At 52.0% G+C, this 69,193-nt stretch overlaps 1 protein-coding gene across 1 annotated transcript; it reads left to right on the top strand.

The window, feature by feature from the left end:
- Positions 1-11,562: 11,562 nt before the first annotated feature.
- On the top strand, positions 11,563-62,831 carry EIF4G3 (eukaryotic translation initiation factor 4 gamma 3). Its single transcript, XM_056865160.1, has 35 exons — positions 11,563-11,665; positions 14,827-14,955; positions 17,359-17,463; positions 22,112-22,207; positions 25,623-25,655; positions 31,734-31,913; positions 33,674-33,788; positions 34,678-34,793; positions 35,083-35,205; positions 35,860-35,968; positions 38,081-38,953; positions 41,684-41,769; positions 42,179-42,428; positions 43,545-43,678; positions 44,154-44,279; positions 44,782-44,892; positions 46,841-47,011; positions 47,505-47,702; positions 48,912-49,058; positions 49,266-49,502; positions 50,071-50,175; positions 50,747-50,879; positions 51,176-51,270; positions 51,537-51,630; positions 52,873-52,990; positions 53,373-53,596; positions 54,937-55,059; positions 55,229-55,397; positions 57,194-57,319; positions 57,607-57,688; positions 58,216-58,314; positions 59,034-59,180; positions 59,625-59,706; positions 60,641-60,787; positions 62,040-62,831. Exons 3-35 carry the CDS (start codon positions 17,461-17,463, stop codon positions 62,219-62,221), a joined length of 5,034 nt encoding a protein of 1,677 aa, XP_056721138.1. The 5' UTR covers positions 11,563-11,665; positions 14,827-14,955; positions 17,359-17,460; the 3' UTR covers positions 62,222-62,831.
- The last annotated feature ends 6,362 nt before the right edge of the window (positions 62,832-69,193 follow it).

Below are 69,193 nucleotides of genomic sequence, written 5' to 3'. Positions count from 1 at the left end.
TGAGTATTAAGTACCTGCTCCTGAGATAAGAGTTCAGACTCCCGCTGTGGCTGTGGAGGGGGATTGTAAGGTCTTACATGCCAAATGGGGGCACTAGAATGTGTCTCTAAGTCTCTCTGAGGGCCACGGCTGGGCAGCTTTGGCTCTGGGCTCTTTGCCCTGCGTGCTCGGCTGCTGCCTTCTTCCTGTCCAGTTTGACAGGTGAGGGGCTGGTTAAAAGTGTTGTATGCAGCCTGGCTGAGCGTTGGCTCACTCACAGGAAGCAGGTTCACTCCTTGTGTTGCCTGGCAGCCTGCATTTGTGGGCTGACATGGCGGCTTGCAGTTTTGGGAGCCTCCTTGGCTGTTGACCAACGCAACTGGAACAGGAAGCTGCGTCCTGTCTCAGGACTTTATATCAGTGCACCGTGTGCTAGAAAGAGCAAAGGATTTTGATTGTGGTGAGCCTTATGGGGCACGTCTGCTTATAATGCCTTCTAGGATGGACTGCTGTGGGCTGGCCGCCTTCTTGTGATATTTTGGACCCGGTTGAAAGCTTTGTGTAAGTCAGCTCATTGTCTGCCATGTGTCATAGCTGGTGGTCTCCAAGGGGCCACTTGGCTGATACAGAGACTTGGTTCAGCCATCTCCAAGAATGCATTGCACTGACTCACGTTTGAGCTTCGCAATGGGCATTGGGCAAGCCCTAACTTCAAAGGGATGTGTCTGCTTTTGTGTCCTGTCCTTTCAAGTTCCTTCCTGGCCCCTTCCAAGAGTGATTTTCCAAAAGTGGAAAGAGTAGCGTAAGAGCATAAAAAGGAAGCAACCAAAATATTTCTTGTAGTACCTGCACAGCAAATCCACAGAGCACGGCGGAACCGTATCGATTGCCAGTCATCAGTTGTTAACAAGATTGCAGGTTATGAAATGACTCTGAAACTTTCTTCACACAATTATTGGGGCTCTTATCACATATCAGTCTGAAAAAATTCCAGCATATATGTAATCCTTGGAGGCAGTTTTTTCATCTAAATTTAGATGTAGAACTGCTGGCTAAGGGTTATGTCCCAACTGTAAGATCACTGGGGCAAAATTTCAGAGGTGGAAACCTCATCATCTGAGTTTTCAGAGGTGGAAACCTCATCATCTGAGTTGGGCTGTGAAATGACTGTAAGTTGGATCAACACTAATTCTGATCTGTATCCTTGAGGTCCTCGCACGTGCAAAGCGCAAGCTCTGAGCCATGACGCCTCCTCTGTATTGCTTGGGGGCTGGGTGGGACTGTCCCCACCACACGTGGGGGTTGGGATTGACCCTTGGCAGGCTTGCCTTGCTGGTGGGTGTTGCTTGTGGCTTGTATTCTCAGTTTGGCAAAGCATTCACATCTTCTGCTCACCAAAGGCACGGTGAGTGGCCACTGTTGAGCCCTGCAGAGGACTAGGCCGGGCATCTGAGAGTGCCTGTTGTCTTGTGCTTGGTGTTGTGTGGCCACATCTTGTGAAACCTTTCCATGGCAGGGGGAGGCCTCATGGAAACAATTTGTTTCTGCCCTGCCAAGCGGGTGAAGCGAAACTTCCGTTTTTGTTTCCTTGTGTTTTTCCACCTCCATCTCTCTTGGCTCTTGGGCTCCCTTGGAGCCTGTCAGCCTCATGAGGGATCTTAGTTGTGCAGAACTGGAGCGACGAAGCTGTGGAGAGTCTAGCAGCTAAAGCTGATTTTCATGGTTGTTTTTTGATGGGCCCCTGTTTTTTTGTTTTGGCCAGGAATATTTGATGTGGCTCGGAGCAGTCTGTCGTCCTTCCCTGGCCATCCAGTGTTGGGCACAGACATGGGCATGTTGGGTGCCAAGCTTCTTGCCTGGTCTCTTGATCTGGACTTTGAGGATTTTGTTCTTTTGTGGTTGACTATGGCAGTACTTCTGTTGACCCATTTTCATGATGTGGACCCTTGTGAAAAATGCACGTCCGCCTCCTTTTCAGGTGACATAGTGAGTGGAAGGAAGGACCCTATTGAGTGCCGGCAGCTTTCCACATTTGCCTTGGCTCCCTTCTCAAGTGGAGCTAGTTTGTTTTGTGGTGGTGTTTGTGCCATTTTGGAAGAGTGCAGGTTTTGTATTGCAGCAGCGGAAACTGATAACCTGAAGTTAAGTGTCAAACTGCAGCTTGAATAGCCCGATCCTGTTCAGGTGGGACCAGGACATCAGTTGCTGCATTGTTCAGTCATTTTCTTACTGTCTTGCCAAGGTGTGTTTGAGTGATATTCAGAAGGGAAAGCAGAACAGTGACAAGGTGGTGTAGGAGGCCCTTTGTTGCCAAGTTTTGAGAGAGTTTATTGGTTAACGTATTTATTTCCCACCCTCTCTGGCATACTCTTGGAGTGTGCACAGGTTCTCCATAATCAGTTGCATTCCAGGTGAGCATAGTGTTCACAGAAGGGACAGTGGATGGCTGCACCTGTGCTTGAGGCTGTTCCAAAGAGCCGTTTTCTAGGTCTCTGCATAAGTTTTATAAGACATCTGTACAGAGTTAACATTTGCATACCAACAGTTCAAGATTTTCCCTAATGAGTAGTGGCAGAGGCAGATTCCTCATGAGAAACTTGGGACTGGGTCCTGTGCTGCCTTCACTCATTTCTTGCCCTGCTTCTTCAACTCTGAGCTTTCTCTGATTTGACTTGGATCAACTTCTAAGTGCCAGGCCTTGCCTATTGTTGCTCTTTAAGTTTTCCCTTTGGTGTTCAGCAAGCACACCTTGGCGAATGTCTGACCCTCCTGGTCTCTGGCAGAGATGGAGACGGTGTTGGTTGTTTAACGTGTCTCAGGTGTTCCGTGTGTGGTTTTCCCAAGTGGTCACTCCCTTTGTGCTGTGCTGAAGATCCGTCTGTTGGGTTTGTCTCTGCACGATGTGCAACCTGTTGCTCAATAGAGCAATATATAAGTACAAAAAATGAAATGCAGGCTTGTTCGGTGTTAGCTGATGTGAAATTCTTGTGCTGGGGAGGGGGAAAGTAGCATAGGATTACAAGTGGGTTCCAAAAAGTAGAGAAAATTTAGAGGTGGATCCCACTTGGAAATATTGCTCCTTCTGCACTCTGCTTGACGGAAAATTTGAAAAGATGGTACATTCCTACAGCCACCTGTGCCAGTCCATCCAAAGGTGGTCTTGTTCTTCATTTGTACTGGATGTGCATCAGGACCAACTTTAAAGCAACAGTCTGGTGAACTTGGGGTTTTAACTTGCTCCCCTGAAAGGCTTCCCAGAGTAATTTCTGCACCTGGGACAGTCTCTGTTTCAGTTGCAGCACGAACACTCTCCAATAAGTTCTCTCTTGTAGCTTCCTTTCTTCCTCTCTCTGGAAGTATTGGGGTAACTTTATTGGCCCACCCTAGGGAGCAGTTTGTAAGAATTACTGAGTTTGTTGAACCCACCACAAAGAAGGACAGTATAAACTCTTTTTATTGTTCTCTCCTATATTTATTTGTAAAATTGTGAAAACGTACCAGGTGGATTCAGTGAATGTAATGCTAAATTGGTCTTTCATGTCAAGCAACTTCACTTTCAGAGTGGGAGAAGTCTTCTAATAGATCTTCTGCCACCTCTTTTTTTCTTTGAGGGGAGGGGTTGGAATCCAAGGCAGCCAGCCATAATGGGATAGTGAGGACCCCCCAAAATCTGCCCTGAGCATTTCCCAGCAGAGATCAGAGTCCTGAGGTGTCCTCGAGGTAGACTGTGTTCACCTTCTTTCCAAATACATGTCATATTGGGCTTGGCCAACCCTCGGAAAGGGCGAGTTGCACAAGATCACAGCTGTCTGTCCATGAAGAAAGCCCACGTTGCGCCTCCTCAGTTAGCAGAGTGTCGTGATTGTCCAGGCCAGCATCTTGGCAATAGGCTGGAGTGGTTTGAGGGTACTTCCTGTGCATTCGTGTGCCATTTCAGCCTTCCTGGTCTGTTGTTCAGGGTCCACTCTTCCTAATTTGGAGCACAATGTGTAGTAGTGCTAGTGATGGGGAAGAAGCATTTAAATGGTACCTGGTATCTTCTAGTGCCGACCCTGGGCTAGACACAGGATCACTCAGCAGACAAACCTGCACACACACACCCTCCTGTGTTCAGGAGTTTTTCAAAGAAAATTAGAAACTTTTAAGAATTTTATTTGCTTCTTTGAGGAGTACAAAAACATCCAACTTGCCATTCTCTGCAAAGGCTCAGTCAAGAGGAGGCCAAGTGTAATTCGTGGTGCAGAACTGTCTTAGCCTGAGTCACAGGAACTGAAGCCTGGAATGCCGTGTTTGTCTCTCTTGCCCTGCAGCTCCCTTTTGTGAGAAGTGGTAGCATCCAAAGGTGACACCTGGGCCTCTGGGTCCTGGGCAGCTGAGCATGTTGGAATGTTCTGCCTCTGGTCAGTGTGCAGCAGTGCCTGCCTTCCAAACAGGGCATGTCTGGCTCTGTCAATGTTGGGCCTGTGTCCTGTGGAGCAGAGCGGACCCTGAGAACACAGATCCAGCTGAACAGTTGCGAGCAGCAGGCTTTGTGTGGTGGGTACCATCCATTTTCAGGCCACGGAACAGTTTACTCCTTTAAGCCTTAAAATGTATGAAACTGAGGGGGCAGGGCCTGAAAAAGTTTGGGACCCACTGCTTTAAGGCATTATAAAGCTACCTTTCCCCTCAACAGGAGCGTGTTATGGGCAACGCCATTGTTCCTTTCAGTTGAAGGAGATAACGAAACGAGGAGGATGTTTTCACATCTTTGATCTCGTTTCTCACATGGCGTGTGATGCTGAACCAGACCGCTGGTCCCTGCGGGTCCGTCTTGTCTACTCAGACTGGCAGCAGCTCTCCAGGGTCTTGGGCTGGGGTCTGTTGCATCACCTACTGCTTGATCCTTTCAACTGGAGATGCTCCTAAGGAGTGAAGCTGGGACCTTCTGCAAGCAAAGCAGGTGCTCTGCCACTGAGCCACGGCCCTCCCGCCCCCACCATATTGCATGATGAGTAAAACCTCTTCTGGCTGTGAAAAAAAGCTTTCCAGATCCTACCCCTGTAGACAGCCCTTAACGGTGCAGGGCTCGCTCAATGCATTTGGTGGACAACGTTCAGTCATAATTGCAGAAGAGGGGGAGATTCCTGGGGCAAAGCCCCTCGGGGGTGGGGGAGAAAATGTTTGGCAGCAAGGGGTGCATTTCCTGTCAGGTGGTTCTTAAAAGCTTGCCCTTTGTGGCTGCTGGTGTGATGGGATGTCCAGTTCCTGGAATCTGAGTTTCTCCCTGGAGTAAGGGCAGAGTGTGTCCTTTCAGGCTGTGTCTGCGAACAGACAATGCCTGTGTTCCTGCTGTGCTCATGCAAGAGTCGCTTGCTGGCTTGAGCTTGGCAGCTGAGGAGATGTCCCCTGAAGAGCCCTGTGCTGTTGGTCTCCCTCCCTCCCTTTTCTGCTCTGTGCTGCTGAGCCATTCAGAAGGCTGGCATTGACCAGAGAGACAAAGAGCCCTTTCAGGACCGGAGCTTTTGTTAATATTCCCAGTGTTCCTCTTCTCTGCTCCCTACTCATTGTTAGTCCTCAAGTTCAGTGGCTCCAGTGGCATTTTGAGAATGAAAGTCACTTCCTGGTTTTAAAAAGCAAACAGTTGTGGGAAAAGGGGGGGCATATTCCGTTCGTGATTGGCTGGCCCCTCCATAGGCAAGGTACTGCCATGATGGATAAAGAAGCCCTCCGTGCTGGCTTAGCTTTTCGTAACCTTTTTGGGAACTTTTATCTGCCCAGTCAAGTTAGGCATGCTATAAATAAGGGTTGAGAACCTGTATCTTCCCAGTGTTTTAAAGCCTGCTTCCCCCAGGAGCTGGAGAAAGGAGTCGAAAAGTGTCATGGCTCCAGCCACTGGGTCAGCCAGCCTCCTCCTTGATCTGTGAGTGACACAACCAGATTCAGCTTGGTGTATCTTCTGCTCATAGATGTGATAATCGTGGGCTCCTTCAGAGCTCATCTTCAGAGCAGGTAACTACCATTGAGATGGTAACTCTTTTGTGGTGTGTGTTGTTACAAGATTGATTCCACAGTGGCATTGTGGAATCGCTTGCATGCATTGCCTTCAGGGGCGCCTTTTCTACTGTTCTCTCTGTCCAAGCAGGGTGTTTTCTAGTGAGCCAGCAATTCCTGAATGAGGCTCGGGCAAAGATGATGCCACCATCTGTCTCCTTAACCATTGACTGTTTGTGTGTCTAATGAATAAACAGGAGCAGAATGCCGTTGGGGCCTTTGTGGCAGCCAGGCGTTCAGTGGCTTGGAGGGGAAGTGCCCACCTTGAGACATGGTGCCTCTTGTCTCCCAGGGGATTCTAACAGAAGGGAGAGCTCTTGTGGTCAATCCTGGGTTGTGCAGGGAGGAGGAGAATCTTGTTGCCCCTTCAGCAGGATAGGCATCAGCCAAGGAAGGTGACTTTCACTTGGTGCCTCTGATGTGGCAAGCTCTCTTACATGTGTGCTTGTTGTAATCCACATCTGATGTCCTGTGGGAGAGCTGCTGCTGAAAGCATGTGGCATTCACTTGTAATGTGCCATGTTGGAACGGGCATCTCCCATGCGATAAGGGTAAGGGAGCTACTTTTGAAAGAGTGGCTGGAGGCTGTGTGCATCCGTTGGTGGGGACAACATTGAGAACATTGGAAGAGCTCTGCTGGATCAGATCTGTGGTCCGTCTAGTCCAGCAACCTGTTTGACACAGAGGCCAACCAGTTGCTCTGGAGAGCCAACAAAGGGCATAGAGGCCAAGGCCTTCTCCCGGTGCTCCCTCCTATGACTGGTATTCGGAGGTTGATTGCTTCTGGATGGGGAGGTTTCCTTTAGTCACCATGACTAGTTGACATTGATGGACCCCTCCTCCATCAATCGATCTGTCCCCCTCTTAAAGCTATCCATGCTTTCCTTCTTCACTGAAAGTGCCTGAGAATATGAGTACAAACTCGGTCCTGCTATACTTCTTGTTTTTCCACCCCACTGCCTGAAAGCCTGTTTGGGTCGAAAGCTGGTTCAGAATGACAGGCGGAAGGGAAGGGGCCTTTTTCATCAGCACCTCTGGCCTGGGCCTGTGGCCGGATGGTCCGTGGTTCTTCTGCTGTGGCTCGCATGTTCGCAGAGGCTGGAAGTGCATGGAGGAGTCTCACCTGGAGCACAGCGTTTTAGCAGTGAGACCCTCACAGGTTGATTCAAGCAGCTGGCCAGGGAGGGAACGGGCTTGGAGCTCCCTGGAGTCAGGCTCCTCTGGTTTGACTGGCCGTCTGCAAGTAATGGGCTTTACTGTAGGCCCACAGAAAGAGCTTGGCTGGTAGCATTTACTGCTCTTTTGTATACAGGATTGCCTAGAAATAAAGCTTCTGTATTCAGCAGCAACTGATTATGGACTTGTCTTGGGTTTCCGTGGATTTCAGAGGCCTCCATACAATAAAGACCAAGTTTGTTCACGTCCCAACACAAGTTTTACTTAGCTGTAGACCCCCAGACTTTGTAAAATAAAAATCGTATTTATCAAACTGCTTTTGATTGTGAACCATAGGGCTTAACTCTTTCTTTCTGTTCTGTCACAGTGTGAGATACTTGGTGATTAAATAGTGTTGGAATGTGTAAGAATGGCCCACACCCACTGGAACAGTTAAGATCCTGCCAGACTGTAAACCCGAGACCCTGGTCTAAAGCGCAGTCAAATCCTGCTGCGGTTGTTGCCGCTGGAACACATGTACGGTTTTGTTGAATTGGAATCTGGTCACAGTTGCCACATCAAAAGTTAAGACCTTTGTCTGGGAAACAAAGTGTTGAACTTGCTCCTTGGTTGATGAAAAATAATCTTGAAACACAAGAAATGTATATTCCCCATGTTGTAGCCGAAGTATTCTTCAGTACTGACCTGATTTTAAAACTACCTGCCATGTAAGTTCTTCCTGCATCCAGTCCTTTCCTCTCTTACTGGCAGCCACCAATGCAGTGGGATGGCTGGACCCTGAAGTGCGGCATAGCAGAATCAGCTTCCAGTAATCCTGTGTGCCATAGTTTAACAAATTAAGCTTGTCTGCACCTGGAGTAACACTTTAGTATTTCCCTTGAATGAGGGATTTTTGGAAAAGCTGAGCCAAAAAGCTTTGTTCCAGAATGGTTTTGCGAGCGTTGAACAGAGGACACCAATCGCCTGTAATACAAGGCTGTCGGCCATGTAACTCTCTCTGGAAGTGGGGTCTTTGGAAGGATCTCTCAGTTGCTGTCCTGTCTCATGAAAGCTTGTGTGCAGCAATCCATAGGTGCAGCCTTGTGGGATGCTTTTGGGGTCTGCAGGTGTTTCCACACCTTTTTCTGCTTTGTTGGCTGCATGGATTGGTATGTAAAACCACCTCTTAAGTCATTTCTGTGTTGATGTCTCTCCAGTGGTCTCCCAAACTCATCCCCAGTGTCGTGGATTCTCTGTCTTCATCCCTCTCCAAAGAAACCCTCTTGGGCACAAGCTGTCCCAGAGAGCTTCTCATGTCAAGCATGCAGTTGTGTGGGGTGGCCAACCCACCCCATGGCTCTCCTTTGAGTTTCCCAGCCAAGATCGACTGTAGCAACTTCAGGGAGATCGGGGGTGTGTGTGTCTTGTGGTTTCAAAGGAGTGCATTAAATCCTCTAAAGAGAGGAACCTTGAGGATTCTTGAAATCCCCTTTACAAGTTGCAGGAGGAGAAGGGTGCTTGCTTTTCCATAGGCACATTCCAAAGCATGCTGGAACTAGAGATATAAAATTTCCTGAAATTTTGAAGCCATGAGGGGGGGGGGGGCTTTTGTGGGGATCAAATTTTGTAACATTTAAAGAGCTCAGAGTTCTTCATAATGTTTCCAGAGGCTGGGGTGAGAGATGTCTGGCAGGAGGGACACAGGCGGTGGAACCCACACAAGCTGTGTGTCTTGAAACACTGTGCAGCGGCTGTGGGATGAGCCTGTGGGTGCCACACTGAGGCTTGTTGACAGGGTCCAAGTTCCTGCTAACTGGACAACTTGCTGAGTGTGTTTTGAATGCTGCAGGACTGCCATGCTGAAAACAAGCCGTAGTGTGTGTTTTTTCTGTCGTGCTGGAATAGCTTTGCACAGTGTTTGTAGCTTAGAAATTGATCCCAGGTGTTTCGAAATGAAGGATGTTAGTCAGGGCTATACACCATAGGCATGCACGCAAATGCACAGTGGAAAAGAGGTTTTAGGGACAGAGGAAAATTGCCATTTTGTTTAGCGCTAGCCAGTTTCCTGGCTTTATCGGTTGGGAGGTGCTGTTTGCTTGTGCTCGGTTAGTATCGTGTGTCTATTTCAAAATACCAAGAACCCGTGCACTTCTCCTTGCCTGGTTTCTGATGTGTCATGCATCACATGGTGGGCTTCTTATGTTTAAGACGCGTAGCTGTCAGTTGGCTCCAATTTCTGTTGCTGGATGTTCAAAACGGGACCGGTTCATCAAAAAGCAGCTCTTTGACAAAGGTCTGGGAACTTTCAGAATCTGCAGGGAATTTTGTGGGAGTGTTCTGAGAGAGGAGAGGAGCCACCTCGAGTTGGTGGCGGGATTCTGTTTCTGAGCGCTGTATTTGCCACTGCTTGCCACCTGTCACCCCTGAGGCCATGTGCGTGAGGTGAGTTTGCCCGTGGGAAAGATGCCGTGGGGCTTGCTCTGTTTTTCCTATTTCTCCTCTTCTGCTTAGGCTTGCGTTTTGTGGAATGGCAAGGGGAGAGTTAATAATGCTTTGTTCCCTGACAACAACTGGTGTCTAAATTGGGCAGGAAAAGTGGGAAGTGTTCTGGTGAATCTTTGGAGAGTGCTGGGAGTTGTTTTGGCCTGTTAACCCCCCCCCCCTTTGCTCTCCCTCCTCTTGGTAGTTTGGCTTTTCAGCAGCGGCTCTTCCTCCCTGCCCTGAGTCTTTGGTGCTTGCCCTCTCTGGGTCCCAGCAGAATTTGGAGGAAGCTTCAAGGAGTGGCTGCTTCAGAGTAGCTCTGTGCTTTGGTTGTGCCATGTGGTGTGCCCTCACAATTGGAATGGGGGTATGCTCCATTAATCTGTGAAGATGCAGAGGTGCCGATGGGGATTCTGCAGTCCCCTGCCCGTGAAGGATGTTTTGTGAAGAAGCTGACGGAACCCCGCTGTAGTATGCCCTTTAGTGGGGGGTGGGAGGCTGCAGGGCTGGGGGATTCATTAGCCTGGTAGCCCAAGAAAGACCTCCAGTTGTTTGCTGTGATGTAGGTCCAACGGAGAATTGTTTCCGTTTTTGTGCTTTGATCCGTAATGGTTTGTGCTTTCAGTTTGCCGTATCTGGACCTTTTTTCTTTCAGCCTCTGCTCCAAGAGCTGCTGGGGGCTTGCGGGGCGGGCCCGTACTTCGATTTGTGAGACACCTTCAGGCACCCGCTGAGCCAGGCGCTGCGCCACAGACGGCCGGCTCCTCCTCTTGCTTGTGCAGGTTGCCTTGCCTAGTGGTGATGCTCAGAGGGAGCTGCTTTGCCTGGTGATTTCCTTTCCCAGCTGTTTGAGCGTGAAAGAGGTCCACTTGAGTACTACGAGGTCATCCACCTTGGGCGTTTCTGAAAGTGTCCGTGGTGTTTTGTGTTGGTAGATTGGATTTGGGGGCTGCGCCTCTGGAAAGGGAACTTGGGGGGGGGGAAGCTCTTGGAATTGTGCACTTTCTCCTAGCATTGTGAAGGAATGGAATTCTTCCTGCTCTGCTGGGGTTTCTTGTTCCTGAAGACGTGAATCAAGCAGTGTGATCTAGTGGTGTTTTCTGGCCGAAATGTGGGGGCAGGGCCGACAGGAGCCCACCTTTGAGCTGGCCAGCAACTCCTGTCCTGCTTTCTGGGGGTGGGGGAGAGGGAGAGGGAGGGAAGTCATTCTGTAAGAAGAAGAGGCACGATGATGGGGATTTTTTATTTCCCTGGTTTGTTTGTTTTTGTTTGAGAAAACACCTTGAGGTACCTCTTTTGCTGCTGGCATATGTTCTGGCCAGTCCTTTGGGCCTTGCTTTTGGGGGGAGGATTTAAAGGGCATCTATTCTGGGCCATTCCTGTGCTTTCTTCCAGAGGTCACTGTGGGTCAGTCAGGCGTTGCTGTCCTTTCAAGCAACATCGCCCTCATCCTGTTGCGAAATGACTTCCAGTTAAGCAACTGCTTAGCGTGGGAATGGGAGAAGGCCTGTTTTCAGTTTCTGCCGTGTTGGGTCGTGCCGGCTACACATCAGCCACGGAAGGATTGAACTGGTGCTGATGGTGTGCTTTTCCTGGGCGGTTGCAAATGGGTGGGCATTTCATATTGAAAGTGAAGCGCTGTCTTATTTCTGCTAGTTGCAGTTCTCAGCAGGGATTTCTCATTTACGGTAGCAAAGTTCACTGACTTTCCCCCTCCTGCATCTGACCACTGGTACCTCGCCAGGAGAACCATTTCTGGCAGGCTGCGCTTCTCATTGGCAGTGGGAATTGTTGTAGAGGTGCTGCCTGCTGCTGCTACCTGTGAGCATCGCTGGGTGGCCCCGCAGCGAGGCAGCAGTCTTCCAGGAGAGGTTTCCCCGGGGTTGTGCCGAGCGCATCTGCCCTCAGCCTCTTGTTTGTCCTTAACTTGCTGCTTTGTAGAATCCCCCGAGGACCCGTGCAGCAGCCCCTGGAGGACCGGCTCTTCGCCCCAACAGTCTCAGCCGTATACAGCACTGTAAGTATGGCTTCTGTGAAGTGGCACGTTTCCCCTCGTGCAGCGGTTAAGCAGGTTAATTCCGTGTGAACGCCACAAGCCTTGTGTGTGGACAGGCTGCAGTGCTGAAGCCCCCCCAGCCCTCAGACGGGTTCATGTTTAGAGGCCCTGCTCCGTGCCAGGATTCTCAGATTGGCGGGCATTTTTTAAAGAAAATTAAAATGATCAGTGCTGGAGGGGAGGGGGCTCAGCTGCTGCTGTGCCCCCCAGGTGTGATGGAGGCCCACCTGCCACTGTGCCCTCTGCTGGTCAAGGGCAGCTAGAAGGAAGGGGCACTTAGCTGGTGCTGGGGTCTCTCTGCCTGATGGCCTCCCTCTGGCCTCTATAACGCCAGGGGGGAGCTTAATAAAACTCGTGAGCTTAAGGGATAACTAGTGAGTGTATAAGCAGGGAGATTATACAATAGCTATCTCTCTGTATATGTACACACACAATATATATAGAAAGGAAGTGATTTGGTGCAAATCAAACCTTTTAATTAAAAAACATTGAAGTAGAATTTAGACTTGAACTTTCTCAACTGGTAACGCGTGTTTAAAATGGTGCCTTTGGAGAGTAAGGCCAGGTGAGCTTGTCCTGTTCTCAGCGCGGCTGCATTAAAAACCCGGTTGTATCTGTTGAAGTGAACTGTGGAAAGATATCAGTGGTCTTCCCACATTGCCTGGAGGGCAGCCTCCCAAAGGCCTCCCTGCCCTCCTTGTGAGGGTGGTTACTTGCTGTGCTCTCCAGCAGACCACAGTGGGAAGGGGCTGTGACGGTTCTCAAGCACTATGGGCTGCCCTTTCTCTAGAAGTAGAGCGTCACCGAAGTTGGGATAAACCCTTCCTTCGTGGAAGCCCTGCTCCTGAAGGGGTTGCTCAGGTGTCACTCTGTTTCCGTGTGTTGGGGTGTGTGTGCCGCCTTTCTGCACCCATCGTGGGTCGCTCATGGATGCCTGGGAATTGGCTCCCCAGAGTGGTTCTGTGTGTCCCTGCTGAAGGGATGTTCCCACAGCAGAGGGAACCCTCCAGGAAAGGCTTGGCGAAGGGTCATCTGCGCCAGGCCCTTCCTGCATGCTCGAACGTGAGATCTGGGTCAGGAGGCCAGTCTCTTCTGCTGTGTGGCTGCTGCTTTAAGACCCAAGCAGCCAGCAGATCCCTTGCCTAGGAGCAGTTCAGACCATCTCCAACAAACGGTTTGTGTGTGTGTGTGTGTGTGATTTTTTTAGTGGCATCCATTGGTTTAAATCAATGCAGTTTAATCTACCAAGGAAAAGAGCTGATGTAAATCATTGATGTCACTTGATACCTTCCCTGGCCAAACGTGGGTCCTAGCTGGTTGCTGTAACAGTTTCAGAATATTGGTCCGCAGTTGAATTGGGGAGAATCCAAAACCCTTGGCCACGCCACAGCCCGCCGGCACTGCAGAGCTCAGTTTTGTTTGGTGCGCTTTGCTTGCTTGCTTGGTTTGAGTTATAATCCACACCCTCTCCTCAACGGTGGACTCAGGATGGTTCGCAGCACACAACATAGCATTAAAACTTAAAATAGATAATAAAACCTAGAAATACAAATAAATACAATAAAGCAGTTTCTAATTAAAATGCAGAACACTATATGTGGTCCTTGCTCCTGTGCAAGAAACAAAAGCTTTGTTGCAGAAACAAAAGCTTAAAGAAGACCAGGTGGCCCACTGCCTTAGGTATGGGGGCTGCCTGTCCGTCCGTTCCCCCATGCTTCTGGGTCCAGTGCTAAACACACAGACAATGTCTCTGGCCTTCTGCACCCCTTTGTGGAAGCCACAGACTATTTTATGCACTTTTTTGCCTTTATAACTTGCTGGCTTTGGGCTTGCCCTCCAAGATGGTCCAGAACTCAGCTGTTTAAGTGGAGCCGACTGCAGGGGGCAGGTTGTTTTTCCAGTCCCAGGTTAAGGTACTGGATTTACCTGTGGAGTATAAAAACGAATGATTAAAAAGGTTATATTTTAACATTTTAAAATGAAACCTGAAACGTGTTAAATTCTAAAACCATGCAATTATCAAAGCCTGCCGTACCCTGTAAAAGGAAGGGTCATATAAGAAAATATTCTATTTCTGTGGTTAAAAGTTGGATGAATGTGGAATAATAGCTGATGTATTTATTATTGTGGCAAATTACAAATGTTCATGACACTGGCAACCAGAAACGCAGAGCCTTACTTGCGTGTCACTCAGAAACACTGTAATTATTTGCCTTGCACCTGAAAAGCTTGGGCATTTAATTCTGTACTGGGTTGTGGTCTCTGACTTTGAGTCCCTGTGTATGTTCAGAGAACCAAACAAAAGTCTTGTTATTTTCCTCCCCATCCCGTCAGCAGATACAGTTGTGCACGGCCAGCGGTTCCCATTTGGATCCTGCACCTGGTTTTCTAAAGACTGCATTTAGTTATGTGTCCTTGTTTGGAAGATGCAAAGTTTCTAGAACAGGAGATATTATTTGACCTTTTTGCCTTGTGATTTAAATGGCCTTGATTTTAAACCAGCCCTTCTCATCTTGACCTGAATAGCCAGGATCCCCCGAGAAGCTCTTTGTTCCACCAGGCTGTCCCTTTCTAGCACGGAGAGCGTATGTCCCAAGTCCTGCCATTGTCAGCAGTGTGACTGTCCTCTTCATGGGTGGCACTGGCATTCAGGGACTTTGATCCTACCACCACCCTGCTCTGGGGGAGGGGGTTTCTTTGGGCAGCTGGTAAAAGAATTTGGTGACTTCTGCATCCTCGTCCCGTGCATAAGGTGGACTGAGAGAGTGGCCGGGCTCTAGGCTTTGTAGGTTAACAAGCAGGCATGGCACTCAGGATCTCTGGAGGCAAAGCCCCCTGGGTTGCCCTTACTAAGAGGAGGACCGTCCCTCGTCCTGTCGAGCTGGTGTGATGTGAAATCACCTGTGTGAATGCATGCTGGGTCTGCATGGTAAGGGTCCGGCGATTGTGGCCTTTCCCCCTCCTGAGGGGGGTGGCAAGCAGATCTCAGGCCTCCTTCAGACCTGGGCAGAAGAGCAGAGTTGTCCTTGCTCCCTGAGTGTGTGGCCAAAGCATGTAAGTGTCCTTCCTTAAAGGCAGGAACAGTAATCTTTGGTTTTGACTGACAGTTTATCTCCTCGCAGGTTACACAGGTTGCAAGACAGCCAGGGGGCCCTGCCCCCTCCCCTTACTCTGCGCATGAAATAAGCAAGGGGCACCCAGCCCTTGCCGCAACACCACCTGGACATGCATCCTCCCCCGGGCTCACCCAGGTAAGAGTGGTGCGGGCTGCCTCTTCCTCAGACCCTGCTTTCCCTGCTGAGGGGAGGAAGTGGGGCTGGTTTGGTGCAGTGCAAACTCTGGCTGTGTGCTGCTCTCTTTCGTCCTGCTGCTGTCTCTCTTGGAGGGGGAAAGAAAGGGGGAAAGAAGTGACTGAGGGGGGCGGGGTCCCCTAGACTGGACTGTGCAGGGGTGCCTTGAGTGTCCACTGGAAAAACTTTCCGGCTGGTTCCGATACCCTGCCTGTAGGCAAACCACTTGTCCTCCAGTTGCAACATGTTAAGGGCCTGTTAAGTGCCAAGAGGCGATAGAGATAGCAATATAAATGGGTAAGAAAGTGTATGTTGTTGAGAGCTGTGTCGTGTTCTTAATAGCTTGTGACTTACAGTTACTCCACACAGTATTTCCAAGAGGAAAAGCTGTGGGCCTTGAAGGTGTCAGGGTGAAGAGGGTTAGGATTTTGGAAAAGGAGAGGAGACTCACCGGCCAGGGGCACACTGCTGAAGTCTTGGGGACAGGAAGCTTCCTCAGCACCGAGCCCTTTCTTTAGAAATGGAGCAGTGGGGCTCTGGGCCACCCCGCACGCTGTCTGGGCAAGTTTTCGTAAGGCAGGTGGAGAGGCGCAATTTCTGTAGTTTCTTGCTTGAGCTTTGAAGGAGCCGTCCTGGGGTGGATGGTCAGGGAACTGGACATCACAGCGGAACATATTTGGACCGCTTAGATTTCCAAGGGAGCTTGTAGGCTACTGAGTGTGCTGACAAACCCAGAAGGCGCAGGGGCGTAGAAAGGTTGGGCGCTGTTCTGTGCAGGCCAGAGAGAGCTCTGCCCGTGCTGCCTCTGGCCCGCTTGGGGCATGAGTCACTGAAAGGGGTTTCATTGCCCTTTTTTGATGAGCGTGGCTTGGGCCGAACGTTCCCCTAGTCCAGCTGAGATGTTGCTGCCAGATGTGTTGACAAACAAGGACTGTGTGTGTTGCTTTGTGCGACAGAAGGCACTTGCCCAGAAACGCAGGCGTCTGCGGTGGGTTGACTCTGGCATTCTCTGCAGAGGAACCAAAACCGTTGCCACACTAGCTCCTCATTGCCCGGCTCCTGTGGCCATCCACCAGAGAGGGAGAAACCCACCATCACAGGCAGAGGAACAGCCCCCTCCCCTTCTTCAGGGGCCCGGAACAAAGGCATCCAAGCAGAGAGGCGCAGCATTCCTTGTGAACGAGTCCTGCTTTCTCTTGAGCACCGAGAGGGGCGCTCAGGGAGGCCAGTTCTAGGCTCTGGCGCCTCATTCAGAGCCTTTTTCCAAGGCAGTCTAGCCGGAGCCTGTTCCCATGAGCCTGATGCCACTCTTTGGGTTTCCCGAGAAGGCACATTGCTGTTCCTGGTAGATCCTGGCAATTTTGAAACTTCCCTGCAATAAAATGAGAGGGACGGCTGCTCACAGCTTGTGTTCTTTGCTCAGCAGTCGTGGGGGAGATTGCACCTTTGCCCAGTTGGGTTTTTCCAGGTAAAGCGACACTTTGTTAGGGTTCTCAGTTACAGCATGGTTGGTATTTTTTTTCTTCCAGAAGGAAGGGCACCATGCTAACCTTCCTGTACTGCAATCCGTGTTTGACAGAGGGCAGCGGAATCTATAAAGTGATCAAGTTGTGCCTGATCAGTTTGGGGATGTTGTCCTGAGTGGAGGGTGTTTCTCAGAGGGAAGTTCCTTGGCTTCCTGTCTCTTAACAGGGTTCTCCCCGCCATCCTTTCCCCTAGAGTAGTGGGCTGTATTAAATGTTCCATTAAAAGAGTTGCCCTGCACATATCCATTCAGTTGCCCCACCCGTTCCCAGTGGCACCTCAGAGCTGGAATATCTGGGTGGGGAGAAGAGGAGGATGATCCACGGACTGAGCCTTTTGACTTGCTCAGGTGGGTGCTGAGAAGCAAATGGCCGCGGGGGTTCAAGGATGCAGATTTTTCCCAATGCAGGTGTGAGAGGAACCGAGTGCTGCAGTCCTTTCCCTCAGCACTAGAGGGTTTCCAGGTGCCACTTTCAGAGCCACGGAGTGTAATGGTAGGAGAAAGCCCATCTGGTCATCGGTGTGTGGGAAGGGGCTTTCCCTTTCCTTTAGAGCTCTTCACTGGGCCTGGCCCTAATGGAAAGGGAACGGTGGCATGTTGGTTCTGTGTCCCATGAGCAGTCTTGGTAGATGGAAAGGGAGCAAAGGGGCCTAAGGAACTGTCAGCCTTGGGAGGGCCAAAGGGAATGCCGCGGCCCCTCTCTCTCCCTCCCACTAGCCTGGAGAGAGTGCAGTTTTGGCCCAGACACATGCCAGCACCTGTCCCCCCCTTCCTTCTCCCCTCTCTGTCGCTCTTTCTTTTCTCTCTTACTCTGTCGCTCTCTTTCACTCTCGCTCCAGCAGCCAGGAGGGAGGAGGGACAGAAGCTTTCCACCCCACCCAAGAGCCAGCAGTCTTTTTGAAGATCCAAGGGAACTGGTGCAAAGGATTCTGGGATGTGGGATGGTGAGTCACAAGAGGAAAAAGGTTAAGTGATGCCCTGCCGGAAAGCCCTGGCTCTGTTTTCGGAAGGGTGGAGATCATGTATAGGGTGGGGTCATGACTTGGGGGGGGCCCTACCCACTGCAGAAGATTCCGCCCACTCTCGCTTGTGCCTGTAGAGCTTAAAACTGAATGCATCGGAAGCCTGTGATGTGTGAAGGGCAGGTGGGGGCACTTGGGCCTTGTGGTGGGAGGGAGTCCTGCGCTGCCACTTGGAGGCTCTTGCTCCGCCTGGGAACAGCCTTCAGAGCAAGTGTAGCAGCGGTGTGGCGCCTGTCGAATGGTGGCTGCTCGGGATTTGAGGCCTGGCCTGCCTGTCCTCTCCAAACCTCTCTGAACAAGGGGCATCCCATCTCCACCCCCCGCCCAGGCTAACATAAGGGGATTTGTGCATTAAGGAAGTAAAACCTTCTAAGCTGCTGGCTGGGGTGCGAGCAGGGATTGGGACTCTGGGTGCCGGAAGCTGTCTTGGTCCCAGGTTGCAGCTCACTGCGCCCCGGGCTGGATTTCTCCCCCATGAAGAGCTCCGTCCTGGGAGCAGGCCTTGGGGGGGCATTCCCAGCGCTTGCTGCTTGAGGACAGCCGGAGGCAGCAGAGGTGAGCACACGCCGGCCATGCCACACCTGCAGCGCTCTGAATTCAGAGGCAGCGGATGGCACGCGCACCGGCTTCCCCCCTTTTGCAGTCACACTTCCTGGCCAGCCCATGGGGGAGTGGAGAGCTGGTTGTGCTCTTGCCTCCCATGTGTGTGAGGAGAAGCAGAGATGGGGAGACAGGAGGGGGGAGAAGAGGGCAGGAAGGGAGGGAGTGGCAGTCTGAGGGGGAGAGAAGAGGCAAAGAGCAGGAGAGGAAACTGGTCTCCGAAGAGACGCAGCAGGGGGTGGTGAAACCAAAGAGAAGTGGATTCTCTTGGCCTGTGGGATGGAGAGTCGTGTGGGGTGTCTGTGGGATCCAGAGAGGCCTCTGGGTAAGGAAACAGAAGGGGATGCCAAGAGAGAGAGAGACCTGATTACCACACACCCTGCTGTGTAGAGAGGATTGGGAGGGATGCCTGCTGTAGGGTGCAGAGCAGGCCAGTGGGTCCAATGGCATCCGAGGGTCTTTCCCACTATGGGGTGGCCCCACTGAGTGAGCTGGAGAATAGAGTGTTCCCCAAATGGTCCCCAAGAGCAGGTCCTCAGAAGAGCCCCGTTTTTGATCTCCAGGGAATGTAACTGAAAATGTGACTCCTGTGTGATTGTTCCATCAGCCACCTGTGCAGCCCCAGAGTTTCAGGACAGCCGTGATCTCCGGAGGGTGGCGCTCAAGTTGAGGAGTTCAGCCTGCCTTTCCCCAGCCATTCCCTGGGGGCGGGGAGTCCCCTTCCAATCCCTCGGGCTCTGGAGAAAATCTCCAGTGTGGGTTTTCCAGCTGGTGACAGTAGCAACCAGGATGTTGCAGAGTTGCCCTGGCTGCACGTTCAGAGTTCAGTGTTTTCCCTTTTATGGTGAAGAGTTTGATTGACTTCATTTGGACCACAGTTTTCTCTAATGGGGACCCAAAACAGGTTATGTCATTTTCGACTCATCCATTTTATCTTTACAACAACCAGCAAGCTTCCTTGGCAGAATGGGGATTGGAACCTAGTTGGACCCTCCAACACTCCCCCCCTCCAAGCCAGGCTGGCTGGCTGGCTCTTCAGGAGGAGTTGCCTTCCGCAGCAGTCCCTCCTGACAAGGCTTGTGTCTCTGGAGCTCCATGCTTTGCATCTTCCTCTTGGATTAACGTTGTGCTGGGTAGTCTGCTTGTTTGCAAGATTGATCTTGGCTTGAAGGTAGGCTTTGAGGAATCAGGCTGGCTGGTGTCCCTTTGTCCCCAGTGCACAAAGTCATTTATTTTTCAGCGTAGGGCAGCAGCTCAGCATCCAGATGACTGTGGAGGAGGAAGCTGTTCTCTTGAATTTGTGACGTGGCTCTCGAGAACATTGTGCCTGCATTCCCAGTCAGCTCCAAAGAGGAGGAACCGTGTGAATTTTTCGGGCAGTGGGGCTGCTTTTGTTGGGCGCTGGATCTGGCTTCTCATTCTGTGGGAGGCTATGGGAACAGATCCCAGGCCGCAGGCCTGAGATTGCTTCCTCCTCCTCTGATTTCCTTTAGAGAAGAAAACTTGTGTGTGTGAAGTGCCGTCAAGTTGCAGCCGACTTATGGCAACCCAGTAGGGTATTCAAGGCAAGAGATGGTCGGGGGTGGTTTGCCATTGCCTTCATCTGCATCATGACCCTGTTATTCCTTGGTGGTCTGCCATCCAAGTACTAGCCAGGGCCGGCCCTGCTTAGCTTTCCCTTTGGCAAAGTTCTGTATGCCAGACACCGTAAAACTCACCATTTGGTGATGCTAGGTTGAATTCGGCTTTGAGGATTGAAGGTTAGGTTTTTCAAGGTGTAAAGGAGGGATTTTCATAAGGAGCCACTTGGTCTGTTCGGCATGGGAGAATTTGACATTGGTGGTGGAGCTGCAAGGCCATTGAAGGGTCTTGTGTGTTGTGGATGTTCTTTGAGGGAGCTATTTGGGTAGCAGGTTTTCCCAAGCAGGACCAAGGCTTTCTGGAATGGGTGCAGTGATAGCAGTGGCGGACTTCCTAGGGCAGATGTGAAATATCCCCAGCTTGCTTACCGTGCCATTGGAGCATGAGTGAATCATGGATATAGCGTGGTCTGTGCTGCTGTCTTGAGAAGAAGGCCTGGCTTGGCTGAGCCTGCCCTGAGCTGGGGTGTCCTGCATGGCCACGTCACCAAGGCCGAGACATCTTTAGAAAGGGTTCCTGTTTGCTGGGTCTGTTCGATGAGGATTGCATAGCCTCCCCAGTCTTGATTGCAAGGTGAACCATCTGAGGGCCTGCAGGGTGTCTGTAGGAAGCCCAGAAGAGCCTTGGGCTGTACTGGTGTAGCAGCACCCCCAGTAGCAAGGGTGGTGGTGTCCTGGCGAATTCCCACAGCCCTGGCGGAGGCTTCCACTGTGCTGTTCAGAGTGGGAAGGGAAGGCAGAGTGCTGAGCGTGACTCAGCATTTTCAGTCCCCATGTGACCTGGCAGAGTAGGGTCCTTTGCCTGTTGCTTCCCAGCCTTGGATGGGGCGGGAGAGATTGTGTTGCGCAGCAGGCCTGGTTGGGTGCCAGTGGGTTTGGAAATGGAGCTAAAAATAATTCTTCCCTGGTTGCCGCTCTCAGTAGAGCCGGGGGGTACTTGGGGAGGGTGGGTGCAGAGGCTGTTTCTGGGCAGCTTGGCTTGCTTTTGTGCGCCTTCACCTCGAACGCAAGACACGCTGGGCATCCCCACTGGCCCCGTCTCCAGGGGAAAGGGTCTCTGTTAGCAACAGGGCCTGCTGCCCCCCCCCCCATGTGCCATGGCGCTCTTCTCTCCCGCTCTCTGGCGTGTCCTGTTTTGTCTCCAGTCAGCCCCTGAAATCGTGCTGCCCGTCATCGCAACTGCCTGAAACCTGAGGCCTGTAAATGGTCGGTGTGCTCCGCCTCCACCAAGCATGGTGCTTAGAGCATGGGACTAGCAAGTGCCACGGTGGGCTCAGTTGTGTGTCCCTCTGCCTGCTGGGGGCCGTGCAGAGTTCTGACTGCAGAAGAAGCCTCCTGTAGCCACTTGAACCCTTTTCAGAGATGGGTGGTGCTTTTCACGTGCCACTTACCGGCCAGTTGCTGCTTGGGCCTCTTTGCTGCGGGGACTGCCCCGTTTGCCTTGGTGCTAGAGGAATCCGGTCACACGGGCACATTCGTTGCTGGAAGCCTTCGTTGTCGACTGTGTGCACCGTCTCCTTTGCAGCGCAAGTGATAGATAGGTGGTGCTTTAGCCCTCGGTAATTGCAGGAGGCTTCCAAGAAGCTTTCTGTTTATCTGCCTTTGCAAGGATGGATCAGTTCCCAAAGGGCCCTGCCTGTGCTGACTCAGCAGGTCCCCGGTGTATCGAAAGGCCCCGGGAACAGGGCTGTTTGCTGTGATACGGCACACGAAGGAATTAATTAAAATCAATTAATTAAAAAGCAGCCTGGTTTTTTTTAAAGAAAGCATTTCAACATCGTGTCAGTTTTGCCAGCCAGGCAGTGATGGTCCTGTGCACGGAGAGGTGCCTGGGCCTCTGTTGCTGGGAGCTGCTGGGTTAGGGGGTCTGATAGTCCTTGTGAGGGGAGGAGGCTCCTGTGTCCAGCTTCCAGAGCAGGCTGGGGCTGGGGCCTGGCAAGCTGTCCCCTCCCCCTCTTTGGCCTGTCTTTGAGCCCCCAGGGGGTCTGCCTTAGGGGGGTCAGCCGGACCTTGAGTTGGCCCTGCCTGGCAAGAAATGAGGATTGAAGAGGGAGGTGTGAGAGTCACTTGCTCACTGCTGCTTCTCTCTCTTTCCTTGCTGTTGCTTGCAAGCCGATACCGTACACCTCCTCCGATCTAGGACTGTCCCTATTTCAAACAAATGTTTTTGAGATGTTTAGATTCAGTTTGGTTTTAAATTGGTTCTTGGGTCAATGAATCGGTACTGACCTAGGTGCGCGGAGGGCTCTGAGAGGCTGGCCAGAGGCCAAGTTCCGTGTCCTCCGCCGTTGCTTGATACCCATTCACCTTGTTTCTCTTTTCCATGACAGGCTCCTTACCCCTCTGGACAGAATCCGGCGCCGACCACACTGGTCTATCCGCAGGCCCCTCAGACGATGAGCACGCAGCCTCAGACACGCTCTCCGGTAAGGGAGCCCTTCTCTGCTCCTCTGAGCGGCTCAGTACTCCCCAACGCTTGGCAAGTTGGCTCACCTGGGAAGAAGGTGGCTGAAGGACTGCCTTGTACTTCCAGGGGACACCCTTGATGTAGTGGTTCTGCCATAGGGGCCCTCTACTCATCCCTGAAGCTTCCTCTTACAAAATCCCTTTTGGAGAAACGTTTGGTAAAGAGCGACACACAAACCTTTTCTAGCCGTGCTCCAGAAGCCCACCCCTCTCAGCCTGAGGACCTGCTCTCCCCACTCTTGATCATGCCGGGCAGGTGTCTCTCTTGGTGGCCAGGGCCGTGTCATCGCCTGGTGGACTCTCCTGGAGGAGCCTGCAAAATGGGCCCGCTCCGAGTGCCCTGTCTCCTCTAACGGTGCTGCAGGCCACACCTCGTCCTGCTTTCGCGAGCGGTGTGCCCTGCCTGCCCTTAGCTGTCCTGTTGTTCCTTTTCCCCCTTGAGGGATCAGTGTATCTGAGGAAATCTGGCTCTGAGGAGTGTGTTCTGTAGGCAGCCTTTGTGAGAGATGTGTGACGTGTGCACATTGTGGCTTGATTGTCTGGAGTTTCCTTCTTTGTGTGTGGTTTTTTTTTGCTGCAGCCCACCATCGTTGACTCTTTCTGGACCCCTCTGCATTGGAGCTGGGTTTAGAAGGTTCTCCCCCTCGACCAAGCCCTTTGAAAGGCTGTGAGTGGGTAGTGACCGAAGAAGCCCCCCTCGCCACCACCCGTCTGTGCTGCCTGGGTGTGTGTGTGGGGGGGGGCTACAGCAAGGGGAGCCCCGCCTCGAGCAGCCTCTCTAAACCGGTTTTCTTGACAGCCCGGCCATTGTCCAGACCCCTGGAAGCAGAGGAAGGTTTTGCAGCAGAGTCCGGTTTACAGGTCCTTGGCAGGAAGAGGCTGGATAAAATACTGCATTGTAAGCAATGTGACAAACTGTCCTCCTCCTTGCAGGCAGCCGTGCCCACGGCACCCCCCCCCTTCGGTTCTGTTCCCCTTTTGGTTTTTGGCTCCTACCTCATTGTTGACTGATCTACAGAAAAGCACTGAGCTCTGCTTTCTGCAAGGAAGCCAGCGCAGGTGTGAACTGGGCCCTGTAGGATAGAGGCGGGGCTGCCAGAATACATGAAAAATTGGAGGTGATTAGCACATTTCCCATCCTGGACTTGGGGCTCATGTTTAATTGGGAAAGAACAGAAGAGTCTCAAAATTGCAGGGATGTGCCCAGTGATTGGAGGAAATTCTCTCCTAGGTGCCAGCCATTTTTCTGTGGTCAGGAACAATTCTTTCTCAGATACCCTCCTGCGTGCAGCCTCTACCATCCATTGCGTTTCGTGACTTTGCCACCCCATAACTAAAGATTGCTCACATAACATTTCACTCACACACACACCCAGTCCAGAACAAGTGCAAATGTGGCCAGCCTGGAGCTGCTGCTGCATTTTGTTCTGGGTTTGAGTTTCTTCGTTTGGACTCCCCTCTGTGTGCTGAGGGGAGGCTTGGTGGGGGTGTGGAGGGGTGGAGGGACCTGAAGCCCCGCCTTCTTCCCAGGGGCCACCAGCCTTTCTCCCTCCCTTCTGTTTCTGCCATCGGGGGTCCCTGATAACTGCACAGCCCTGTCTTTCACTTCCAGGCACGGGAGGGCTTTGGGGTTTTGCTGCAAGGCAGGCCCTTCACATTTTGCCTGTTGATTCCTCCGTGCGGCCCCCCATTCGCCCTGTAGTTCTGAATCCTGGTTCTAAATCTGAAAGCAGCCTTGCCGGTGTAGCAGAACTGCCACATTGGGGAAAAGAAGAGTCAGTGGCTATTTTGAATCCTCACGGCTGGTGTGCCAGGATGCCAGCCTGCGCCAGTTATGTGTCGTAATGCTTGGGAGTAGGAAAAGTTGGGGGGTTGGGTTGGGGTCTCTGCATCTGAAAGGCAAAAGAAACCTGGTTTTGATTGGGGCCTGATGGGACTACAGTTTGTTCTGTTGCTTACAGTTCTCAATGGGGAGAGAAATGCTGTTGGTTTGAACGAGGCAACCAATAGCCAGTGGTGACAGGTGCTGACTATACTAGATACTTTCCGCTAATGCAACTTATTACACCCGATGCTTTCCCTTGATTTTACTGAGATGCACATGTCTGAGCTGCTGGGCGTGAGTCTTCCTGTGGCCTAGTGATGAAGAGGCTGGCCCTTTTGTGGTTGGGTGGGCAGGCACCATGTGTCCCATCATGTAGTTGGTCTCTGGCCTTCCAGTGGGCTTTTCCCAGGTTTCTTGGTGGGTCAGCTTAAGGCTTGGTCGCCCTGCAGGTGCGCTGCCCTTCGCAGGCCTGATGTTTGTGCCCTTTGCTCAGACACAAGAGGAGACGCCCCGTTCAGCCTGTGCCACTGTGGCCAGCGTTCCGCGGCAGCAAACGGACCACTAGAACAGCAGTTGGGGAAATAGGTCAGAAGCGTTTTGTTAGCTGTGCTTCAGGAAAAGTCATCTGGGATGCTTTGGTGGAAAAGAGCTCTTGGTGGGTGGAGCCGGGGCTGCCGCAGTTCTGCAGGTATCTCTCTGTTCACGAGAGGCTGCCTGTCCTGTCTCCTTCTGAATACTTGCCTTGGATGCAGGGGGCCTTTTGATGTTCGAGGAGGGTGGAAGGAGCCCCCTGCTCCTTTTCACTGCTGTGGGGGCTGGAGCAGATGCTTCCAGGAGAGGGTGGCCAGAGGTTGGACGGTGGCTCTGAGGCATGTGTGGTTCCTATATGCTCCTTCTTCAGTTGCCTCTTTGGTCCACGTTGCCTCTTTGGTCCTAGCAGTCTTTCAGCTAAGGCACAGGAAATGATGCCTGAGGGCTGACTGCGTGGTGGCGCTTTTCTTCCGCGTGGCGTAGTGAGGGTAGAGGAAGAGGTGGTCTGGCCCAGAGACCCCGGCCGGCCCACCCGCCTATCCCTGCAGCTGCTCTCCGTGTGACCCAGGAAGAGTTCTGTGGCTGAGGCCTGGCAGGCAGAGTGGGGCTGGCAGTGAAGCCGCGCCTGGGCCAGGGGGAGGGCAGCCTGCACGAGGCACCAGCCCAAGCAAGGGTGGCTGGCCGTGTGAGAGACGAGGGAGGGGGGGCAGGCGTGCCCCAGAGGGTTGGCCCAAGTCTTCAGGCTTCCTCCCCTGCCGAGCCCCTGCATATGCCTGGGGGGGAGGCAGGATGTCTTGTGGGTAGCTAGCCCCTGGGGCAGCTGCCTCCTCCCCCAGTGTTAACCTGCGGGATCTCAGTACCTGTCTGTCGCTGTGCTGCAGCAGAGCTTTGAATGTGTAGCTTTATTTTCTCCTTGTGGGTTTATTTTGCATACAGTGTAACATTTTTGCCTTTTGTTGTGGTGTTTCTGACTCTCTGTGCCTTTCCTCTTGTGTTTTGTTTCTCCCGCTTCTCCTCAGTTTGCAGCGGGGCCTCGACCTGCCCATCACCAGGTACAGTACCCTACTCACCTCTCCATTAACCCCCCCCCAATAGCTGCTAATTGTTTGGGGAAGATGGGAGGTGTCTGGCCCTCAACTAACTCCTAGGGACGCTCTTCTGCTTCATCCTCTCTGCACTGGTAGCATGCGCTGCCAACGGTGCCCTAACACTTCCACTGCAGGGAGGCTTCGTTCATCTTCTGACCTCTCTCCTAATGCTGTTGCGTTTATTAACCACCCCTTCCACTGGCCTCGTAGCAACGAGCTTACTGAGGGTTGGTGAGCTTGGCCCTTTGGGGGAGGGGTGGGGCACTCTCAGAGAAGTGAGCTCAGTTTGTACAGGCCACGGGGAAAGCCATCGGGGTCCTGCAAACTTTGCCTGCAGCCCTCTGTGCTCCAAGGACTTCAGTTTCTCCTATACATAGGCCTCAGTTGAAGGGACGCGTGTGATCTGTGGGATAGAACTGTAGGAATGGAGCAAGAGGAAAAATCTGGCTGGTGGCCTTGGGCCTTCTGATCTCTTGTAGCTGACCTCTGGGGCAGGGCCAAGAGGAGTTGGTCATTTTCAGGTTCTCCACACAGGCCACTCTCACCGTTTGGGCAAACGCTTGTATTTGCATTTCACATCGCTCATGGGTAGTTCCCAGTGCAACACCTGTCCCAGGGTAGTTGAGATTAAGCCATGGTGCGAAGGGGGGTGGCGTTCTTCTGCATCTGAACTCATCAAAGGGAATAAAGAATCCTCACGTCCCCTGTCTCTCTCCCCCCTCTACCATCCCATGTGTGTGTGTAAAGTGCTTTTAGATGGGAAGTTGGAGAATTAGGTTTCCCTTTACATGGGGACTTGCTACAGTTCCGGCTCAATAGGTGCCTTCTCAATACAAATCAATCCTATTATTTTAGAAACCCACCCTCCTGCCCGCCCTCTCTCCCCACTTTGGTTCTGTTTAGTTTTTTCTCCTCTTTTTCCCCTACCTTTTCCCGTCCTGTCATTCCTATCAAGAATGTCAGTTCCCTGCACTGAGGGCAGTCAGACTGAACTCTTGCGCCTGGCTCCAGAGAACCTGTCACCAGCTGGTTCTCCACCTGCACAAGGGGACTCTCAGAGCCTCAGACAATAAGTGTCCTTTCAGTGTCCTGGACCTGCCGTTCTACCTGAACTGCCAGCACAGCTCTGCCAGAACTGGGGTGCCGCATACCTTATAGTGTGCGCACACACGCGCACACACATAGATGTTGGGCATCAGTGTTGTGCCTTTCCTGTTCATTTTGGCCAAGAAGGAGACCACATTGGATGGACCGGAAGGCAGCTCAACAAGGTCACAATCCCCCATCTCTTTCTCAGCATCTGTCAGAGCCCTTGGTGAGTTTCTGTTCCAAAATCAGGCCAAAATCTAGACTGAAATGGGTCCACGAAAGCCTGAAGTGACCACCATCTGCCAGAAGGGGATATTTGCTACAGGATGCAGTATGTGTGTGTTAAGTGCTGTCAAGTCACTTCCGACTCATGGCGACCCTATGAATCAATGTCCTCCAAAATGTCCTATCTTTAACAGCCTTGCTCAGGCCTTGGGAATTGAGGACTGCGGCTTCCTTTATAGAGTCAATCCATCTCTTGTTGGGTCTTCCTCTTTTCCTTCTGCCTTCAACTTTTCCTAGCATGATTGTCTTTTCCAGTGACTCTTGTCTTCTCATAATGTGACCAAAGTCTCAGTTTAGCCATTTTAGCCTCTAGGGTCAGTTCAGGCTTAATTTGATTAACCCACTGATTTTTTTTTTTTGGCAGTCCACAGTATCCATAACACTCTCCTCCAACACCACATTTCAAAGGACTCTACTTTCTTCCTATCAGCCTTTTTCATTGTCCAACTTTCACTCCCATACATAGTAATAGGGAGTACAATGGCATGAATTAACTTGATCTTGGTTGGCAGCGACACATCCTTACACTTGAGAATATTTTCTAGCTCTTTCATGGCTGCCTTTCCCAGTCTCAACCTCCTTCTGATTTCTTGGCTGCAGTCTCCCTTTTGGTTGATGATGAAGCCAAGGAATAGAAAGTCTTGAACAATTTCAATGTCCTCATTGTCAACCTTAAAGTTGAGTAATTCTGTAGTCATTACTTTTGTCTTCTTGATGTTCAGCTGTTGTCCTGCTTTGGCACTTTCTTTTTTAACTTTCAGCAGTAGTCGTTTCAAGTCTTCGCTATTTTCTGCCAGTATTTTCTGCTACAGGATGCTAGTAGCACCATATTCTGTTCTTGGGAATGCTTCTTCAAAGATACTTAGGGATGGCTCCTTTATGCTCAAAAGAGAAGAGAGATTGACTGTTACCTAGGAAGAAAACTGGATGACAAGATCACAGCTGGGCCTGGGTCAGCAAAGGGCCTTCAGAAAATCCTAGACAAAGAGTGTCAATCAACGTTCATTCTAAAAAGTATGGATTTAATTCCTCAAAAGGAAGCCATATCTTATGTGAGGGGGGGAAAGCGGGAGTGTCTGCAGGCTTCCTTCCTTGAATGGTGTCTGATGCATCGGGGCAAATGTTCTCTCAGAGGACAGGCCGGTTGAGGAATCTGGGCTGAAGCTCTCCCCAAGGACTCTCCACCTGCCTTCGTAAGCGCCTGCTGTGGAAAAGGTCTCTGAAGTTCTTGGGTTCCTTGAGCAAGGAAGGCTGACCGGAGAGCATGCTGTGCAAGCAAGGGGCTGAGGAAGGGCGTGTGGGCAGACTGCAGCTTGCAGGAGGCGGGCAGAAGCCACACCGCACACTCCTGGAGCCAAGAGGGAAACAGAAGTTTCTGCGGTGAGTGAAGATGCCAAGAAGGACCCAGCGTCACACCTTGGGAGTGGGCAGCGTGGAGGAGGCAGGGGGAAGGAAGGCTGTGGCTTGGAAGCAAGAAGGGGCTGGCCAAGACAGCCCCGTGCTCCTTATCGTGAGGAAGGGGATCTTGTCCTCCCTGCGCTGCCAGCCCTCTGCCACCGCCGTGTACCTCTGTGTGTGTGTGTTCTTGCCACTGTTCAATTTGCTACAGCTGATCCAGCCAGCGGGGCAGTGTTTTTGCCTTTGCTGTTTGCCAACTGTGTCTTGAGATTGCTCTCCAGTGGAAGCAATTTTCTTAATTTTTGAGTGATGCATTTGTGTGTGTGGCTGCAGAGCGTTTCGGACATGCCAGGGCTTCCTCTTTGAAAGCGCAGTATTGGAATCTTGCTTGGGCTCAAGATGTCCCAAGCCCACCCGTGCATGCAGGGCGTCGCAGTGGGGGTGTCTGCCGTAAGCTTTTAGTGGGCCAGGCAGAGGCCAGGGCGAATTTCAGCTTCCCGACTTCCAAGTGCTGCAGGGTCGGGAAGGCCGGCCTTGGCAGTTCGCAGCCTTTCTTCTGTGATTTGATTGGGGATTGGCTGCAATCTTTCCAAGGTATAGAAGTGGGACCGGGGTTGAGGGGGGAGGGGGAGGAAGTTGTTGTCATTGAGGAGAGCTGTCTGTGGCATGCCATGTTCTCCATTGTCCTGTCCTCAACTTGTCCACATTACGCCTTGTTCTAATTGGGGCTTAAACAGGTGGGGAGTGGCTGCAGGGATGTTGTTCATCCCCCCCTTCCCACCCCATGGTGTTTGCAGACACTGCTTGGTGCCAACTTGCAACTCTGGCTCCTAGCCAGATAATTTGTCGTGATGTCTGAAGAAGCTGTGGTTGGCCAGGCCAGGAGAGGCATGGCCAGACCCCGGTTCTCCCGCAAGGGAGAGTAAGAGACATGCGGGAGGCAGAAATGCCGCTGGTCCCGGTGTGCCTTCCACCACAGTGTTCCTGTCATTGCTCCCTTTTGCTCTACAAGCCAGGTTCCTCTCTGAGGAGCTTCTAAATCGTGACGGAATCCTCTCTGTTGGTCCGTTGCCATCCCAGCGGTAACTCTCTGTATTGTTTTGCAACTCTCATTTCCACAACAGCTCTGTGAGGTAGGTTGCTGAAAAATTTTAAAAAATACATGGAAGGCTTTCCCACAGGCCTCCCCTTCCCCCCCGGTGTGTTTGAGCTGTGGCTGGCTTGGAATGTAATCCCGGGCCACTGTGGCTTCCCTGGCTCAGAGGGCCAGATTAGGAGCAGCCAGCCAGTGAGTCTGGGGCTCTTTTCTCCTGCAGCCCCAGAGCAGGCTTTGTCCTGTAGGGAGTCGCTTGGCTCAGTCCTCTGCCCTCCGCTCTCCCCTTCCTGCTTGGCCCTCGTGACGGGCCTGGTCCTCTGACGTGTGAGGCGAGTGGAGGCAGCTCTGGGTCTGATGTTCTTGGCTTCTTTGAGGGGAGGGGGGAATTCCAGGAAGGGTCGAAAGAGGGGATGAGGCTGTTGATGAAGCCAGTTCCAAGGCCCTCCTTGCGGCTGGTGGCTCCATTTGTAAAAACTGGCGAGGCATTTTGGAAAGCCCTGGGTGGTGGCCCGTTGTCCCCGGCAGCCAGCCCAGCAGAGAGTGTCAGTCAGGAGGGTGCCAGGGTGCATGCGGCCTCCCACCCCCTCCTCTTGTTGACCTGTCAGCTCTTCCATTGGCTTTCTTTCTATTTCCTGCTGCTTTCTTGCTTCGTTCTTGAAGGGAGGATTCAGACCCATCCAGGTAACTTTCACTGCTGGTTCTGCATGGCTGGTCTCTCGACCCCAGTCGTGGGGTATGGGCTGTACTAATGCGCGATGCACTCTTTTGTGTCCTGGAGGTTCAGGTGGGGGCAGCCACCAGGAAGCACTGGAGGAGCACAGCGCGGGCAGGGGGGCTTTGGTGGTGGGCCAAGTCCTTTTAAAAAATAGTAATAAACTGGGGACCAGCAGGTCTCCTCCAAATTGGGCATGGCCGGGAAGGGGAGGATCTTGGCATGCCCGAGCTAGACATGCTGGTGCTCCCCTCCTCAAAACCTCAGAGGCGGCTCTCGCTTTCCCATCAAGGTGCATGTGGGCAAGGGAACCGTGGCTTAGCTGTGCCCTGGTGCCCCTCCTTCTGGCTCTGGGAGCCCAAAGCACTGGGGCAGGTTAGCAGGTGCTTGGGCCAAAGGGGCGGCTGCTCTTGCGCAAGTTATAGCATTATGCCTCCTTCCTAGAGGCAGCATTTCTGGAAATTTTGAAGCCATAGGAAAAATAAGGAAACTTGGGGGAAAGTGGAAATATATACAGGAAGGGCATTCACATCCAATCTAGACCTATTTTACTGCTCTAACAACACTAACTGCATCTTTTGTAACTTGGCACATGCCATTATACCATTTGGCATAAGAGCCCCAGTTTTCTACAAGCAAAACTCCAAATACACCCCTTACTTGAGAGAGAGGTGCAAACTGGTGTACCCTGTGCCACTTTAGCACATGTATTCTAATTTTTACTTTCTGAGAAGCAGGAAAAATACCAATTGAAATTAGAAAACACATTTTGTAACAAATAAACTATAGCATATTTTGACAGACACTGTCTCACAGTCACCGGACAAGACAGAGCTGCAGATTCTATTGCATTCTTTCATGCTATGTGATTGGTTGAGTAAAACCTTATCTTGGAAAAGCATGTCATTCTTTCCAAAGTTTTGGTTTTGTGTGTGTGTGTGAGTTTAATACTTCCCAAAGTGCCGGGGCAAGGAGGGGAAAAAACCAAACCCTTTGTCATAAAATTTACCCAAAACACATTTCTAATCAGAATTAGCATTATCTAATGCTTTAGATTGCAGTTAATACAAATGTTCATACTGTACCATTTGAATGAGTAGAACCTTACTTGAAAAACATTTCATCCAAAAGAGAAAATATTTCAGTGGCTACTATCCATGGCACATCCAGAGGCAGCACACCCCTGAAACTCAGTGATAGGAGGCAGCATCCGGGGACGGCCTCGGCCTCTCTGCCCTGTTGTGTGAGGCAGGATGCTGGAGCAGTGGTCTGATCCACCAGGGCTCTTAGATTTTTAGCTTAAGTTCATAGGAGCTTGTTTCAGTGCTTCCCAAAATTTCCCAGTATTTGCATCAGACAGACTGAAAAAAACGATCCTTGGGGGGCGGGGTGTTTTAAGAAAAAAGAATTTGAATTTTTCCAAACCTTCATGTTTCTGCTTCCCCCCAAACCCCCCCCCCAGTTTTTCCAGCGACCTCAAATACAGCCTCCTAGAGCGGCCATTCAGAACAGCAACCCTTCCCTCCGTCCTGGGGCACAGACACCAACGGCTGTCTATCAAACCAATCAGCACATCATGATGGTGAACCACCTGCCAATGCCGTATCCGATGACTCAGGGCCCCCAGTACTGTATCCCACAGGTGAGGTCACAGGGCCTGGGTGCAGGAGCCGCCCAGGGCCGGTACCGGAGATGCTGCATTGCCTGAAAGCCTTGGAAGTGGGGGTGTGTGTGTGGGGGGGGCAGATAGGAAATGGGTCTTTTGTGTGGGGCAGGGGGCTGGTCTTTGCCCACGTATGAATCACCACCCATTGCTCTTTGCTTGTTGGGAAAATGGTGCTCTAAATTATCAATAAAACGTTTTTAAAACTCCTTGATATAAACAAGCATAGGTGAATCTTAACAACAGTGCAGTAAGCCAGAGCTGCAGTAAATGGGAGTCTGCCAAGAGGTCCGTCTGTTTTAACAGTTTGGCTTTGCAGAGCCTCCCGAAGGCCGGCTGTTCAAGGCCCTTCCAGCAGCCTCCAGGTGGCCATCCCGTCATAGAAGGGGCATGGCGTAGAAAGCTCTGGCCCCGTCTACCGGTTGGAACTTTCGGGAGGCCTCGGCCCACAGAACGGAACTGTTGCAATGGACCCTATCAGGAGAAGCAGCCTGATATTTCAAAAAGTAGATGCTTTTGGTTTGTTATAATAGTCATAACAAATCTGCCCAGAGGTGGAGTGGCAAGCCATTACGCCTTCTGGAATTCAAAACGTGTTAGTTTTCGTAAGTTGGGGAAATTGGGGGAAATAATAGTTTCTGAAAGGCAAACGAAGGGAGTGGCCCATGACCTGGCCACCATCTCCCCTGTGCAAGTAGGATGAGCCAGAAGAAAGACCTCCGCCAAGCCAGCAGAGGTTGCGGTGGGGGGTGGGGGGAAGAGCTGGTCCCGTTTCACAGTCTTTGCTCCCACAGCCACCTTGCAATAATAATACATACATCAAAAACGTGTTGAGAGAATAAAGGGCGGCTGAAACAGTACTGAGAAAGTTTGCTCATCCTTCTGCAAGGCAGGATATTTGCTGGGCATTGTGCTTTCCCCACTGGCAACCCCCCCCCCCCGGCTGCCATCCCCTGGCCTTCTAGGTGCTTTCAGGGCCTTCCTGTCGCTGCTGTTCCTCAGGGTGAAACCTCTGGCAGTGCTGTTGCCTGTCAGCCCATGGAAGCAGCGCCTTTTTGGCCCCCTGGCTGTCCAGACTCCAGCAGCTGAGCATTCAGTCCTGGAATGGCCACGGGCAGCTTCGGGACAGTCCAGGCAGGTGGCAGCGCTGGGATGGGACTTAAACTGCTTCCCCCTCCCCCATCTTGGGCTGGAGAGGAATCTTGAATTGTGTCTGTTCCTGCCTTCCTCTTGATTGCCAACGCCCTGAGCCTCATTTGGGCAATATGGGTGGACTAACTGCTATTGAGCCTGGGGTGGGGGTGGGGGGTTGTCCGTGGCAGAGCCTCTGCTTTGCATACCGAAGGCCCCAGGTTCAGTCCCTGGCAGCATCTCTAGTTAAAAGGGTCCAGTAGCAGGTGATGGGCAAGACTCTTCTCTGCCTGAGACCCTGGAGAGCCTCTGCCCGTCAGAGCAGACTAAGACCAAATGTCTGGGTCAGCAAAAGGCAGCTTCATGCATGTGAAACTGGGGGAGCCCCCGCCCCGCCACACACGCCTCTCCTTGATTGTGTAGGACCCCGTCCTCCCTTTGCTTTGGGTGCTTTTGTGAGGAGAGCAGCCCAGCTCCCTCGCCTGTCTGAATGCGGTCTGTCCCTTCTGGGTCAAGGGGCGGGCTTTCCTCGAGGGGGGTCTTTCTGGCCTGTTTCCTGTCGGTGAGTGGCAGCCCCCTCTCAACTCCTCATGCTGCTTCTTCCACAGTATCGTCACAGCGGCCCTCCCTACGTGGGGCCTCCTCAACAGTACCCTGTTCAGCCACCAGGGCCGGGCCCGTTCTATCCCGGACCGGGGCCTGGAGAGTTTCCCAACGCCTATGGTAAGGAGAGTGTCTTGGGTGGAAACCTGCCCTGTAGAGCCTGTGACGAGCTGAGGGGGCTCCCAGCTAGCCTTTAAAAAGCAAGGAATTATGATTAATAGTATTATATGCCAGGGAAGTTCTGCAGCTTGAGTAGATGACGATGGTCACTGAAAGGATTGGAAGAGTTCTGCTCTTGCTGCCGTTTGTCTCTCCCTGGCTTGCTTTGCCTGTCGTAGGAAGGAGTGACAGCCGCAGGGAAACTTGTGCAGACCTGAGACCTCTGCCGGCATGGCATGTGTCCTTTCAGGCGACAACCGTAAGGGAACACGAGACTTGTTTACAGGAAGAAACCTTAGTTTTGAGCCCCGCGCTGCATTCTGTGGGTCTTGCAGTCTCCTGCAGAATCGGGGCATGCGAGAGCCATGCAGGGCCACACTTTCCCCAACTCTGCGTTCCTGCCAGCAACTCCACTCCTAGGCACAGGGCTGGAGAGCAGAGGTCCTCTGGGACCGGAGGCATCTGTAGGCCTTGTGTGCTTGGCCCCCGCTACCCACAAGTGGTGATGATCCTGGGCGATTCAAGCAGGCGTGAGGAGAGATGGCGCCTGGCTCGGCTGGCAGGGGGCCGAAGGGGCGTTAGGGAGGGAGGGCTCCTTGGCACATGGCTCCCTGGCAGGTGCCACCTTGCCACCCTGTGCCTTGGACAGCGGGCAAATGCTTTCTCAAGGAAGGGCTCTGCGTGGAGGAGGGCTGGGGAGGGCTCCCTTCAGTCAAACGCGGGTTGTGGCCTTCTGAGCCGGGGTTGTTCCTGCTCCGACTGCTGGGCAGGGTCCCCAACCGTGGGAGCTTGAGAGGGGGTCTTCTGCAGCAGCGGGTCTGAGAGGGCTGAGTCTGCCTTTGCTTTGCAGGAGCACCTTTCTATCCAAGTCAGCCGATGTATCAGTCAGCACCCATCATAGTGCCCACGCAGCAGCAGCAGCAGCAGCAGCAGCCCCTCCCACCCACCAAGCGGGAGAAGAAAACGGTAAGAGAGCCTAGTGGTGAGGTCCACATGCGGAAGGGGAATCTCTGAAAATCGGTGAAGGAGCTGTTCTCTTGGCTGCCGTAAGGTCAAGATGGCCTTGCTCTGCTGTGGAGAAGCCTTTCTAGCTGGCATGTGCTAGCCCTGCAGTGGCCATAAGCCTACAGAAAGCTGGCCTCCTGGACTGCAGATATATTTTTGCAGCCTCAAGTTGGGTCAAACAAAATTGTAGCCCAGGCTAAGGAAAATCAAAGTCGTCTGAGCTTCAGGTGGTTTGTTTTGTTTTCTGCAGATTCGCATCCGGGACCCAAACCAAGGGGGCAAAGACATAACGGAAGAAATTATGTCTGGCGGAGGTAGCAGGAACCCCACTCCTCCGACTGTCCGGCCCACATCGACGCCCACTCCCCCCCAGGTAATAGTATGAGTGCCATCTGCCCTCATTGGTCACCTTCCTGCCCCCACTTTTCCATACATGGAGCCCTCCTGGTGTGTGTTCTCTTACTGGTTCAGCCTCTGACCCCCAACCCTGGAAGAAGATGACAAACAGCAAAGTGGCCAGCTTAAGTCCCTTCTAGTTTCATGACTTTGTGGCTGGTACGCATCGCTCGGAAAAGATCTCCAGCAGTGCCTTGACACCCTGTGCAGTTGATAACCTTGGGGGGGGGGGGCTTCTGTGCTCTCCCCACCTGCTAGTAGGGAGCTGGTGCATGACTGCATCCAGAAAGGGTGCATCATGTGTTCAGCCCCATTCCTGTGCGCTCTCTTTCCCCTTCAGAACGAGTGGAGGCTTTCTCTGGCGTGGGTGTGGTTTTCTGTGGAATGGCTTCTCATGGGTTTCACTTTGGCGTGTGGGAGCTTGAAAGGGTTGGGGGCGTCTGGATCTTGTGCTGGAATGAGCTGTGCAGCACTGTCCTTTTCCGCCACTTGCAGTGGCTGCCTTTCTCCCGCTTTTCTCCCTCCCTCCTGCCCTGCCATCTTCTCTTCTTGACCTGCTTGCATGCCATGTTGCTAGCTTTTGTGTTCACACTCTCGTTACTCCCCTTTTTTGTGCTTCCGATCCCTGCAGCAGCTGTCCAGCCAGGTCCCAGAGCACAGCCTTGTGGCCTACGGGACTGCGGAGACGTCTCCTCTTGTGGGCAGCCCCCCTGTCATGGCAGCTGGTGACCTGAAGCAAGGTTGGTGCCTGGTCTTCGGTGTCTGTCTCCCTTGTCCTGCTCTTCAGAAGGCGAGAATAGCCATGACCCCCGAGACTGACCTGAGACCCTCAGACCCCCTCTTCTTGTATGGGCGTGGCCACAACAGGGGCTTTAGGCAGGCTGTGCTCTCTTAGCCCGTAAAAGGGTTGTGTGAGCATTTGGGTCGTTGCCAGTTGTCATCTTTCCCTTCCCGAGTTTGGACGCCAGAAGCTGCAAATAACTCATTCTTGGCAGGTTGAAATGCATTTCTCCATGGCCACAGCCTGCGCAGGCAGCATTGCGCTGTGGGGGAGCAAAGAGCTTGTGATGAGTGATGGAGTCACCACTGTCTCCTGATCCAGCATTTTGTAGGCTGTCTAGTGCAGGGATGAGGACCACATGGCCAGTGGGCTAGAGCAGGCCTGAGGAGGACCCAGTGGCTCGGGTCTGTGCCAGCTTCTGCTCCAGCCAGGTTCTCAGAGTGCAGGAGGGGCCATGGGGATCTCCAAAGGATAACAAAGTGCTTGATGTGACCATTCCAAGGTGAGGCTGAGTGGATTCTGCCCTCTGCTCAGAGGCCGGGATGGTCCTGAGCTCTCAGCACTAGTAGAGCTGCCAGTGGAATGGCCAGCAGTTTCTAGCCTCATGGGAATAATGAGATTATTAGTAATAATATTTATGTCAGTTACAGTCTGCCTGTGATTTGAGGCTGGTTACACAATTCACCCCATGGGTCAGTAATGACCCAGCGAGTGCACTGGGGGCTTTACCCTACACAATTTTAAACTATGCCATCAGAAACATATAACCTGCAGTGAAGAAAACTGTGCTACAAATTAGAGACTAATGAACTAAGAACAATGTAATATGTACAAATAATGTAACAGTCCTAAAATTTCCAGCAATTTTGAATTCACAGGGGAAAAACGCTCCAGTTCTTGGGGGAAGGGGGAGGAGATTTTGAGAAAAACTGAAATAGGTGCAGTACTTACTTTCCAGTCAGATCTAAACTTCTTTTGCTGATTTAATAACATAAAATGCATTATTATTCATAACTTCGCATATAACATTGTACTATTTGGTGTATTTATTGAATTTAAAGATATAATTATATTTTTATATAAAAAAGATTGCAAGTATACCCAGTATATACATTATAGCATATTAATTGTCATGAAAATTATTTGTGTTTAAATATTTTTTTTGGAAAATGCTGTATATATTTACAATATATATAGGAATTGTCATTATCAAAGGCTGTAGATAAATGCTTTCATACTGCACATTTCAAGTAGAGCCTTGTATTTAATTTCAGTCATTCCGAAAGGGGGAGGTAGCTGGCAGAATGTATGGGAACGCTGGCTGGGGAGGATAGAGAAGGCTTTGTCCCTTGGGTGCATGGGCTAGATGGGGAAGGGGCAGGGGGAGACCGCTCCACTTTAGCTGCTAGGTCAGGTTTGTATGTCCTTGGGATGCCAGCATCCTTCTCCAGCTGTGGCATATTGAAATCACACCCATAAAGTCCGGAGAGGTTCTTTTCCCCAGCTAGACTGTTGAGCAGAAAGGCCTAGTCTCCCATCTCAGCTTGTTCTTGCAACAGCCAGAAGGTGGTGTCCCTTGTGTTCATCTTTGAATCTGTTTTACAAATAATCTGGCCAAAGTCACAGTCCCCACACACACCCCAGAAACCAGGAATGGGCTTTTGTAAAGCTTGTCACGAGGAGGGAATTTTTGTTTTTCCCCAGGCGAGATTTACAAGCCTGTTTTTAAAGAGTTGCTGCCAAATGATAAATTTCCACCCAACCATTGAGAGGGCTAAGCAGATGGAAGGGAAACGTCTCTTATGAAACTCCTTCGTTATTTCCAAATGGGTGGAAAGAAAGTGTGGGTGCATCCCAGGCCAGAAGGTTTTCCCCAAGCCTCCGTGCTCAAGGCTAAAGAGTGCCTGAAAGATGGTGCTTACTTCCAGCAGGGAAGGTGGGTGGGTGGGTGTTTCTGCCCCTTTCCCTGAGACTTCCTCGTTGAACGAGTATTCCCAAGAGAGAGGCCAGAGGTCGGTCTGATCTGATGAGCCAATGTTCCTTTTAACTCTCCGTTTTTCCTTTTCCCCAGAAGAGACGCCTAAAGCAGATCCAGTATTAAAATCTCCTTCCCCTGCCCTCAGACCAGAACCTAGTGGAGAGAGAAAGGATCCGGCGGGCCTGGCAGCTGAGAGCCCGGCCTCCACAGAGACCTCCACAGAGCTTCCTCGGGCTGCTTTGCCCTCCCCGACCGCAGTTCTGGCTGCCTCCGCACCTGGAAAACCTCCGTTTGCAGCAGACTTTGAGGACCGGTGTGAACTTGCTTCCCCCAAACTGGAAGCCACCCTTCTTCTTGGCGCAGCACCCTGCGTGGAAACGCCTGCCGGCCCTCCCGCAGATGAGAGCAGTGCAGACGTCTGCAGGGAGCCCAGGCGAACGGTCCGGAGCGAGAGCCAAGGGGCTGCCAGTGTCAGTCTAGTGAACGAACTCAATGGAGTCAGTGACCAGGTGGCCGTGACTGATGGCGTGGCAGAGGAAGAGCCACAGGAGGGAGCTCCCTTGGTGGTGGAGCTGGAAGCCCCAGAAGCTGCTCAGGCTGAAGTGGAAGGCGTGCCGCTACCGCCACCACCGCCCTCTGCAGCTCCTGTGCTTTGTTCTGCTACTCCATCTCCGCCTCTCACTCCACCACCTAGCCCTCCCCTCTCTGTTACTGCTGCTGCTGCTGCTCCTGTGGCTGTTACCACGACCAGCCCTTCTTCTTCTCCTCCTCCTCCTCCTCTCCCACTACCTGGTGCTCTCCCTGCTCTTCAGGGGGATTTGGAAGGAGAGGAGATCACAAGAACGGTCCTCAGCGAAGATGTGCCAGAAGCTGTGGGGAGAGAGGAGCTGGAGGCAGAGAGCCGTCCTGAGGAGAACGCCTCCGAGTCTTGTGAGGGCCTGAACGCAAGGAAGGGCCATGGGCCAGGTGAGCAGTGTTTATGCCAGACAACAGCAGGGTGGGTTAGCCGCAGCCAGGCCTGCCCAACACTGCCAGGAAATGGAGTGGTGGTGTGGTGTTTGGTGGGTCCACAATTCTGGAATGTTCCTCTTTCCAGCAAGCATCAGGGCTTTCGCGTCCCCACTCTTTCAGGCATGACTCAGGAACAAAACAAAACAATCCACTTCCTGCCCAGCTCAAACTGCTGCCTCCTTATCATGGTGATGTTGATATTTGTTAAAGCAAGACAGGGATGCATATCACTTCCAAAGTTTCCCTTTATTTAGATCTATATCTCTGCAAATTCCATTTATCATCAGAGAGTGAGAGAGCGTTTCGTCTCATTTCCTTTAAATCTCTGGTGTTCTGCAGCTCTGCCTGACAATCCCCTCTCGCGCCTCTGTTGAGGTGAGGGGCCATAGTTCTGTGGCAGAGCATCTGCTGGCATACCAAAGATCTCAGCTTCACTTCTCAGCATCTCCAGTTAAAAGGTCTCGATGGTGGGTGATAGGGAAGACCTCAGCGAGCCACTGACACCTCTCTGGGTGGACCAGGGGTCTGACTCTGGATCAGGCAACTTCACTCGGTCACTGTCTGAAGGCACATTGTGGGCCTCCAGTGCCTGCCTGGCAAGAGGTTGGAGGTGGTCCTCATTGTTTGCATGGGAGTTGAGGGGAGCTGTCTTGTGCGTGTTGAGATGAGTCTGGTTCTAAATTGTTTCCACCAATCATGGGGGGGGGGGGTTTGATGGGCAGCCACTCCCCAGTCTGGGTTGTTGGGGGTCCTCTGCAACACGCTCCTGTCTGCTGGAGGATTCTGCTTTTCAGTCGATAGTATTTTTGCCTTGACCGTTTTCTTGGCGGCTAAATAGAAGGGAAGGCTGGCCTAAACGGTGCCGTGTGTTGTCCTCCTCTCACGTTGACTTTCTTCCACTGGAGCCCGTAGGCGGTTTTACATGAGCAGTGCTCAGACATCCTAGCCGGCCTCTGACTTCCCCACCAGCCCTGGGTGTCCCTGGAGGCCAGGGCTCCTCTTGAACCTTGACAGGGCTGTATGTCATAGTCTTCTGCCGTTGCATCACGGCCTGGCAACGGGGCTCTTCTCCTCCATTGGCTGCATCCACAGCCTCTCTCCCCGCAAGCCCTGCTGTCCCTACTGACAGGTGGATCACGCTGACCACCACTCTACAGGGCTTGCAGCAGGAGCACGTGCCCCGGGACTTCGATGCCCGTTCTGGTGGAAGAAGTGGCCCATTTGTTAGTGGTCTCTGCAGTGAATTGGGCTGGGGGAGAGATGCGAAGAGGTACTGGTTTGCACTTTATAGCTCTAACCCTTTCCAATAATTCTGACATTAAATGTAGAAGCTCCTCAGGGTAGACCTGTTTTGATGGGTACATTTGGGCCCTGGTGTTTTATTGCTGCTTGATTTCTTTTCGTGATGACATCCTGTAGAGGTGAGGTGCTGGGAGGGGGGGTGTCCTGGCCCATTCCTGCTTCAGTGGTGTAATTAAAAAGAGGCCAGGTGGAGGGGTTCAGGTAGCCTGTTCTGTTGGGATGGACTTCTGCCGTATGTGGCTTATGGGACAACCCAGGCTTTTGACCAGTTTGGCGAGCCCAGTGTGTCTTGCTTGGGACTCGAAGGTCCTGCGGGCAGCAGCTGACAGTGTCTTCTCTCCGTGGCCTGGAGTACTTTCTGAGGCTGAGCCAGTGTGGGTGCAACCAGTGGAAAGTCACAAGTGGTGCCTGCCTTGCCCTCCTGGTCATTCTGCCACTCCAGGCTTGGGCATCTGAGGGACACTCGTCAGGAAGCAAATGGCCTGGATTTTGCTGGTTTCGCCAGCTTGAGATGCTGCCTGGACTGGCCTCCTCTTTCATTTTTGTTTTATGGAACAAGCCTCACATTTCTCTTTCTTGGGAGCCAGCGTGGTGTAGTGGTTAAGAACAGCAGGCTCTAATCTGGTTTCCCCAATCCTACCCATGAAGCCAACTGGGTGACATTGGGCTAGTCACAGTTCTCTGAACTCTCTCAGCCCCACCTAACTCACAAGGTGTCTGTGGTGGCAAGAGGAAGGGAAGGATATAGTAAGCCGGTTTGATTCTCCTTAAGTCATAGAATCATAGAGTTGGAAGGGACCACCAGGGTCATCTAGTCCAACCCCCTGCACAATGCAGGAAACTAACAACTACCTCCCCCCACATCCCCAGTGACCCCAACCCTCCCCCCGCCATGTAGGATCCCACAATCAAAGCACTCCCGACAGATGGCCATCTAGCCTCTGCTTAAAGACCTCCAAAACTAAAAGGTAGATAAAGTCAGCATATAAAAACCAACTCTTCTTCGTACTTTGAATTTCTGCCTCACTGTAGTTGGTAATATCTTGCATAGCCCACCCATTACAGATATTAATTAGTTCAGCTCTACAGATTTCTGATTGGATCTGCCTATCATGTTTTCTCCTGCACTTTTGTAAATTAATTTTGGACTTTATAGCTTTGTCAAAAGTACCGTGAAAGGGGGCAAAGAGCCTTCCCTCCTCCTAGCGTTGCAGTTGCTATCTGGAATTCCTTTCGAATGGAAATGCCCTGTATAGGCGGTGGCCCTCTTCTTCAGGCTGGGACAGTGTGCCTTTTGACTCTGGACTTGGAGTAGATTCAGAAGGGAAGCCACGGCTGTAGTTTTGATTTGGCAAGTAACATACCTAACCGTTTGTCTTGTAGCCCAACCAGCTGTAACTGCACCAAAGACGTGGAAGAAACCAAAAGACCAGAACCAAGCTGCTGAGGAGGTGGAGGCTGAGGTCGAGGTGAGGGCCGCAGGGAGTCCTCCCAAACTGTGTCAGAGGCACTCTGGCTTGTCAAGCCCAAACGGCCCACTGACAGAGGCGCTTCCTTAGTCAGAGGAGCCCCGGGACTTCCTTCCCCCGGGGTCTGTTCCTTCCATCCAGGCTGGACATTTGCTGAACATGCTGCCAGCATCCGGGATTCTAGGGGGGCTTTGGAGTTGTTCTCATCCAAGTGTATAGAATAGTAATGGGGTTGCCCTGGGATTCTTTGGACTTTTGTGGGGACCAGGTGGAGCAGATGCTGTTATGATTCTGTAGACCCTATATAATGTTTTCTGTCCTGCCTTTTGAATTCCACAAAGTTTTCTCTTGTTGAGGTTGGGTTGAATGACTACTTTGAGGGTGAATCGTGGACTTTCTTATGCTCCAGCCTCAAGTGGAAGAGGAGCGGAGAGCTGGCCGAAGGCTTGAAGAATCTGAGCAAGAGGCCATGAGTCGTGGGAGAGCCTCCCCCTTTGACCTTAAAATAGCAAAAGCCTTGGAAGAAAATGGGGAGCAGGAAGGAGGGGAACCCATCCGCAACGGCGCTGAGAATGTTTTGCCGGGGGAAGGCGGTGAGGGGCCAGCAGGTTGTCTCGAGAGTCCCAGTGAAGCCCCGCCCGGCCAGTGTAAGCCACCAGGTCAGTCCCCTCAGCTCTTCCTGTCCTGGTTTTCGAAAGGGAGGGTTGCGTTTTGCTCATTTGTCTTAAAGAAGTAGCTGTATGTTTCTGGTAACAAAGGACTGAGGTGTTACCTGAAAAGAGACACTGTCAAAGAGGCTCCAGAATAGCCACGGTCCCCCTGGGTCCGTGCACTGGTTCCATTCCGGCTCTCAGATGGGGGCCGTTGTAATGAGCTCCCAGTTCCCGCTAGAGATCCGTTGCCCTATCTCCGAGCTCAGGGTGCCTCTTCTGAGCAACGCAGCTGTCTATGCAGTGAGTTGCTCCTTGTTTTCCAAACTCTGGGGAAGAAAAGCAGAACTCCAAGGTGCATTATCTCAGTCTAATGGAAAAGTGCCCCTGTGGGCACCCGGCTTTTTGACCATTCTTCAGTGTTCGCTTCCTTCACTGAACGGAGCCCGTCAAGCAGGCACTTGGGCTCTGGGCCTGGTTGCGGCTGTGGCACCTCTGTCTTCTGCTTTGGGCCTCGAGATTTTCTTGCTCTTAAAAACCAAGCCTCAAAGCTCTTTAGCAAGAGTCCCCTTTTAGCATCCTGAGTCCCCTTCTCCGTTATCAGTGCTTACTGCACTGTCCGCTTCAGAATGGCGACCCAGCATCTCCCAAGTCTCGTGGGGTCTCTGCCCAGACCAGTTGAATGGAGTGGTGTGTGTTTGGGGGTGGGGGGAAGCAAGCCCTGTGCTCTCTCCTCTGCCAGTTATATGGGGGTGAGGTGGGGAGTTTCCTTTGCGGAAAGCACTGTGTGCACAGTTGGTCTGCATGGCAACCTTGTATTCACCCTCCCTTTGGCTTCTGGATCAGATCTCTTTGCTTTGGGGGTTTTTTTTATCACCAAACAACCATCATGGCTGAGGACCCTTGGATCCAGACTTCTACCCAGTAGACTAGAGGGGTTCTCTTTCCCTTTGTCTTTCTTCCCCCATCAGCAGGGTGGGTGTGACTGTGCCCAGCTGGCCTGTGCTGAAGGGGAGGCTCCTGCTTCCAGGCAGGGCTTGTGTGTGTGTGTGTGTGTGTGGAGGGGGGGTTGCAGGCACTGCCAGGAGCAAGTCCCCTTCTGAGGCCTTCTGTGTGTCGCTACAGAGCAGCGGAAGCCCCAGGACTCCGAAGGGAAGAAGCAGTATGACCGCGAGTTCCTCCTGGACTTCCAGTTCATGCCTGCCTGCATCCAGAAGCCAGAGGGGCTGCCGCCCATCAGTGACGTGGTCCTTGACAAGGTATGGGGCCCAGGGGAGGGGGGTGTTGTGTCCAGTCTCTGAAGAGCAGTGCCTGGCTGTCGTGTTGGGCCTGGCCTGGCGAGGAGGGGCTGCAGCGACTGGTCTTAGTTCACTTGGAGTGAGGGGTCTGGTCCGCTGGGGAGACCAGAGCGGGGATCTTCACGGGATGGTCTTTGGAGCCCAGACTTCTTGCACAAGGGCTGCTGTGGGGGCCCCACTCTTTTTCCTCTCCCTTTTTTGGGTACTGAGGAGTGGGCCTGTCCTTGACCTGTTGTGTCTTCCAGTGTTTCTTTCGAGGGGTGGACCAGTGAGGCAACGCTCCTGGCTCACTGGGCTGCAGCTTGTGAGCTGGGCATCCCACCACAGGGGGAGCTTAAAGACAATCTGCGCTGCAGGGTGCTCTGAAGGACAGGCGTGGAGGCGGAAGGGGGCTACCATGTGTGACCCTTCGCTTTTTGCTTTCCTTTCCACACAGATCAATCAGCCCAAGCTGACTCTCCGGACTTTGGATCCTCGCATCTTGGCACGGGGTCCGGATTTCACACCGGCGTTTGCTGATTTTGGTCGACAGATCCCTGGTGGACGGGCGACAGCTGTAAGTGTGAGTCTTTGGGGTTGTTCCTTCAGTCAGGAGCCCCCTTCCCCGCTGCTGCTGCCACACGAACACACGATAGCTCTGCTGCAATGAAGGGGAGACCCCAAAGCATGGGGCAGGGAGGGGCTCTTGGCTTGCTTTCCCTCCTCCTGCCCCGTCACCATCACTTGTCTCTTCCTCCCTGTCTGGCTGTTTCTTTTCTTGTCTTCCCTGTCACCTCTCCTTCTCCTTTTCTGCCTGGGCTCTGGTTGGCTGAAGAGTCGGGTCCTCCCCTCCCAAGGGAACGGGCAGAGGTATGGAAAGTGGCAAGCCAAGAGGGATGCCGCGGGGGGGCCTCTGCCTCCCAGAGATTCCGGCCAGAGCCCGCCAAGAGCACAGGGGTCTGTGGGGGTTCGCTTCCATGGTCCACCGTTGGCCCGGCCTGTGTGCGGCCTGGTCCTCTGCAGGGAGGGAGTCCGAAGCCAAGCCTGGCCTGTGGGTGACACCCCCCCCCTTTGTCTCTCTCCAGGCCTGCAAAGTGCAGCCCCCTCCTGGCCTCCAGTCTCTTGCTCGGTGCGGCCCCCCAGCCTGCCCTTTGTTGGTCTCCTCTCACCCACCCCTGCGGAACCTGCCGATAGGGGTAAGCCACCCTCTCCCCCTCCCTCCCCCTCTTTCTGCCAAGGTCTCTCCTCCCCCTTCCTCCCCCCCCCCCCGAGAGAGGCGCCAGAGGCACACACCTGTGATGGCCCCAGCTGCCCGCCTTGCCTTGTACCTTCTTTAGGCAGTCTCTTCTTCAGTGGTGGGTGGGACACGCCCGGCAGAGGGCGAGCTGGACCTTTGGCCTGAGCTGGATCCGCCCGGGGCTGCCCTTTGCAGTCCTGAGGAGAGGGGGAGATCAGGTGAGTCTCGCTTGGCCCCGCCTCTCTCGCTCGAAAGCATTCAGTGCAGAGTGTGTTTTTTCCCTCTTGTGTCGCTGAATGGCAGCTTCTTCCATTGTGTTTCGTGACAGTAACAGCATTTCACTAACCTCGGTGTCCTAGAAAACGGTTACCCGGGTGATGCATCTTATTGTTTTCCAGGGAATTCAGATGAGGCAAAATACCTGCAGCGTCTGTTGTGGCCAGGTGTGATGCACCAGGAGCCGGGTGGCATCAGCTAAAACCTCCGTGCCTTGGGTTTCCCCCCAGGAGGGTTTTTTGAGCGCCTCCTGGTCTGCCTTGGGGGCCCCTGTGCCAGAGAGAGAGAGCTTAGGAAGGGCCTCCTGGCGGGCTGCTTCCTCTCTGATGAGATGGGGGCCCCGTGCCGGTGCTTCGGCTCCTTCTGCCAGCGTTGTTCCTAAGTCAAGACAGCAGCAAGGGAAGTTTGGTTGCTAAAGGTGACGGAGGAAGAGAGGTCAGTTGGGGGTGTCTAGAGGTGGTGCCGGCAAGGAGTCCTGTGGCGACACGTAGCCATGGTGGGCAAGCTCAGGAATGGGAGAGAGACCAGAAGAAAGGCTTGTTCCTCTCCCTCCATCCTGGCAGGGCGAGTACCCTTCATTTCTTGGAAGCTAGTTGGAATGAGGGACTGATCCAGGAGCAGAACGTCAGCTGCTGCTGGTGTCCCAAGGACCTTTTGAGCATTGTCGATGTCCCTGTTGTGTGACTGTGTTGCATGGAGGTAATTCAGCAGCTGATTGGACCCTGCTGATGCCCGTTGCTTTCTGCAGACGAAACTGGTCTTAAGGTCCTTGTATCCAAGGCAGCGGAAGGAAGGGGCCGGTCACTCTGGGCAGACCATACGTGAGTGACGGGTCAAGCTCCGTGAAATCAGCCCCCAGCTTTTGAGGCTTGGTGCTGGTGGGCGGACTTGAGCACTCCCATGGTGTGTGTTTGCTTTACTCGTCAAGCCACACACCGAATACCGCAGATGAATTTGGACACGTCCACCACGAAGCAGGACTTGGTCTCTCTAGGGAGCGGCGTGTCCTCCCCATCGCCACTATGTGAGTCATCTGCCCAGGCTGAGAGCCCTGCTAGGGCTGGTTGCAGCTCAGTGACCACTCAGTACGCTGCCCCTCCGGGTGGAGGAGCCAAGGGACACCTCCTTTGGCGTTTGTGCTGGGAGGTGCGCGGTGGGAGATCCCTGCAAAGGCTGCGCGAGGTGTTGTGCTTTGCGGTGGCAGTGGTCATTCTTGGGGAAGGAAGAGGAGGGCTTTCCTGTCCTTTGCAAATGGAAGGGAAAGGGGGCGACGCAGGGCTGGGGGCCTCGCTGGGGAGAAGGGGAGCATGCTGCTTTCTCCTTGCCTGAGCATGTTAGTTGGAGTGTGTGAGAAAGCCGTCAGGCCATTGCTCTTGTTTCACTTGTGCCACTTGTCTACGAGAAAGGACGGAGGCGGGCAGCGGTGTTTTGCCAACTGGTGTTTCCTGCGTGAGACGGGCCCTCCCCGAGTGTCAGGAGTGCAGCCCAGAAACCCTCGCCCTTCCTTCACTCCCCCACCATCAGACACTGCTTGCAGGATTTCTCGCAGGCTGCTGGAGCATGTAGTGTTGTCATGTCATGTCAGTGTCTTAAGGGAATGTAATATTGGGTGGGGGTGATTTTTGTCTTAGCTGTTGAATGTTGGGCCACGGAGATCTCAGCCTGGTCAGAGGCGAGAGCCCCGAAAGATCATCACTGTTTGCGTCAAAGAGGACATCCACCTGAAGAAAGCCGAGAACGCCTGGAAGCCGACCCTGAAACGTGAGACGCAAGCAGAAGACCCTGACAACATCAAGACCCAGGTGAGGCAAGGCTGGGGAGGGGTCTGTGGGTGCCGGCCTGGCTTCCCCCGGGGTTCACATTGCATGGAAAGGGGTCAGGATACCAGACAACCTACTACCTCTTCTTGAATATTTCTGCCTTTGCTTTTGAAAGAAAAAAGCATCCCACAGGAAGGCCCCCTGCCAAGGGCCCTTCTGCAGCTGTGGAGTTCTGCTGTGTCTGACTGTCTCTGCCTCTGTCTTCCCCTTTCCCTCCTGAAATGGCAGCCCCGGTGGGTGGAGCTGTTTGTTCAGACTGCCCTTGCAGGGGATTGGGGTATTTTTGGTGTGTGTGTGTGTGTGGAGGGGGCGGTTTGTGGAATTCACAGTGGGCCACTGTCTGCAGGCTGGTGGACCCAACATGCACACAGGTGGAGGGTACCATAAGCTGCCTTGGGGCAATTTCCCACGTTTCTCTCCAAGTCTCACCACATTTGGGGCTTTTCTCTTGCACTTGCTTTTCCCTTTGCTTTAGGAGCTGTTCCGCAAGGTTCGAAGTATCTTAAACAAGCTGACCCCGCAGATGTTCAATCAGCTAATGAAGCAAGTGACCGATTTAACTGTGGACACGGAAGAAAGGCTGAAAGGTGTGATCGACCTGGTGTTTGAGAAGGCCATCGATGAGCCCAGCTTCTCTGTGGCCTATGCAAACATGTGTCGATGTCTTGTCACGGTAAGGCCGGGGAGGGGGAGATTCCTGGCTGGGGGTTGTCGCAGTGACACGCGGGGAAGGGCAGGGAGTAGTTCAGTCAAGCTCAGCAGGTGTGGGCATGGCAGAGGAGGATCTTTGTTTGGCGAGGGACACTTCTACTCAAGTACAGTTATTAATAATTTATTATACTTACCTACTTTTTGACCATAGACCCATAAAGTGGCTTACAATGGTTAGAAATGCATTCTAAATGCTTCCCTCCCCTCCTATTCCTCCCTGGGATTGCCCCCATTGCTGCAGCCTTCTGTACTCCAGGAAAGGGGGGGGGGGTCTCTTCAATGTCCTGAGAGCTAAGTTGGACGGATCCAAGCCTCTGATGTTGCAGATGTTCCTGTCCTCTCTGAGCCATGGGACTGTGGCAGGCACTTCGTTGACTGGTGGTACATTTAGGTGCAGGCATATTTGAGCAAGGGACGTGTTTTGTCAATCCTGTAAGCAAGATGGATGGCAGAGGGGAGCAAACAGAAGGTGGAATTGCCATGAGTGGCACCACCGGGCACTGGAACGCGGAAGCCCCCTGTGATGGATCGAAGGGTGACTGGGATTTTTTTCCAGGGGAAATTTGATGGCACACAGAGGCTTGATGGCATACAAATTTGTGTGGATACAGAGACAGGAATTTATTTGTGACAGAAAGTCAGGATGAGGGTTTAGGCAAGTAAACTGGGATTTCAGAAAGGTATGAGGATTTTGCAAAAACAAACAGAGAGCTGGCACTTTAGCCAAGAGAGAGGTGGGGGACTCACCGGCAGCAAACTGAGGCCTCAGCCTCTGTCACCGGCGATGCTTTGACATCACGTGGCCAGTGACATGGGGATGCTCTGGTATTTGGGCAACAACTATGGTAGCAGCCATTTTTACATAGAGTTTTTGCCCAAATTTTTACATAGAGTTTTTGCAACCACTCATCACTGGTGACATGATGACATCACTTCCTATGGCCTCAGTTTGCTGCTGGTAAGGCCCCCTGCCAGCCAGCCAAATGGCCCTGGGGCTAGAGGTCCCAAAGCAGGGGATCCCTCGCTTCCCGCAGGGGTCTGGGAACCCTACCCAGGAGTGAGAGAGGGAGCTGCATCCTGAGAATGGTGCTGCCTGGTGATCTGATCAGGGACTGCACAGCAGAGGGCCTGACTTGCATGTCGCGTTTTGCTTTCCTTGTGTTGGACATAGCTGAAAGTACCCATGGCAGAGAAGCCTGGAAGCACTGTCAACTTTCGCAAGTTGCTACTGAATCGCTGCCAGAAGGAATTTGAGAAGGACAAAGCTGATGATGATGTCTTTGAGAAGAAGCAGAAAGAACTGGAAGCTGCCACCACGGTGAGTCTCCAGCAGTGTCTCCAGCAAAGCCCCTTCCACTGAGTGCGCTCTGTTATGTGAACAGTGGGGTTTGTGTTTGGCTGATTTCGGGAACAAGGAGATGGGCTTGTGGGGTGGAACTCCTCAGCCAGTGTCCTGCTCCCTGGTGGGGCGGTTCTGGGGCGGCTGCTTCGGCTCCTCTTTGCCATTCCCTTTCCTGTGCTGCAGCCAGAGGAGAGGACGCGGCTTCATGATGAGCTGGAGGAGGCCAAGGACAAGGCGCGGCGGCGCTCCATTGGCAACATCAAGTTCATTGGGGAGCTCTTCAAACTGAAGATGCTGACGGAGGCCATCATGCACGACTGTGTGGTGAAGCTGCTGAAGAACCATGACGAGGAGTCCTTGGAGTGCCTCTGCCGCCTCTTGACCACCATTGGCAAAGACTTGGACTTTGAAAAAGCCAAGGTGGGGGGGGGGGGCACAGTCGCAACAGACGGTCTGAGCTGGGAGGAGGGAGACAGACCGGGCAGGCGGGAGGGGGGTGTTTCCGAGTGGCATCAGCATTTTTCCCATTTGCTGCCTTGCATCTCACACTGCAATAAGTGAGGAATTCTCCAGTGCATGTTCTGTAAATTAAAAACAGCTTGAGAGTTTGATGGTCATCATCCCATGATTCTTGCTGTCTTCTCCATCCATGGAGAACGGACAGGTTTTGCCTCCAAGTGATGCTGCAGGCCCCACATGAACTTGGCATGGATTTCCAGGTCAGGCTGGAGGATGGAGCCCGCTCTGTGCCCCTGCCTCCTCCAAAGGCTTGCATTTTCCCCTCTCTTGGCTCTTCACAAATGTAGTTAAATCATGCCTAAAGATGTAGAGTTTTCCACTGCTTTTTTGGCACGACTGTGGTTTGTTTGATGGGATCATTTGGCCACGATGCCAGGGCGTTCCTAGAGCTCAGCATGAGGCTGCCTGGGTGGCTGGCGCCCCCTCTGCTGAGTGGCAAATATTGTGAGGGCATTTGTCTGTCTTCCAGCCTCGAATGGATCAGTATTTCAATCAAATGGAGAAGATTGTGAAAGAAAGGAAAACATCATCTAGGATCCGGTTCATGCTTCAAGATGTCATAGACCTCAGGCAGGTATGTGTTTGGTGAGGGGCACGACCAGAAGGGGTCTGAGAAGCAGGGCTGGTGGATCTGGGTGGTCGCCAAAGGGCAGGACCCAGTTTTGTCAGCAGTTTGCACCTTGGAGTAGTTCTCCGCTAAGTGTCTTGACCCACTTCCTGTGCCTATTCATACCACCCAAGTGTCCCAAGGAGAGGGGCAAAGGATTGCCAGCTAGAGGGGGGGAAATGCCCTTTCCCGTAGATAGCGGCTTAATAGGATGTCATTTACCTCCCTGCCATGAAGAGCTTCTGCTCCCCGTTTCCACACATTAAGCCTCTATTAGAGGGACAGGGTGGTTTTCTTTGGCCAGGCCGGCTGGCAACAGGCTGCTAACTCGTGCTGTGGGGGCGTGGCTCTGTGCTCTCCCCAGCTGGAGGCTTTCAAAGAGACATTTGATTGTTTATAAACTTAACCAAAAGCCATACACAGGGAAGCAGATGTAAGTGGGTTCCCACCAGGTGTGGATTGCTTGTGTGAGGAATACGTTGCTCGCTGGGGGTGCAGGATGCCTCCCCTTCAGGGCTTGTTCTCCTGTCTTTTGCAGTGTAACTGGATATCACGGAGGGCAGATCAAGGCCCCAAGACAATAGAGCAGATTCATAAAGAAGCAAAGATTGAGGAGCAGGAGGAGCAACGTAAAGTCCAGCAGTTGATGACCAAAGAAAAGAGGCGGCCTGGTAATTCCCGGCACCGTGCTTTGCCCTTCCCTGTCCAGTTTCCTGAGCAGTGCCTCAGCAAGCATGCTCACTGGGTCTTTCCGTACCCGCAGTGTTCTGCTGGAGGACAGTCCCATCTGTAGTGTTCACTTGGGCTGAAGGGGGGGTGCTCTCTAGCTAGAGTGGGCAGAATTATGCAGAACAGTTCACCCGAAAACACTTTCAGAAGCCCCGGTTACCAGAAGCTTTCAAACTGGGGGCGGGGGGGGGGGGGCTGTCCCTGAGCTTCCATCATGGGTCTGTCTGCTTCTTTGCAGGTGTCCAGAGGGTGGAGGAGGGTGGCTGGAACACTGTACAAGGAGCGAAAAATAGCCGTGTGCTGGACCCCACCAAGTTCCTTAAAATCACCAAGGTATGTATTTGGGAAGAGGCCCTTGGTTAGAGGACTGGCTGGAGGGATGGCTGAAAACCACGTGGTTATTAATCTGGCCTTAGTGTTTCTTGCGCCTCCCACCCTGAAGCTGTTTTCTATGTATGCTTGACTGCTTGGTGCTGCCCTTGGGGACCTGATGCCTCGGTGAGATGGTTGCAGAGTGGGCAGCTCCCCTTGGCTTACTGCCAAAGGGACACACCCTGCCCAAGCCGGCCAGGCCTGATTCCTCCTCTTGTGTATTGCAGCCCACAATAGATGAGAAGATCCAGCTTGTGCCTAAAGCCCAGCTGGGCAGCTGGGGAAAAGGCAGCAGCGGCGGAGCAAAGGTCAGCGAGATCGGTAAGCACGGAGCTCCCTTTCCTCCTCTCTGCTGTGGGGCCCAACACACAGCCTCCCCCCCAGGCGGAGGGCAGGCTTCCACTTGTGGTCAGGCTTAAGAACATAAGAAAGGCCCTGCTGGATCAGACCAAGGCCCATCAAGTCCAGCAGTCTGTTCACATAGTGGCCAACCAGGTGCCTCTAGAAAGCCGCAAACAAGCTTCTGAAGAACCAAATCAAAATTCTGCTCCAAAAGTGACTGAAACCAGGCCCTTTGGCCAGATTCCAGGTCTTGCATAATCATAGAATCATAGAGTTGGAAGTGACCACCAGGGTCATCTAGTCCAAGTCCCTTGCACAATGCAGGAAATTCACAACTACCTCCCCCCCCATACCCCCAGTAACTCCTACTCCATGCCCAGAAGATGGGCCAAGAGGCCCTCCCTCTCATGATCGATGCCATTGAAGTCCGTTTGCATACCATGTTTGTTTCTCCACTGCACTTCGTCCTTCTCTGGCCTGAATCCCCAAAACTGTTTGGCCAGTCCTGTCACCTCTGACCTTCTGTCAGATGTTGCTTGTCCACTGCTGAGCCTGTCCTCCCACTCGTAAGGACTAGAGTGGGTGGACTCTAATCTGGAGAACCGGGTTTGATTCCCCACTCCTTCACGTGAGTGGCGAATGCTAATCTGGTGAACCAGGTTCGTTTCCACACTCCTCCACATGAAGCCTGCTACATGACCTTGGGCCAGGCAGTTTTCTGAACTCTCTCAGCCCCACCTACCTCACAAGGTGTCTGTTGCGAGGAGGGGAAGGAGATTGAAGCCGGTTTGATTCTTCCTTAAGTGGTAGAGAAAGTCAGCATATAAAAACCAACTTAGTTACTGGCATTGAAAGAAGTAAACAGCTGGTAGCGAAAGCCCCTGCGTTTGAGTGTCTTTGCAGCACGTTGTTCAGGTGTCATGTGAGCTTGACAACTAGCCAGGTTTGTGCCTGCCATGACATCTGAATGGACTGCGAGATGGCTGGATCCTGCTTTTTCTGCTCTTGTTTGGGATTATGTAACCCACGGGACCCTGACTGTAGAATTCCGTGCTCTCGGGGCCCTGTCCTTGCTCTCTGGGGCTCCCCACCTGGCCGGTGATCGGCCTCCCAGATATTTCCAGGCTCCAAACCAGTCTCCCGCCCCAGAGTGCAGGGGGTCATGGGTCGAGCTGCTGAGCTCCAGAGACGGCTGTCACTCTCCCCAACATCCTCTTGCAGATTCCTTACGACCAAGTGCCACTAGTTTGAACCGCTTCTCTGCACTGCAGCCTCCCGTGTCATCCGTGTCAGCGTCAGTCACCTCCTCAGAGTTGGACTCTCGCCGGGCCTTAACGAGGTAAGCAGCGAGTGGCGAACTGACTGCAGCTTCTCTGGCACTTGCTTTTCAAGAAGGCTGTGGGTGACGCTGCTTTGGGAGTGGTGAAAGAGGAACCGGGGGGGGGGGGGGGCGGGGGGGATCATCCACCCGTGCATGCCTTCCTGTATAAGAAGCCCGGTTTAGTATGTTGTGCTTTGAGGGGCCGTGCATGGCACGTCATCCGCTTGGTTAAAACCAGCCTTTCGGATCAACTCTCTTGCTCTTCCGGTGAGCGCTGAATTTCTGTGCTTATTGTTAGTTGTGATTCACAGTAGATGTCGGTTCGTATAACTATCCTGGCGTGTTGGGAGCGATTGTGGTCAGACGTTTGCCTGTGCGATGTCTGTCTTTCTTCCCGCAGTCGCGGGAGCTCAGGCAGGGAGAAGAACGACAAGCTGCTGCCCTCTTCGGTGTCCCGGCCCGGCACCTTCCTGCGGGGCAGCAGCAGCAAAGAGCTCCTCCTGGACAACCAAGCTCAGGAGGAGCAGCGGCGGGAGATGCTCGAGACGGTGAAGCAGTTAACCGGCGCCCTGGAGAGTGACCGAAACAGTACGGAGGCAGACCGGAACAAAGTTAAAGAAGTGGGTGAGTTTCTCCGCCACTGGCGCTGCCCCCGGGTCCTCCTGGCCAGCAGCATCTGGGAGTTCTGGGGAGCCCCGCCGAGTGCGCTGAGCTGCCCCTTGCCAAGCTCTTCACTCGCCTGCTTGCCTGCGATTTCAGCCGCGTTCAGCCTCTCTGGTGTGGCTGTGTCCCTTACATCAGTCTTGAGGGTAGAGCCCCACAGAGGCCGGGGTTGGTGTGGCTGCTTGTTGCGTTCCTCTGCAGAGCGTTTCTGTTAAGGCAGCTAGTGGATGGGATTCCTTGTGGATTTCCATATTCTTGCTCATTTTAGCGGTAGGTAGAATCTTTGGAAAGCAAGCAGAGTAACATTAATGTAGATAAGCACAGAGAAGAATGCCTTGCTGTCCTTCACACTGGGGAGGCCTCCCCTCTCTGTGCTTCCCCCCGCCCCCCATGGACTGTCCTTGTCCCTCTTCTCTGGCCACATACTGTCCTGCCATCCCTGTGGCTGTGATATTTCCTTTCTGCATCGGGCACCCAGCTCTCGCCCGCCTCCGTTGGATGCCTTCTGGTCCCGACAAGCACAGTGTGCCCAAGACTGAGCTTCTGCTGCTCTTCTTTTTGCTTATTCTCCAGTCAGTTGGCAACATCACAAAGCACAAAGGCTGGGTGGGATGTTGGACCCCTCGCTCTGCCCTGCCACTAAGCCTTTGCCTTCTTTTGAGAACGTGGCCAGAGAGCAGCCCCTCCTCCCAGTCCCCCGGGCAAGGCTCCTGCCTTGGCCACCTCTCCTCTGGACTCTGCCGGCACACCTCCCTTTCCTCTATGCAGAGCTCTGCCATCAGAGTAATTCCCTTTGCTGTCACTCTGACTGCGTGGTAGTTCTCTCTCTCCATTGCCTTCCCACCCACTCCCAAACTCCTTGCCCATGCCCCCCCATCTCTCCACACTTGCATCCTGCTGACGTTCACAGCATACACACCCCACTGTCCAAAGGGCTTCTGCTCCCTCAAGCCCTGCTTACCTGCTTGCAGCTGCAGCTTCCGCTCCCAACACCCCTCTCGGCATGATGGTGCCATTCCTTCAATTCCCTATTCAAAAACCACTTTTCCCGTGAAGTTTTAGGCACAACCCCTCCCCTAGGAAAGTAAGACTAACCCCACATGACCAGAAGGAACTGCAGGGGCTTCCCATGTTCATCCCACATGTCGAATTTGAGATTGTAGGCTTCTTGGGGCAGGGGCCCCTTGTGTTCTGTGCTGGGGCTGTGAGAATGATTCACAACGAAATGGGGAACGGTCCGTTGTCAGGAAGGAAGCTGCCTCATGTCTCTGTGTTAATCTTCTCTTTAACCGTCTTAAAAGCCAAGCCTGAAATCCCCACCTACCCTGCCCAAGACAACAAGCCTGCCCTATCAGACGAGGAAGTGGAGAGAAAGTGCAGATCGATCATTGATGAATTCTTGCACATTAATGACTATAAGGCAAGTGGAACAGCAGCCCTGGGCAGGGAGCGGGTCACTTTGCCCTGACGGGGGCTTCCTGGCAGCCTTGCACAAGATGTCCCTCTTAAGTCTGGATGCTGAGGTGAGATGCGAAGTTGCAGACTCCAAGAAGCCCACCTCTGTGTCACCCCTTGTGTTGCCTGCACAGGAAGCGATGCAGTGCGTGGAGGAGCTGGACATGCCAGGTGTGCTGCCTATCTTCGTGCAAGTAGGAGTGGAATCCACCCTGGAGAGGAGCCAGATCACCAGAGATCACATGGGCCAGTTGCTGTATCAGCTGGTGCAGACGGAAAAACTAAGCAAGGAGGACTTCTTCAAGGGGTTGGTAGTCTGCCAGGGAAAGAAGAACTATTTCTGGGTATTCTCTTCTCTTTTGTGGGTGCTGACACAGGAATCAGACACACAGCATCGGATACACAGGAGCAACCAGTGCGCTCTCCCAGAAAGGGTGTGGATTCACAAATCACAAAAATCACACAAGGTTGGAAGAGACCCCAAGGGCCATCCAGTCCAACCCCCTGCCATGCAGGATCCCACAATCAAAGCTCTCCCGACAGATGGCCATCCAACCTCTGCTTGAAGATCTCCAAAGACGGGGACTCCACACACACACACACACACACACACACACCCAAGGCAGCGCATTCCGTCGAACCGCCCTCACCGTCAGAAAGTTCTTCCTAATGTTTACCGTATATACTCGGGTTTAAGCCGACCCGAGTATAAGCTGACCCCCCAAATTTGAGGCCAGAAAAGGGAATTTCTTATTGACCCTCGTATAAGCCGAGGGTCAATAAGAAATTCCCTTTACCGGCAATGCTGCGCTCTAAAATGGCGGCCGCCATTTTAGAGCGCAGGGCCCTGCCCCAGGTCGCCCTCCCGCCGGCCTCCAGGCCCTCCCAACCCACCCCAACCCACCCCGACCCCAGTGCCATTCAAGGGGGGAGGGGGAAGAGCCCCTTACCTGGAAAGGCGGCGAATCGGTGGTGGCGGCGCGGCCTTCCTGGGCTGGCAGGAGGCCCCCACCGGCCGGAGGAAGGCGCCCAGGCGCGCGGCCGGCGGTGGCGCAGCCGGCTGGGGCCTCCTGCCTGGGCGGGAAGGCCCCTGCCGGCCAGAGGAACGCGCCCAGGCACGCAGGCGGCGGCGGCGCGGCCGGCGGGGGCCTCCTGCCTAGGCGGGAAGGCCCCCCCTGGCCAGAGGAACGCGCCCAGGCGTGCGGCCGGCGGCGGCGCGGCCGGCGGGGGCTCCTGCCTGGGCGGGAAGGCCCCCCCCCGGCCAGAGGAACGCGCCCAGGCGCGGCGGCGGCGTGGCCGGCGGGGGCCTCCTGCCTGGGCGGGAAGGTCCCTGCCGGCCGGCCGAAGGCGCCCAGGCGCACGGGCGGCGGCGGTGCGGCCGGCGGGGGCCTCCTGCCTGGGCGGGAAGGCCCCCCCCCCCCCGGCCAGAGGAACGCGCCCAGGCGCGCAGGCGGCGGCGCGGCCGGCGGGGGCCTCCTGCCTGGGCGGGAAGGCCCCCCCCCGGCCAGAGGAATGCGCCCAGGCGGCGGTGATGGAGGTAAGTTCCCCCCTCCCTCCTCCCTCTTACCTCCTCCCCCCTCTACCGTATTGACCCGCGTATAAGCCGAGGTCGGCTTTTTCAGCCCTTTTTTTGGGCTGAAAAACTCGGCTTATACGCGAGTATATACGGTAGGTGGAATCGCTTTTCTCTTAGTTTAAATCCACTACTCCATGTCCTAGTCTCTGAAGCAACAGAGAACAAGCTAGTTCTCTCATTAACATGGCATCCCTTCAAATATTTAAACATGGCTATCATGTCACCCCTTAACCTTCTCTTCTCCAGACTAAACAAACCCAGCTCCTTAAGTCTCTCCTCATAGGGCATGGATTCCAGACCTCTGACCATTCTGGTTGCCCTCCTCTGGACCCGCTCCAACTTGTCAACATCCTTCTTAAGTTGTGAAGCCCAAAACGGGACACAGTATTCCAAGTGAGGTCTGACCAATGCAGAATACAGTGGTAGTATTACTTCCCTTGATCTAGACACAATACTCCTATTGATGCAGCCCAGAATTGCATTGGCCTTCTTAGCATTGGATTGACCAGTGTGGCTTTCTCCCGTAGGTTTGCAGACACCTTGGAGACTGCAGACGACATGGCTATCGATATCCCACACATCTGGTTGTACTTGGCTGAACTAGTGACCCCCATGTTAAAAGAAGGAGGAATCTCTATGAGAGAACTTCTGACGTAAGCAGAGCTCTTTGTCTGGGAGGGGGTGGCAAAGTCGGCGCTGGCTGTAGCTGATGTTTCACTCTGTGGCTGAATCCAGAGAGCTGCCCCCTCCACCACTTGCGGGGCTTTGAGAGACCCACTGTGGGTTTCCAGCCGCCCAGCCATTCTTCAGCAAAGCCGGGGGGTGGGGGGGCTGCACAGGTGCTCTTGAGCTGAGAAGTCCAGGCCAGACATCGAGAAATCCTTTGTGGGACTCTTCCACACTCTCGGTAAAGCCCGTGTTTGTTGCTGTTCCGTTGCAGAGAATTTAGTAAGCCGTTACTTCCAGTGGGAAGAGCTGGAATCTTACTTTCTGAAATGCTGCACCTTCTATGCAAACAAATGGTGAGTGTGCTGGGTGTCATTCCCAGGTCTTTGCATGTCCCCAAAAAAGGAAACGATGGGGCCTGGAAGGCAGCGATGCTGGGGGAAAGCCAGAGGCTTCCTTGGGTCTGTCAGGCTTGTGAGCTGAGTGAAGATTTTTCAGAGGTGGTTTTGAAGTCTGCTTGGGCTGCTCAGAGGCAGCAGTCCCACAACTCCGCCTGTCCCTTAGGCTCTGGAGAGCATGGAGATCAGTGTCTGTGTGTGGTTTGGCCTTCCCAGTCACACTCCTCTCTCTGAAGGGCCTCCTGGCCTGAGCATCCTTTTCCTCGCTGGATGACGGACCTTTGCTTGGTTCACGCTGCCAGTAGTGCATGCTCCCCAGCAGCTGCCAGACCCTCCTCTGGGGTGGAGGTGGGGGGTAGTGGCGCAGTCGCTGCTGCAAACAGGGGCCCCTCCGCTACCCCTCCTTCACCCCCAAGAAAAGCCTGAGTGGATACCTGCACCGCACCTCCCCGTTTCACAGCCAAGGCACTGGCTTTGTGTTCTAGAGCCATAAGAAAGTGGCGGCCTTGTGGAGGGAGGCTGACCTCAGTTGGAAAGACTTCTTGCCAGAAGGCGAAGACGTCCACACATTTCTCACGGAGCAGGTGCGTTGGGGCCCTGGCCTGTGAGCAGCACCGGGCAGCTCGGGGGGCAAAGCATCCTGGGTAAAAGGAAGTGACGGATCTCGTGGGTGCATGTGTGTGCATGTGTGTGCATAGCTGTACAACTCTCGGCTTGACTTGGTGGATGAAAAGGCTTCTGTCACAGCCTCTCACTCTCAGCTTCCAAGGCTGGTAGCAGCAGCAAGAAAATACCTTCATAAAGCACTGCAATCAACAAAATGCCAGTGGAAAAATATTCCATCAACAGTATACAGTGAAAGCCAAACGAAAGGATTGGGGCTGGGGGAGCAACTGGGCAGAGAGACTTCCAGCAATGCAGACGACTTAGCCAAAGTCCTGGGTGAATGACATCCAGTTTTAACCTGGCGCCCAAGACTCAGCAGGATCAGTTGCATGCAAATGCTTGTGGCAGGGAGCCCCACAGTCTTAATCCCGCCGTAGCACTGTGATGGCCAGTGGGAGGGTACACAGAGAAGGGGGCGCTAGTAGGTGAAAGGCTTCAGTGGGCAGGGTGAGGGGCCCTGGAGGGCTCCAGTCCCAGGGGCACCCAGAGCTCGAAAGTCAGGAATGGCACCTTCCCCCCGTAGAGGATGAGAGGTGGATTCTGTTTCCTCCTGTCTTGTTGGGGGGTGGGGAGAACCCAGCAAGGGGCGGATGGAAAGCCTCGTTTGTGCTGAAGCTGCTCCTCCTCCCCCCTGCAGAAGTTGGACTTCACAGAGACTGACGGTTCCAGTTCCTCAGAAGCACTTTCAAAGAAAGAACTCTCTGCTGAAGAGCTGAACAAACAGCTGGAGAAACTCATTATGGAGGACAAGGCGAACGATGAACAGATCTTTGACTGGGTAGAGGTACAGGCTCCCATTGCTGGCCACCTTTGGGAGTGGCATGATGCAGCTGGTCCCTGGCACTCACTCCCGCTGCCAGGCAGGCCCTCTGCTTTTGGGGAAGTCTGGATTCGTCCCTGGGAGCTGCGTCTGTCACCAGGCCGATGTTCTGCTGCAGCAGTCACCTGTGTGGCCTGCGGGGGCTGGAAGTACAGATCCTTGCATTGACTGCTCCCAAGAGTGCTGTGCTACCGCAGCGTCTCTCCGAGTGCCATGTCTGGATGACTGTGCTTCAGCGGGCGCACTCTGGTGGAGTGAACACAAACAGGAGGGGTGCCTCTCTCCTGCTCCCTGCAGTTCCTGCAGAGGACTGTTCTGGCAAACCAGCCAACTTCAGCAGCCTCCCTGAGCAGCTGGCTCTCCTGTGGCCAGCCACTGCTCACAAAGACTTCTCGCTCTTTGTTTTAGGCAAATCTAGATGAAAGCCAGATGAGTTCACCGACATTCCTTAGAGCTTTAATGACAGCAGTTTGTAAAGCAGCTATTATAGGTGAGTAGTACAGTGCTCAGCCATAAAAGTTTCTGTTTCAAAGATCTGTTTCAAAGATACAAATCACTTTCTGTAATTCCCTGTGCATGAAGAATGACTCCTTCACATGGTGACACAGGGGGCCAAGCTAGACATTTGGGGAACCCCCATCTGACTCTGGAAACAACAGAGGACCTCAGCCCACGGGGGAGAAGGGGTCTCAGCCTTCCAGTCCCTTCTCCTCCTGTGCCAGAGCGCTGACCCCAGATGGCTCCAGCGTGCGTGGGCGCTTTCCTTCCGGCAAATAATGTTTGGTGGTGACGTGAGCTGCATAAGGGTCCCCCATACATCACATCTAGTTTGGCTCTGAGGCACAGGCTTTTGCCCCAGGGGACTTTGGGGGGGGGTCCTCCTCTTTGGGTCTCACCCACAGGATTTGAAGTCAAGTGAGGATGGAGAAGGAACAGATGGCCTCTTCACTATCTACAGCAGTTGTTGTTTTTCATCCAGACTTATTTTGTTGGAAAGCCTCAAGTGGTAATTTCTCCACAGCAGTTCTTGGTGTTTGCTTTGGGAAAGAGGAATTTCACCTTCCTTTTGTGGGGGCGTGTGCTTTCTCGCTTTTCATTCTCTGGGTCATGAAAGTCACCATGTCAGTTGGAGTTCTTGGGCCTCGTCTTGTGGCTGGACAGGTGTTTTGTTGGTGGAAAACATGCTGTTGTCCATTTTAGCAGCTCAATAAAGCTGAAAACTGAGCCTGCATTTTTGGTATCATGAGTGTGCAACCAGATTGTCTTTGAGATGGCAGCTACTTTCAGAGCATTTCATTTCTGTCGCGTGGTCAGCCCAAACGCATACAAGTTCTTCTGCAATTGCCCTGTCTCTGTGGGCAGGCCTGGCCTGCTGCCCTCCTCTCAGCCTCAAGCTGATGCTTGGCTCTTCTTTTTCTTTCCAGTGGATAGTTCTAGCTTGCGAGTGGACACTGCTGTGATCAAGCAGAGAGTGCCGATTTTACTTAAGTACCTAGACTCGGACACAGAGAAGGAACTACAAGCACTTTACGCACTACAAGCATCAATAGTAAAACTTGACCAGCCTCCTAGTAAGTGTGCCTCAGATTTCATTACCTTGGTTGCTCGGCCTCTTGAGTCAGCTTTGCGTAGTGTTGGGCAGAAGACCTCCGTCTCGCTGCTCCATGAACATCTCTGGCTGTAGGGCTTACAGTACATTGACTTTTGTTGCATAATTCTGCTTCCGCTAGTCAGAGAGAGAGAGAAGGATTCACTGAAACCCTCCCCCCCCGCGCTTAACTTTGTAGATGTCACCAGGTACTTTCTTCACATTCCAAAAGAAAATTTAAAAACAACAACTCTGATTCCCAGGATGTGGGATTCTGTGCCTAGAATTGGCAAGGGCAGGGCCAGAGAAATTCGGAGAGCACCTGTTCTGTTTGGTGAGGAGAGCCCCCCCCCCAATTCCACTCTTGCCTGCTCCACAGAGAAAGGGTAATTCTGTGCTTTAATTTTAAGCAAAACTCCTGGAAGTGTGTAGAAAAGTAATTGATTTTTTGAAACTCCCGGAAGAGTCATCCTTCCTTTCCCCAGTCCCAGTTTAACAAGGGAAGGGCCATTCCTGCCACAAGACCACAGAGCTGCCTGCAGTGGAGAGCATGGGCGTCCTGTCAAGTACCAACATGCACAGTCCTGTGCTTCGGCTTTAATGAGCCAAGCATCTCCCGCTGGTTAGCAGGCCGTCACTGCAAAAGCCCTCTTTTCCTCCTTTCAGACAACACCCAGGGGAACACAGAGTATGTGATCTCCTGGGCCGTGGTATTTGCTCAAGAGAGGCTGTGTTCACCTCTCTTGTTATGATGTTGGGGGGTGGGTCTGGATTCTCACATGCCCAAAAGGTTCAGAGCACTGATGAATAAATGCAAAATGGGGGGAGGGGGCAGCATGGTGTAAACAAAGCATTCAAAATTGCAACCTCAGAAAGCCCTCTGAGTTGGCTGTTCTTCATAGAAAACACGAAAAGCTTTGGCTGAATAACTTCATAATCTAGGCGGGATTCCCATCACCACATCTGCAGTTCTGCAAGGCACACTTCAAACTGAGCACTTGATCCATTCCTGGTGTTTTGCTTTGCGTGCAGACACTCCCAGGTTTGTTCCCTAGCTTTTCCATTTTAAGAATACTGGATATCGTAGGACAGAAAAGATTCTTTCTCTGCACCAAGTCCAGGAGAACCACTGCTATTTGGAGAAGACAATCCTGAACTAGATGGACCAGTTTCATGTATTTATGGGATGCTCAGCCAATAAATGCTGTTCAGGGGATGTTCTTCTCTTCCTGCAGATTTGTTACGGATGTTTTTTGATTGCCTGTACGATGAGGAAGTGATATCAGAGGATGCCTTCTACAAATGGGAAAGCAGCAAAGACCCAGCAGAGCAGAATGGGAAAGGCGTCGCACTTAAATCGGTCACAGCATTCTTTACATGGCTACGAGAAGCTGAAGAGGAGTCAGAGGATAATTAAAACTGAATACAAAAAACAAAAACAAAAAAAAACAATTTAAGTATTTTTTTAAAAAAAAGTTTCATGTCTTCGCCAATCACAGTGCAGCAAGGCCAATTCTCACGCAGAACCCCCCCCTTCTCCCGCATGTGCACGAGCGGGAGAGGGAAAAAATAGATATAAACGCAAAAGGCGATCATGGAGGATGAAAAAGTACTTGAAAATTCAAGTCCACTTCAAACCTGAGGGCAGGAGCACTAAACCAAAATACATCTATTATTTATAGAAAATATTTTGTTTTAATCTTTTTCCTTTTTAAACAAGGACTCATACTTTAAAAAGAAACAAATCTGTTTAGGAAAAAAGTGGGAACTTTTAATTTATTATTTTAAGGACTGCAAATGTCAGTGTAATTTTTAAATTTGCAGTTTCTGTAACAAATTGTAAAATAGACAAAAAAGCAGAGAAATAAATTTCCCTCCCCTGCAGATCCACCTCAGTTTTGTTTCAGAGCACGGTAGCTGTGTAATAAATTCTCAAGGGGGTTGGGAATGAGCTAGCTGAGGGGAAGAACTGTTCAAAAGTGTTCATCAGATCTTTCTGCCTGCCTCTCAGCTTGCTTCCAATAAAAGAACAAGAACAAAAATAACAAAGTGTGACATTGGAACTGATGAAGCGCGTTTGAGAAACCAGCTGTGGACCAGACTGCTTGGAATACCTGGCTCAATGCAAACAAGTGCTACTCTGGAGAAGGAGGAATTAGTAGCAGTCCTTTCAGAATCTCTAGTGCAACTTTAAGGCTTGTAAATACATAGAACAAATATTTAAAAAAAGAAATTGACTCCATACTATTTCTTTTCACTTTCAAAATATAAAGAACAAAATAAAGACAAAACTTGCAAGTTTAAAAGGAAAGAAAGTGGCTTCTCTTTTAACAGCAACGGAGTGTGCTGCCCTCCCCCTCTCGACAGGGGGCTTGCCTCTGGGTGAGGAGGGGGCCTGTTCCAGATATGACCAGTTCACATAGGAGCAGTGAGTAAAGGGGCAGGGGGGTGTTGCTGCATGCTGCATATTTTATTTTGTGTGTGTCCTTTATGTCTAACCAGGGAGGTGGGAGGGTGTTTCTCAGGGCTTTTCACTCTGTGGAAGGGGTGAATCTGTGCCTTTGTCCCGTCCCTAACCCCTCCCAGTACCCCTGTTCTGGGCCTTGGTTTTCCCTCCTAGGTGGAAGGATGATGTGGTTCATCATGGGATTAATGGTTTATGGTGTCACATTTATGGGGCGGGGACTTGTGCAGTAGAGGAGTGGGCTGCTGCCTGCATGCCTCGGTCAAGCTCCTCCCTCAGAAGACGGCCGTATGGAAGGACTCCCACCCACCACAGCTGAAGTCCCACCTCTGCAGTTACCAAAGGGAACGTGCTGGCTCTTGTGAGGATGGCTGCTTGCCTGTCCCCGATCAGAATGGGCCTGTGAAGAATGCCGTGGCTGTGCAGTGACTGCTCTGAGCCAAGGCAGGAAGGGCGGTGGCATTGGCCTGGCTGGGCTTGACTTGTTAAGGAGTTGCTGCATTTCTGAAATGCTGTTTGGATCACCAGGAACTGAAAATGGTGTCAAAGCATAGTTGAGTAGGATCTGGCATACTGGGGCATTCCACTGTAAACTTACTGCTGGGTTTTGAGATGCTCTGGCAATTCATAATGAAAACCCTAACTTTTCTTTTGTTTCTGTAACAACCAAAAGTTGAAGACGATTTTCATTTTGTACATGAAGATCTCTTCCTCCTCCTCTGGTTCTGCAGTAGGATTCTCGTCCCATGGGGAAATGGGCAGCCTGGTTGTTGGGGTTCTGCCACAGAAGCAGGGCCAGCCAGAGGGGTGTGTGTGTGGAGGTTTAGAAGAACAACGAGGAAAAATACACTTCTCTTTCCGCAGAGAAGGATTCGGATTGTCACTCACCACAAACAGCTCCCCAAACCCTTTCCAGTCTGTCAGGCTAATTTTAAGTTCTTTGGAGGTCTGCCTTTCCTGCACCATCCTCTGTGCAGTTGGTCCCTGTCTTGGGTTTGCATCTTGGTACCAGTAAGTTTGTGGACAAAGCAGACCACCCTCTCTCCTAAACTAGCACGGGGGAGGGGGGGAGACAAAGGTAAGTTTTACCGGAGTGCCAGAGAAAATCGTATTGTGCTAGAGTGTGCCTAGTCAGAATAGCAGAACTCCAAAAAAAAAGGAAAAATAAATGTCTTAGAGTTCTTTGACATTGCCTGCCAAGGTCCCTGTATGAATGAATGTAGCTTATTTTTTCATGGCTAAGATTCCCTGCCCTTGTCATTGTGGTGTGTTTGAGTGGAGTATGAGCGCTGCCCTTTAACCTGTGTATGAACATTGGTTCCTCAACTTTTCCCAGAATGGAGCACTGACTTTACAGGAGGATTCCTTCAACCCGAGGGAAGAGGAGGACGTCCTGCATGTTTGAGGCGCTCTCTGCCCTGATCCCAGGAGGCAGGAAGTGGGCTCCTCTTTCCTTCTCAGGAGGGAGGAAGACAGTACCCCTAGCCTTAGTTGGAGGATTGCAGCAGCTTTTCAGAGAGATTGCTATTTGTGCCTTGCTGAGAGCTGTGTAACATCATTTTGCTATTCCAGGAACTGTGTGGAATCATAACCTAATAAGATTCTTCCTACACACTTGATACTGAGAGACACTGTCCTTCAGTGTTACTACTCTGAAGATGCCTGCCACAGTTGCTGGCGAAACGTCAGGAAAGAAAATTCCAAGACCACGGTTACACAGCCCGGATAACCTACAAGAACCAATGAAGAACAGCAGTTGAATTTTTATAGAAATATTAACACAATTGACACAACACACAAAGATGTAGGCATAAGTGAATTAGGACACGGATACATTCAGAAACACACACACACACACCCCGTGAACACCAGCAGGAAGAGAATGACCAGAACAACCAAATTATCAGGTGGATCTGGGGTGTCATCCTCTTTCTAAAATAAAAGACAACCTGTAACACCAGGGTCCCCAACCTTTTTGAAACTCAGGCACATTTGTTCTGCCACGGCATGGTGGGCGCAGCAACACAACGGCTGCTGCAGGAAGTGGGGCCAGCCACAAAATGATGGCCACAGCTGCAGTCCAGTCCCACAGTGCAAATCCTTGTGCAGTGGTGGCAGCTGCTGCGAAAGCAACATTTTAAAAAAATCTCTGTGGCTAATGTAGTCTCCAATAGTCAATCAGAAGCCTTCCTGGGCTAAAGCCTTACCTGGCCCCACACTCGGGGACCCCAGCTGCAACACTCAGGATGTTATAAAGCTGTATGCAGGCGGTGAAAGTTTCCTACAAATTCAGCAGAAGGAACATACCATTTGTTGGACCCCATTTGGCATGTTGACCCAGGCCATGTTGTTGATCCTACCTAACAAATGTGGGCCACCAAAGCCCAAGTTTCTGCCTTGCAAGTCTAACAATCTGAGGCTTTGGTGCTGAAAGCCACTGTTGTGGGTGCACTTCTAGGGGAGTGTGACATTGTCCCCTCTGATGCTCTAAGCCTCAGAAGGAGATCCACTCCCACAACCGTACACTGAACATCTTGCTCCCTTAGCAGTTGTCCACCACAAAGAGGGGACCCAATCTTCTGATCAGTTTGATTCACCTAATGTAGACACACAGGGCCCTATATCAGTCAAGGGAATGCCAACCTTTTTCTCTCTGATGGACTGGTTTGGGATGAAAAGAAAGTAAGCAATTCTCCTGCAATCTGTGAAACACTGAAGCAAGAAGGTGGGATTGAGTCATTACAACCTTATCCTTGGAGAATAAAGAGGCCCTTGACTACAGAACAGATGCACCATTGATGCGGATCTATGGAGGTTGCCATGAAGAAAGGAAACTTCTGCATGAGAAATCGGATGCTCCTACAGGTTCAATCAACTGGAGTACCACATTCACTATTTGGAATGGGAAGTGGTGGATTGGTTAGAGTCTCAGAAAATGTTGTAATGTCTGGAAAGTGGGAATCCCTCATATGGAGGCCGTAGCAGCTACCTGCCTCCAGGCCCTGGTATAGGCCTTGTAGAAACAGCAGAACATGAGGGAGGTTTGCTGCCTGTGGATTAATTCCTTTCATTTTGGACCACATGATGCCTAACTAGCATGATAGTCTTGATGTGGATCAGCAGTATTCACTTTGCAGAGAGCGGCAGTCACAGTTGCCATCAACCAAAATGAAGAACCACACGGTATGAGTTCCAGAAACCTCCGGGAGGCTTCCTTGAACCTCCAGGTTCCCTTCACATGTCCCAGAGAGCAGTGGCACCTCCACTAAAAAAGCTGGCATATCTACCGATCTGTCCAGGTGGGACTGGGCGGGAATGAGTTGTTACCCCCCCTGCCAACTGAGACACCGGAGTGGCCGCCTGTTTCTTCGGAAGAAGTAGTTGAGTTAATTCAACACATAAAACTGAGGAAAGCCCCAGGCCCGGGTGCTTGGGCCCTGAAGTACTTAAAGCAGATCCCAATTGGTGGGCCCCTGTATTGGCTCAACTGTTTACTTGGGTGGATAGAACTGGCATTATGCCAGAGGCATAAAGCAATATTGGTGCCCATACATAAAAAGGGAGACTATACAATTCCAGCTAACTTTAGACCCATCAGTCTCCTCTCGATTGTAGGGAAACTATGCCAAACATCTATTGAATAAACTTAGCTTGGATGGCAGAATATAAGACTCTAGGCCCCGAACAAGGGGGCTTCTGCCAGGGGAAATCCACTTTAGACCACTGCATTGTACTTGCACATTTAGTTAACAAGTACGCTAGGAAAACCAACACCACGTTATAGTCAGTCTTCCTGGACGTTAAGGGAGCATTTGATTCCATTTCAAGAAACCTCCTATGGGACAAGTTAATGAGCATGAACATCAACAAGAGATTAGTATTCCTAATCAGAGGGTTGTATACCAACACAAGTTGTCAAGTCACGTGCACACCGCTAAGCAAACTATCCCTGACAATATCAATAAAGGGGTTTAGCAGGGCTGTATCCTGGCCCCTACTCTTTTCAACCTCTTCCTAAATAATCTGGCTACTGCGTTAAGAGAGGTTGATGGCCATTGTCCCAAACTCAGCTCCATACATACTCCCCTGTTACTTTATGCCACTGGTTCCCAACCAGGGGTCCGCGAGAACTAAATTAAGGTCCGCGAAACAAAGTTATAAACCCATAATAAATTAATATTTTCAATTAAAAGTTCTCTATTATAAAAATATGTATTCAAATATTATTCTACGTTTAATGTTTAACTAACAGTTATGATTAAAGTTTATTTTCAAATTCTCAGAATTTTTATTTTGAACCTTGGGGTCCCTGCACCGAACAAAAAAGTCCTAGTGGTCCCTGGTCAAAAAAAGGTTGGGAACCACTGCTTTACGCTGATGATGCTGTGCTATTGTCATGTTCAAAGGTTGGCTTAAGGAGATTACTAAACCGGTGCCATGAGTATTGTACTGCAAATGGTCTGGTGTGGAACTATGCAAAATCCAAGGTCCTGGTATTCTCAAAGCCCTGGAAACCACTTAAATGGATAAGTGGTGGCAACTCACTTGAACAGGTCAAATATTTTAAATATTTAGGCATTTATTTCCATCATAATGCATCTTGGAAAACCCATTATCAATTTGCAACTAAATCAGCAGAACTCAGCTCATTAGCAATCATTAGGGGTTTTTTCAATAGCGGAAATCAATATATTCCTGCTGCCCTTAAGGTCTTTAATGCCAAAGTCAATGCGCAATTGCTGTATGGTATTCCTGTCTGAATTAGTGCACTAGGTTATCCACTGGAATGCACCCAAGCCAAATTCCTCAGAAAAATAATGGGTATGCCCTGTTGTGTCCCATATGCTGCATTGTGCTTGAAAACTGGCCAAATGCTACTTGAAACAAGAGCGTGGCTCATGACTGTAAAATTCTGGTTATGCCTCCATTTTAAGGCAGATTCCTCTTCCCTTATCTACTATACTTATGGAGTCACGTGCTTCTACATGGCTTCAACATATTGAGAGCAAAATTAAATCTATTAGCTTTAACCTCGACTCCTTGCTTATGCTTACTGAGGTAGAAGCTTTTCAAAGGATAAAATGCAGACTCTTAGATATAGGACTTCAAGACCTAAACAGCGCTGCTAATACAACATGCTCACCATAAAATTTAGGGGTACCTTTTGATGTTCAGCCCTCCCCATACTTTTCTCACCTGTGTGACCCTTCTCAACGTAGAGCCATTTCTCTGGCCAGATTTAATATTTTGCCATCTGCGCTACTAGAAGGCAGATTTAGGAAAATGCCTCTGTTGACAGGCTTTGCCCTTGTGGCAACAATTGTATTGAAACGGTTGCTCATGTCTTATTTTATTGTAGTTTCTATACAGAATTTCGCAACGAACTTTTAAGCCCCCTGTTGGTTAATAGACAGAAAGTCTCAGATTCTTTTAACGTTTCCTATTTATTGAACAATCGTTCACCCCATACGTTGGAGACGGTGGCACAGTTTTTAAAGTTCATTTTAAAAGCCCACCAAACTGTTAATTAGATGGCAGTATCAACAAACAGCGCTATTTGATGTAACGGTCTTTTAACTAATGCCATAAAGGGCACTTTTTAATATCCATTCCTTTTGTACCCTTTGTGTATTATGTTTTTATGCCAATAAAGGAATGATGATGATGACGATCTGTCCATTGAGTGTAACTTGAAGGGGCTGCCTTGCACGTGTTGTGTTCCATTGGCCACCATGGTAGGTAAACCAAGTGGTTACCTCCAACGAGGTGTGTCCTTTGGGTGCTATAGCATACTGGGGCTGTAAAAAAGCCTCTGAAGCACCATCAGATGTGCTGTTGCTGAGGAAATAGTGTCGATGACTGCGGTCACTGGACCCTGTGCGTGTACTTGGGTACACAAGATGCAACGTCTTGATGGTCTGCGCT

Source organism: Euleptes europaea, chromosome 19 (genome assembly GCF_029931775.1).
Source record: "Euleptes europaea isolate rEulEur1 chromosome 19, rEulEur1.hap1, whole genome shotgun sequence".
In the NCBI taxonomy this organism is placed as follows: Eukaryota; Metazoa; Chordata; class Lepidosauria; order Squamata; family Sphaerodactylidae; genus Euleptes; species Euleptes europaea.
This window is presented reverse-complemented; position numbering and strand designations above follow the sequence as displayed.

What these genes read in the sequence shown, in the direction of transcription:
- EIF4G3 (XM_056865160.1), top strand. An exon ending in CGGCCAGTGTAAGCCACCAG is followed by an intron (nt 42,429 to 43,544) that starts GTCAGTCCCCTC and finishes GTGTCGCTACAG; the next exon opens with AGCAGCGGAAGCCCCAGGAC. An exon ending in GTGACGTGGTCCTTGACAAG is followed by an intron (nt 43,679 to 44,153) that starts GTATGGGGCCCA and finishes CTTTCCACACAG; the next exon opens with ATCAATCAGCCCAAGCTGAC.